We start from the raw sequence: 59,781 nt of genomic DNA, 5'->3' as shown, positions 1-59,781 counted from the left end.
ATACCATCTGGATACCTCTGCTTAAAGCAAGCAACCACATCTGGGTCTAGTAGGTGAATCCCATCCAGTTGGTTTCCAAGAGTAATCCAGTTGGGCTGCACGTTGTGTGGTCGTCCAAATAACTCAATCTTGTGGGTGCCAGGGGACAGTCTCTCAATCATGCCATATATTTCATCTGGTTTATGACTGGTGGAACGAACCTCAGCTACAATCACATCACAATCCAGTCCCTGGTTGAAGCCTTGGGGATTTCCTTTGACACCAACCAAGCAGTGTTCCTTCCCGTGGTTCAACCAGTGACCTGTCCCTCCTGTCCTAATGATGCGCTGCAGTTGATTGGTCTTTACCCAGATGATTTCATCCACCCGTTCGTAACCCCAGAGGTTCAGACATTCTCTGCCCAATTCCATGGCCCTGCCTGTGACCCAGAGGAAAAGAAAGCCATCATCCTGTAGTACTGGTACATGGAGCCTGCGCATCTCATCATCTGTTAAGGTCCCATATGGTAGCTCCATGTGAATATCCCAAGGTGGATCAGCCATCACAACTGCAAATTTGCCCAAGATACTGACGTCCTGGTAGCGGATATCACAACAGATCCACTGAGGTGGAAAGAGTCGATCTGCACTGGAATCACCACCGACACTGTGTAAGAGCAAGCTCCTGGCTTGGCATATGCTCCTTGCTGCCAGGACTCTCGGAATCCGTACAAGCATCAATTTCATAGTGAACATATTTGCAGGTATCCGTGTGGAAGCATGTGTTAAGGAAAGAGCAGTCACCTAAAGACTCATCGGTGTGCTTATTGATAATTCGTCTTCTCGCTCTGCTATTCTTTAGTTGACTGTTGGTTCAAAAGACTTTCCATCTCCAGATCAACATCTGAGGCAGCGTGCTTCCTTGATTTTTTAGCCGGCTCCTTAACTGGTTCTGATGCTGAAGAGGCCAGACCAGCTGCTAAAGAGCTGGCGAAGGCAGCCACTGCAGAGTCCTGCTCTGCATGCCGTTTCTGCCCTGTGACAGTCCCTGTTACCTCTCCAAGGCTTTTCTTTTCCGCCACAGCCCCCATCATGGCAGACAGCTTGGAGTGGTCAGCGTACGTTACAAGAGTGGGATGTGCATCATCTTGTAGGAGACCTCGCTTTACCTCAATCAGCTCCTGGGCGGCAAATTTCTGTAGAAGGCTTTCTACCCCATCTTCAGTGGCAGGTGCATCTGGCGTAGACGGATGGACACAGCATCAGTGGGCAAGGTTAAGGCCAGATCTGAGAGGTGGTGTAGCAACTTCTTCTCTATCTTGGCTCTTTCTCCGGCTGGCCTTCGGGCGTCCGCGTGAGAATTAGATGTAGTGTCGTTCTAAGTAAGCTAGGGAGGTGCTAGCCCGCCGAGCCTGACTGGAGCCAGGTCGGTGCTGGGAACTAGGATGTCGGACACGTGGAGCTCTATCCAGGCCCATAAGAAACAGCTGGACTCCGCTTCGCGAGAGACTGCAGCGGCGGCGGAAGCAGGACTCTGGGCTCTTGGATTTAAGGAATCCAGAAGAAGCACTGTCCCCAACCTTCCAAAGTGATAGCCCAGTGCCTACTGCCCCTACCTCTAGTGTCTCTAAGCCCAGCACAACATCTGTAGTCCCTGAGTTAGCTACATAATGAGATCTTGTCTCAAGACAAAACAAAACAGAAAAACAACCTGAGCAAATAATTGCAATAGGGTTTTAGTTCCAGTTGTGGAAATGCTCAGAAGCCCAGTTTACAACTTTACAGCAGCAAGTGCTAGCTGCAGATGAGAATTACAACAGGTGGAATCCCTCACCCCTTCCATTTCATAACAGTAAAACCAGCGCATCCAATTAAAGATTGGATGGATTGGAGGCCATCTAATCAAGCCTCTTTCTGGGGTTCTGATGGATAATCAGTCAACTTGAGAAAAGCTTGAGTCTTCAGTGTTGAGGGGCCTCAACTGAGAAAATGCTTCTGTAAAAGATCAAACTGTAGGGCCTGTAGGACATTTTCCTAATTAGTTATTGAAGGCGGAGGGCTCAGCCCTTTGTGGGTGGTGCCATCCCTGGACTGGTGGTCCTGAGTTCCAGATTTAAGCAAGCTGAGCAAAGCCTTGGAAAGTCAGTAAGCAGCACCCCTCCATGGCCCCTGCATCAGCTCCTGTCTCCAGGTTTCCACCCTGTTTGAGTTCCTGTCCTGACTTCCTTCAGTAACGAACAGTCGTATGGAACTGTGAATAAACCATTTTCTCTCCAAATTGCTTTGTGGTGTTTCATCACAGAAGTAGTAACTCTAAGACAGGTGGCATAGAACTAGACTCTGCCAAGGGGGCAAACACATTTATTGCAACTTAGAGCAGTGTCTCCTAGCCCTGTCATCAATGCCATGCAGACTGGGTTGGAACCATTGTCATTTTAAGCCACTGGGTCCTCTCCAATAATAACATTTTGGAAGGAACATTACACATTCCTGTCTCATAGATAGATGGCACGTCAGGGCACTAACAGGACTGCTTTGCTGTGGTGCCTTGAATGAGAAATGTTCTGAATAGACTCAGTATTTAAATACTTGCTCCCCAGTTTGTGGTGCTGTTTGAGGAGGCTATGGAACCTTTGAGAGGATGAGCCTTGCTACAGGAAATACATATATATTACTTGGGGGCAGGCTCTGAGGGTCTGAATCTCAGCCAACTCTCCCCCCCATTTCCTGTGTGTGGATGAAAATGTGATGGGCCAGCTTCCTGTTCCTGATATTATTATGACATACCTTTCCTGACATGGTAGACTCCAGATATGCAACATATCCTGATTAGAGTCTTGACAGATGGAGGTTCTGATGGGACAGGCACATAAATTAACCTGTTCTGTGCAGGTGGACATCATAAGACCTATGAGTAGCAGTGAGGGGTAGCAATTTGCCCTCATTTGTATGGTTACTGCCACCAGTTTTTCAGTGTAAATAACCTTGATAAACTTACTGGTTCATTAAGCTAGGCTTGAGAGGAATTCATTCTCCCTTCCTCTTTCTTTCTCTCTCTCTCTGTCTCTCCGTGTCTCTGTCTCTCTCTCTCTGTTTCTTGATCAGAGTTACTCTGCATAGACCTTGCTGTTCTGGAGGGTGACCTCCAACTCAGATCCTCCTGCCTCTGACTCCCAGGTGCTGGGATTAAAGCTATGTGCCACCAATGCCTATCTGTTTCTTTGGTTTCTTGTTGGTGCCCTATCTGCAATTCAATAGATATTGTTCATGTCTCTTCAGGAACTGTCACACGCCAGCCAACAATAATACAGAAAACCTAAATGACAAATCAATATTAACCATAAGAAAATTTCAGCGAGTTCCAAAAAGCAACAGGGAGACAGTTTTCTTTGCTTACAACTGGATAAAACAAGCACCCAATGTTAAATGTATCTTCCATTTGAATATGCAAAAACTCTCAGCTCTTGGGCCAAAGGTGAAATCCAACTAAAAATCTGAATTTCTAGACATCAGTGCTAGGGAAAGTACATGTCATGGTGACCCAGATTGTTTTTTTTAATTTTATTTATTTATTTATTTAATGCATGAGTGTATTTTATGTGTATCATGTGCACACAGAGGTCAGAAGACATCAGATTCCCTAGAAGTGGAGTTACAAATGGTTGTGAGCTACTGTACAGGTGCTGGGAGTTGAACCTTGGTTCTCTGCAAGAACAACATATGTTCTAAACTATGGAGCCATCTCTCTAGCCCCAGGTTTATTTTATTTTAAATTGTATATATGTGCATGTATGTGTATGTACACATGAATGCAGGTATCCTATGTTTATTAATTTTAAAATTAACATACAAAGTAATGGATTATATCAAGCTTTTTTCTCTTCTTCTTTTTCTCTGTGTAACTCTGGCTGACTTGGACTTTGCTCTGTATACCATGCTTGCCTCAAACTCAAAGATCCACCCACCTTTCTCAGCTCCCAAGTACTGGAATTAAAGGCCTATACCACCAGTGCCAAACTCCCTCTCTCCCTTTCTCCATCTTCCTTTCTCCCTCTCCCCCCACCCCCCACCCTCTCCCCCTTTTCTTCCTTCCTTTCTATTTAGTTTTTTGAGACAGGGTTTCTCTGTGTAACAGTCCAGCCTGTCCTGGAACTTCCTTTGTAGACCAGGCTGGACTTGGGCTTACAGAGATCTGCCTACCTCTGCCTCTGGAGTACATGCCTGGCACATCATGGCATTTTCATGCATTGTTTTTTAATCAATTTTCTTAAGATTTTTCTTGCCCAATCTTCATGCCCACTTCTTGCTATTTCCCTCCCTTTTCCTAGTAGCCCCTTGTGATGGTTTGAATGAGAATGACCCCTATAAGCTCATAAATGGAACACTTGGTTCTCAGTTGGTGGAACTGTTAGGGAAGAATTAGGAGGCATGGCACTGTTGGAAGAGAAAAGTCACTTGCAGGGTCTGATTTGTGGTTTCAAAAACCCCCTACTATTCCCAGTTAGCTCTCTGCCTCATTTTTGTGGATCAGACTACTGCTCTAGCACCATGTTGGCCTGCTGCCATGTTCCCTACTGTGACAGTTATTGGACTCACTCTCTTAAAATGTAAGCCCGTAATAAATGCTTTCTTGTATAAGTTTCCTTGGTCATGGTGTTTTTTTTTTTTTTTTTTTTTTCATAGCAATTGAAAAGTAAGACATCTCCTTTTCTGCTTTCATGAATGACTCCCATTTTCCATGTATCTGTGTATTCAAAATACTTGGTAATACCCCCCCAACACTGAGTTTAGCCACTTGATTTGCTATACCAATGACATAGGAGTAGAATATAAACATACATTTCAAAAACCTTTGGATATTTTCCTTCCTCTTTTGGACATCAACCAAAGCTGTGAGAAAATACCCAGGCTAGCTTACTATGGGGTTGTAGAAATAGGTATAACCATCCATCTAATGTGTGCTGCAGCACTCAGCCTCCAGCAAAGCCAGTGGAGTGCAGACATACAAGTTAGCCCAGCTGAGATGAGCAGAGCCTGATCTAAATCACAGAAACATTCCACTGACCAAGACTCTAAGTTTTGGTACATAAATATTAATTTCAATGGGGGAGGCTGATAGTGGGATGTAAAGAGAATAAATAAATATATTAATTTCAGCTTACCTTTGTTTTACTGTATTTGGTTTAGTTTGGTTTGGTTGTCTGAGACAAAATTTCTTTGTATATCTATCCCTAGCTGTCCCGAACTTTGCTTTGTAGGCCAGGCTGGCCTCAAAATCAGAGATCCGCCTGCCTCTACCTTCTGAGTGCTCACTGTTCAGTTCTTCCTTTTGTTTTTAGTTATGTGTGTGAGTCCACGTTCGGGGGTATGTGCATATGAGTGTTGGGACCTGAAAAGGCCAGAGACATTGAGTTCCCTAGGGTTGGAGTAATAGGTAGTTGTTGAGATATCTCACATGGGTACTAGGAATGGAAGTCAGCTCTTCTGCAAAAGAAGTATGCCTTCTTAACCACTGAGCCATTTCTCCTTCCCTTATTTCAGATTTTTACAAAGCACTTTTATGGAACAAATCGCCCATCAGTCTTTTTGGAATTATACTGCCTGTACTTTTTTGTTTTTCATAGGAACTTAGGTTTAGCTGTCTAGTTTCAGAAAAAGACAGATTGGTATCTTTCTTTTTAAATGTCAAAGTTATTATTATTATTATCATTATTATTATTATTATTATTGTGTGTGAAAGTTCAGGAACGTGAGACAGATAGATGTGGATGTGTGGAGTCAGAACAATTTTATGGAGTCATTTTCTTTCCTTCTACCTTTATGTGGGTTCTGGAGACCCTGCTAAAGTCACCAGGCATTCAAGGCAAGTGTCTATGCCTCCTAATCTATCTTACCAGCCTCTAGTTGGTGTTTCTAAAGGACTTACACAAAAATTATGAATATTAATTCATAACAAAAGTTAAGCTCAGTGCCACACATCTGCAGTCCCAGCTAACCTGGAGGTTGAGATGGCATTGCTCAAATCCTGCAGTTTAAGACCATAGTGACCAACATAATAAAATCTTAAAAATTAATTTTTATTATCCATGAATGCCTAGGCATTAGGTGAACATGAACTACAGCAATAGACATGCCAAAGTAGACAGGAAAAGCCCCCATGCCTTCAACTCAACCCTACACAAAGAACTTCAGGTAATTAAGGGATACTGAAAGTAGGAGAGAAATAGAGTTCCCTAGGGAAGAGTGCACTAATTGGCTGTCCAATACCAAATGATCAGCCCCAAAAACATACATACAAATAACATTATACAGACTCATCAGGTTGTATTTAAGATTATATATATATATATTCATACCATGGGTCAATCAGAAAACTTCCTCTATTGCTCCCCACCTTATTTTTTGAGACAGGGTCTCTCACTGAATCTGAAGATCACAGATTCAGTTTGCCTGGTTGACCAGTGGGCCCCAGAGGGCTTATAGACACACCTTAGGTTTTACATGGGTACTGGAGATCTGGATCCAGGTCTTTATACTTAGACAGAAACCAACAGAGTCATTTCTTTAGCCTTCAAACTTCTAAGATAATTCATAAATTCATCAAAAGTCCTTTAAAAATTCCCTATTGAATTTCTGAAGTTTATGTGGTAATGTATAGAATCGCCTTAAAGGACTAAAGAAAAGGAACTGCCTTATCAGATAGTAAGTTACACTACAAAATGTTACAATCAAAGTGCCATTACTGCAACAACAAAACAGACTTCTATGTATGTAACATAGTATGATGTATATATGGAGAGAGAGAGTGTGTGTAAAGTTAATGGGAAAAAAGAGAAATTATTTTGTATTTGATGATAGGAACTCTGGCTATGGCTCATTATATGAAAAGAAAGAAAAGTGCATTTCTATCTACTACTTAAAAAGTGTGAATTCTAATACACCAGGCACAATGGCACAGGCTTTAATCCCAGTCCTAGGGGAGGCAGAGGCAGGCAGATCTGGTGAGTTCCAGACTAGCCTGGTCTTGTCTCAAAACAAAAGTGTGGATCCTACATAGACAAGAGATCTAAAATTAACCATTAAAAACACGTTAACAGAAAAATAGAATCTTTTTATAGCCTATAAGGGAACTACTTTTAAAATAAAATTCCCAAACTAAATCTGCAAGAAAACACAGTGAAGGCCGACTCCAGGAGCCAAGTTAGATGCCATGGAGATTCCCTATACACTCCTGTGCACTATCCTGCTGAAAGTACCCAATCTTTTGTTGTTGTTGTTAATTAACCTTTTTATTTTTTTTTTAAATTGAAGATCCCTTACAGGGGTGGGGGTGAATGGCCAAGATCAAGGGAAAGAGGAGGGCAACCAGCTGGTGCAGGGAGGGTCATTTCCACATTTCATTTACACACAGAACAAAACAGACAAAAACAGAGTCTCTGTTGTGGTTAGAAGTTGGCATCATGGGATGGGGAGGAATGAGGAGTAGGGGTGTCGTTAAAAAAATACAGGCTCTCACCAAACTGGGTGCCTAGGACAGGACTTGGTCTTCTTCAACTCAAGAGGAATCAGAACATCAAAAGCAGTTTGGGAAGGCCAGAACCATCAGGGATGGAGGGAAAAGGACGGTCCAGGGGGTGGAAGGGATGTTTGGCAACTGGAGTGAAGGATACCCCTTCCTGTGCTGGGATTCCCCCCGCCTCGCCCCCAGCCCCTTCGGTCTGGCAGAAAAAGAGGTAGCCTGCAAAAGCCTAAGAACAGGTCTGGGGCTGCTAGATGCTCCAGGCAAGGCTGGAGGTAGCTCACAAAGGCTTGCCCTCCAGGGAAATGACAGTGCTGCCACCTAGTTTCTTCTCTGCCAGGGTGCAGCGGTCCTTGACCTCTTAGCAGTTAGCCTGTAATTCATGCTTGATTCCTGTCAGCTTCTTCTTGATGGCATCCTTGGAGCTGGCATAGATCATTTTGCTCTTAATGGGTGCACTCTCAGGGGCCCAGAAGATGAACACCAGGTCCTCCTTCTTGCTCTCCTGGGTCTCATAGGTTGCATCACAGAGAGCATAGCGGCGGTCCTTGTCTGGCATCTTGACAGAAGCGGTGTAGGGTCATCCACAGTCGGCCCCACATCTCCTACCAGGATCTCCTTGCCCTCCTCCAGGATGATGTCCTTCTTGTCCTCACTCAGGCAGAAGAACACTGCCTTCTTGCGTTTCTTCACTTCTTCTGGCGTTGAAGACCTTGATGACACCATCAGAGACAGCCACACCAGAAGCCATGTTCCGGAAACGAAAGGGAGCTACTGAAGAACTGAGCTGCTGCAGCTGCTGCCGGTATCCGACTGAACCGAAAGTACCCAATCTTAACATAATTACATAGAACAAGATTATAAATTTCAAATTTGGGACCTTGTATAAGTCAAGTAGACTAGACTCTTCAAATCTATCAATGTATTCAAACAATAACTGAGCGGGGTGACACTCATCCGTAATTCTAGGAGCTAAGAGGTAGAGGCAGAAGCATCGAAGTTCAAGATCCTCTTCCAATACATAGTTTGAGAACAACCCGGGCTATATAAGATCTTGTCTCAAAAAAAAAAAAAAAAAAAAAAAAAAAAAAGCAATACTGGGAGAGGGGCGATGGGATTGGGGAGAAAGGGATAACATCTGAAATGTAAGTACAGAGAATATCCAAAAATAAAATAAAATAAAATAAAAAACAATCAACATTACTTGAAGCTCACAAAATACAGAAGAGATACAAAATTTAAAAGCAAAACATACAACTCCTGACAAAATATAGGAGTCCATTTGTACATTAAAACAGGTTGGGTGTAATGCATGCATGTTGATGAGATGCTGGGATCAAAAAATAGAAGTAGCTTTTAAAACATTTTGAGGATAATTGGGTAATTTGAGAATGTGACATGCACATATTTGTATACAGAAGATCTATTCATGTACTAGATATATACATTAATTTGCATTAACTTTTTTGGCAGCATTGGGGATGGAATTCAGGGCCTTGTGCATGCTGGGAAAAGATTATGCCACTGAGCTACAGCCCCAGCACTAGACCATATTTAAGTGTATTATTAAATTAGTGTGGTTTTTTGTAGTCTTAGGGATTGAAATCTAGGCCTTGCACATGCTAGACAAGTGCTCTCTCTCCCTGAGCCACACCATCAGCCTCCCTTTTGACTTTTTAAAATTTGTGACACTGTCTCATTCAGTTGCCCAGGCTGGTTTTGAACCCATTCTGTAGCTGAGACTAGGGGTGAGTTTGGTTCGGCGATAGAATGCTTGTAAGTACACACATTAAGGTCAAAATTTACACTTAGTACTAGAAAGTACTACATAGGGGCCGCACATTTGGCTCACTAGTTAAGAGTACTGATAGTTTTTTTAGGATTGGGGTTTGATTCCTATCACTTACAAGGTGGCTCACAACTAACTCCAGATCCAGGGGAACTGACACCTTCTGGTCTCTCTAGGTATCAGGCATGCACATGGTGTATAGAGGCAAAACATCCATACATATAAATAAACAAAATACTGGTAATTATAGTGGCTCATAGGTATTGCAGCTGAGTAGAGCTGTTTAATTGCCTCCCTCCCTTGGTAGCTTGTGTAGTATTTTTTGGAAGCATGGAAGCCAGACCATAGGAAACAGGCTTTCAGGCTTGACCCAGCTCAAATCATGAGTTTGTCTTCAGTGTACAGTGTCTTCACCAACAGGGACTTAACTTCAAGCTCTGAGAGGCAACCAAGAGCTACATCAATAATCTATACTGTTTTCAGAGTTACTTGAACTACCCTGACCCAATCATTTGAAAAGAGGTTTCTCATACATGGTACTAGGATTTTGTTAAGCTATGGGTTTTGTGGGAAGCATTGTCAGCTTAAGTGGTTTAACTTCCTTTAAGATATATTAAATATTATATATTGTATAGATATACACAATATCTATACAATATAATATATAAAGTATGTATGTATATATATATATATATATATATATATATATATATACATATAAATACATTTTAGGTATGTATAAAATGATTATTCCTGGATGCTTTATCAAATAACCTTGGTGTTGTTCACAGCCAGAGTTTTAGTTGAGAAAATAAGGTTTGATGCATGAATTTGCATTTCTAAGTCATGTCTTCTGGTAGTCCAAGTACCACATTTTGAGAATTACTAATGGAAAAAATGAGATCATTTGCAAATTCTATCCTCTTTCTGTTTCTGTGTTTTTCATGCACCTCATGAGCTTGTATTACTTTACAGGTTTTGTTTATCATAAACTCACTTTTATCTGTACCTTTCCTGTTCCACCTGAAGACAATCAGTTAAGACACTGGGTTGAACTAGGTATGTAGCTCAGATGCTACTGAGCTTACTTAACATGCCAAGAGGCATTGGGTTGAATCCACTGCAGGGCATAAATTTAAATTGGGCATGGTGGCACATGTTATGATCTTATTACTCCAGAGCTGCACAGAGAAGGATCAGGAAGTTCAAGGTCATCCTTGCTACACAGACATTCTGAGACCATCCTGGGCTAAAAGACATTCTGTCTCAAAATCAACTTCCTTTTTAAAATCACTCTAGCTGGGCAAACCAGGCTGACCTTGAATTCCTGATCCTCCTACCTCAGACTCTGTAGTCTAGGGATGACAGGTATGTACTACCATGAACTGTCCTTTCTCTGAGGAGTCCTTCTCCTGTGGTGATGAAGCCACATTAAGAACTATATCGTACAGGGACTGGAGAGATGGCTCAGCAGTTAGGAGTATCGTTGCTCTTGCTGAAGACCTGCGCTAGACTGCAAGCATTCTTAAGGTGGCTCACACCATCTGCAACTCCAGATGCCGGGGACCCAGAGCTTTCTTTTGATCTCCACATGCATCAGCTATCTATGTTACATATGTACATAAAAGCAAAAACATACAAACTCGAACAAATCTATTTTTTTTTTAAATTAAGAAAAATTTACTCCAGTGTAGTATTGTGATACTTCAGACAGACAAGGGATGCTATGATTCTTGCTCAACCAGGAGTCATAAAAAATCGATTGTATTAGAAATTTTATAGAGAGACATAAGTTAGGCTGTAGGGAAACAGAACCTGTAAATACTATGGCTACATTGGGGGGTCCAGAAGAGTCTGATGTTTAGAGAGAAAAGTAGAGTGAATCCTGTAGTTTGAGGAGAAGGAGAGCAAAAGCGCTTATTTTCATCAGTGATGGGTTGCAAGTGAAGAAACAGGTTCTGGGTTGTTGCCTTACCTAGTCCATCCCCACCCTTAAAGTTTAGACTTGAGGAGGGGGAAAAGGACTCGAAGTAAATGATCAAGGATTTAAATTAAGAGTTATGTTTTTCGGAGGGTTATCTCACTTCCCAGACAAGTCAGTAGTTTCTTGAAATGATTTTAAAAGACATCCTTATCTACCCTCGCTTTAGAGGGTTTATTTTCTGCAGACACAGGCATCACACAAGAGGGAGAAGAGGATAAACCGGTGAGTGACAATCACAGAGAGTTTCAGTTCCTGCTACGGATGAGCTTTTGCTATGCCATTAGGGCCCTGTGAGACTGGAAGGCTGATGAAAACAGCTAATTCACTTCAGGTGGGAAATACGCAGCCAAACAAACACGTGATCCCGGCGGCCATTTTCTCGCACCCTTCTGTCGCCATCTGCCATCTTCCAGGACAAACCATTGCCCCCTACCCTCATCTAATGCCGCCAGTGATTTCTTTGGTGACTGAGACTAGAGAAGATACATCTTTAACCCTATCCAGAAGGCCACACAAAAGAGTTTGTCTTACAAATAGTTTTTGTGGCCACATGAGTATACACAAACACACATACACACACACACACACACACACACACACACAAACACACACCAACCTCCCCATTGCCAGGCTCCCGCCCCCCTCTTCACTATTTCTTTAACCCGCGGGTAGCCAAGAGGCGGGGACAGCGTGGGAGCGGGGCGGTACTGCGCGGCGCAGCAATTACTCGAAACTCCGCCCTTGCGTATTACGCAAATCAGGCGGCGCAAAGAGCTGGACAGGGAATCCGGAAGTCTGGGCGGAGCCTAGCTGCGCACTCTTCGACCGGCGACATTGTGCTTCTAGCTGCTCTCTGAGGTCCCTGCCGGAAGTGTAGGTAAGAGACAACTCTTTTTTCCCCCCCGTGGTGAGTGCTCACCAGGCCAGCTGTGTAGTGAGGGTTGTTTTTAAAAAGGTGAAACCAGAGATGCTCGCCATCCTGGACTAGAGAGATAAAAAACTGGCTCTCGTGATGTAGAAGGGCCTGGAAGAGGGAGATAGATAGCTCCACGTGTGGCGATGCTCTGAACTGCATTCTGGCGGCCTCAGAGGCTCTAAAAGTGCATCCAGGATATATATAGAGGCTCAGACCATGCGTGTTAGACAAAATGTCGGTTGCTTTCCACTTTCCAGGATATTTCTCCCATGTAGACAAACGCCCTTTTCCAAGTGTGAGAATATCTATTACATTTATATTTTCACTGCGTAACAGAGACAGCTGTCAACCCATCAAATGGTGGACGATATCTTTCCAGCTTTATAAGAAAATAATTTTCCAAAACAAGGCTGAGCAGGCCGACTTCTGTCTTATTAAGGTAAAGGTCTTCAACGGGGCTTATCTATCCCCATACTGCTATAGGGGATCTCAGAAATGTGCAATATTTAGAGGAAGAGAGCTCCTGACATAGAGACCTGCCCTTCCCATGTTTACCCTTCTTGTAGAGTAACCAGTCGACACCATCAGCCTGAATATCAGCACTCAAAATTATCAGAGACAGAGACTTATGGGCAACTACATATTTACCCCTCCCCATGCACTGGAGATTCTTCATTGTGGAAAATTAGACACCATATCTACCCCATAAAGAATTGCTGCTTTTCTGGCTTAGTAAAGGCCCACCTAAACTGGATTACAGCACATGGGAACAGACTTTAGTCAATTAAGAGAATGTTATGCCTCTCAAGGAGACCTCAGGGTAGAGCAACTTAGGATTATTTTCTTTACTTTTGATGTAGAGACAGACCCCCCAATGATTTATAATCACCAGATTGATCAAGAGAGGTGCATCTGAGCAGAAGAGATGCAGATGACCCTCCTCCTATTTAACCCAGAAAGCTGATCATCTTACAGTGCAGAGTATTCCAAATCTCTCCTTATCTGTAGATAGGAGCTCAGATTTTCTCTCCTTTTAAAAATGTATTTTATGTATATGAATGCTTTATTTATTTACATGTCCACCTTTGTGACAGAAGAGGACATCAAATCTCATTATAGATGACTGGCTATAGCCATGTGGTTGCTGGGAATTGAACTCAGGACCTCTGGAAGAGCAGCCAGTGTTCTTAACCACTGAGACATCTCTCCAGCCTCTTAATTTTTGCTTTTGTTGTTGTTTCTTGGTTTTGTTTTGCTTTTTGAGACAGTTTTGTGTGTGTGTGTGTATGTGTGTGTGTGTGTGTGTGTGTGTGTGTGTGTGTGTGTGTGTGTGGTGTAGTCCTGGAACTCTGTAGACTAGGCTGGCCTCGAACTCATTGAGATCTGCCAGCTTTTGCTTCCTGAGTGCTGGAATTAAAATTATGCATCACAACTGCTGGGCATATAGGTGAGAAGAACCTAAGGTAAAATGATAGTTGCACACTTCCCAAAGGAGGAGCCAATTCTTTGAATTTATAATTGCATGGCATTATGCCTTCCCATTCCTTACTCTTATAGAGAGCCAGAGGCCTTATTCCCTTCAATACTAATGTTCTGTTGACTTCACCACACATGAAGTGTACATAAACCATTCCAGTCTTCCACCTATGGAAGGATGCAGAATAGCTTCCATCAGGCAAAAGTATGTGGACCCTACTCGTTCAAACCTGTGCACTTTATATTACCTCCTCATGGAAATAAGCATAGCAACCTTGCCCCTCATTGACATGAGTAAAGAGACCTAGGCTCCACCTTCCTAACAATTAAGAATGGCAAATTCTTCCTTCTCTTGCCAGGGTGCAAGCCACATATGTAGGTGAGATATCCACCTCCTAACATTTAGCATTGACTTCAATCTATGCAGCCATATAATTAAGAATTCTGAGAACCTATTTCTCCAGGGTTGACTTCTGGGATTTGTTTCCTTCCCTGTCTCTAAGGGTAAATGACATGAAGAAACTCCCTTCAAAAAATTGCACTATGACTCCACTTTATGAAGAAGCATGTCATCTGCTTTTCCCAGTGTAGAGATGTTTAGTACTAGTTTTTTAAACCTGGGATATGATACTACAAGTACTCATTTAATTGTATTGGAGGTGTGGACTCCATCCAGGAAGAAATGTACTGTTCTAGTTCTCTCCCATTGATGAAATACTCCTTTCCTTGCATCTGCTAAGCTATATCAGGGTGTAGATCCAGACTAGCCCATTGTTCTAATTTTCCAATTGTTTAGGGCTTTCTGATCATTTCTGTGACATTTGATTTTGTTCTTTTGGGGGCTTAAAGAAGAATTGTGGTTCCTGGGACTATCTTCAAATTCCTGCTTCTGTTCCAGCAGGGAGAAGCGGGCATATTTGAACATCTCTCTTTTCAAGCTTTTCTGATCATCATGATGAAGATTAGACACAGTGAGTTTCTTCTATTCCTCCAAATCCTATACATTTAATAGTCATAGTATTTATCACAACTTTGCTGTCTTATTTGTTTGTTTATTTATTTATGGGAGGTTGGCCTTAAACTTGCTGTGTAGCTGAGGTTGGTCTTGAACTCTTTTTTGCTCCCAAGACAGAGTTTCAGTGTGTGACCCTGGCTGTTCTGTTGATTTCAGTTGTTTTGACAGAGGGTCTTTCCAGGTAGCCTGTGCTAGCTTTGAACTTGTCGTCCTTCTGTGGTACACACTTTTAATCCCAACAATCTGGAGGCAGAGCCAGGTGAATCTCTGAGTTCAAGGCCAGCCTGGTATACAGAGTGAATTCCAGAACATCTAGGACTGTACAGAGAAACCTTGTCTCAAAAATACAAATATATGCATATGCATTTGTATATATATGTATATTTTTCTCCAATTTCACTGGGCATGCTGATGCATACTTATAATCCTAGCACTCAGAAGACAGAAGTTACAAGTTGAAGTCTTAACTACATAGGGAATTGCAGCCAGCTTAGAGTATATAGTAAGAATTTGTTTCAAAACACTCTGCCAACATCCAGACACTTGCTTCTTGGAATTTAGCTCCCTCAAAGATGCTGCCACCACATTGCCTGATTTCTGAATGTTAGACATTTCTTAACTAAATCAGGCTAAATCATACCCGGTGGATGAACTGCTGTTCTTTCAGCCTTCAGAACTTGCAGCAATTTTCCTACTTCTGTCTCCCAAGGGCTGAGATTACAGGCATGAGCCACTATACCCTGCTGGGGGGAGTTTTAAAGACTATTTAGGTACATTTTCTGCAAGTTTTAGGCCAACCTGAATCGAATATTGAAATAATTCTCAAAAAAGAAAAAAAATGGGCTGAGGATCCAGCTTAGTGGATAAAGTGCCTTCTGTGTGAGCAGGAGGACTAGAGTTCAAATCCCTGGGCCCACATAAAAGCTGGGAAGGCATGGTAGCCTCTTGTTATCCCTCAGAGGCAGTGGTAGCAGTCTGGAGGGTAAGCTGGCTCAGTAATGCTAGCCAGATCAGTTAGTTCTGGGTTCAACTGAGAGGCACTGTTTCAATAAAGTGGGAAGGAACTGATGAAGACAAGTGATATGAACTTTGGGCCTCCACATACACACATATGTACCTCTATACCTACTTGCAAGCATATATGCCCCGAACATGCAAGCATACTTGTGCAGCACATGCATCATATCCACATTCAGATGCAAAATAGAAAAGCAAATTATTAGCTGGATGTGGAAGTTAACACCTGTAATTTCTGCATTTGAGATGCTGAATCAGAATTGCTGTAGGTTCCAGGTAAGCCTGGGATAAAAAGTGAGACAGTGTATAAAAAAAAAAAAATCCCAAACTCATAATTGCAAGTGTTGGTAGCAGAGGTTTATAATATGGAGGCAGCCTGCTTGCTGACCAGTTGATTAATAAGCACTAGTAAAGGTATCCTGGTGGGGCAACAGAGAAAAAGGAGGCGCTGGATGAATAAAGAATGAATACAAGGCTTGAGTATCTAGGAGACTGGACACAAACTTGAAGATGGGAGAGAGGTGTCTGAGACTACTTTCAGAAGTTCAGGAAACTGTACACGGTGCCCCCTTTAGTCATGAATGGATGGTTGGGCAATGGTTGAATAAGGTAAGGGGTCAGTATAAGGGTAAGAGTAATTGTGAAGATAAGGATTAGAGTTAGGTAAGGTTAGCATTAGGGTTAGGGAAAAGGAGAGGGTTACTGTTAGTGTGAGGTTAGAGTAAGTGTAAGGGGATGTTACGGGATAGTTTTGTGTTTAGAATTGGTGTTGTAGTAAGGAAAGTGGTAGGGATATGGTTAATGGTATGAGGTAAGGGTAAGTTAAGGAGTAAAGGTAAGTGTAAATGTAAGGTTAATAGTGGGGAAGGGGTAGGGGTTAGGCTGGAGTTAGGCATACAGGTGGCAGTAAGTATTTAAATGTAGATTTAGGGATAGTTGTAGGGGAAGTGGTAGGTGTATGTGTTGGTGTTGGAATTGAAGTTGGGTCTGGTTTAGGGTAGGGTGTGGGTAAGGTAAGGGTAAAGGTTGGGGTTGGGATTGGGGTTGGTGTATTAGAAGGGCTAGGAGGAGCAGTATGGTTAGTGGAGATCTTTAAGGTGAGGATACCAAGGAAGTGGGAAACCAGGTTATTGGAAGGGCCACCTGGTGACTTCCAAGTGGGTGGTGATTGAACTTTGTTGAAAAACAAAGCTGTGAGCCACAAACTTCAGTAAATGTGGAAAAGTGACTCTTCAGTGACAGACTCAGCAGAATGATAGGGACCCCAGAAGAGCAGCAGGGATTTTATTGTACTTTTTTCTTTTTTAAGAAGAGGGGGAGATATAGTTGCAGTCTGACAATGGTAAGTCTTGGAAGACACCTCCCATCCTTCTGGGTTCAGGATTAATGTTCCAGAAAGAACATCTATCCTTTGAAAAAATCCTACAAGTAAACCTTTGTTGCTGGGAGAGCCAAGACCAAGGGTGGGAGGTTGGCCAGTTCTGAGGAGCAAGAGTGCTGATTGCCTCTATATAGGAGTTCCAGAGGACATCAAGGTAAGTCAGGGAAGAGGAGGGAAGGGGCAGATGAAGTCAGTGCATCTGTGGGTATACAGGGACATTTGGGTGGGGAGAATATGGAAGATGAGAGATAAATAAAGGGCAAACCTGTGTTAGATACTGATATGACTGTTGATGATTTCAGGCCCAGATATTAGTAGATGCAGGCAATGGGTCTCAGGAATTAAAAAAAAATTCAGTCATATATGTATGTGATGGTGTATACTTCTATCTCCAGCTACTGGGGAGACTGAGGCAGGAGGATTGCTTGAGCAAGAGTTTCAGATTCATCTGGACAACATAGTAAGACTGACCTCTCTAAAACAAAAACAGTTTTTCAAAATCACATATCTAGGTAGGTGTTGAGGCAGAATTAGAAGCCGATCTTCCGACTACATAGTAGTGGTTGTTTTCCATAAGAAACCGTAGTAAAGCCAGTGTGACCAGAGGATCCTGAGTGCTGAGTGGTGACTGACTCTATTCGCTTTCCCCTTTTTGTCCTCCCACTCTTTTTCTTCTTCTTTGAAGCCAACACTTTCCTTTGAGTGATGTCTTTTCTCTCATTCCTTGCCTCTATGAGTGCTAGAGCTCCTTTGTCAAGGAAGTCAGGGATGTGGAGGTTGTTGAGTAAAAATACTGAGACCTTGTTCATTTTAGCTATCACTTTTTTGTTGCAACAAAGTACTTTGGAAGTAAAGACTTGAGGTCTATTTTGTTGTTTTTTTTCAAGCAGGTACATTGCTGGGTTTGCTGGCTCATAACCTGTGTTCCCAGCATTTGGGAGGCTGAGGCAGGAAGATTGTTCAAGTTTAATACCAGCCCGGGCTATACATAATGATACTTTGTTGCTATGGCAACTAATATTCCGGTCAGATTTCCACCATCTCATTATATATTTATTGTTTCCTCTGACTCCTTACTTTTTGCTAAAGCGATAACAGACATGTTACCAGAGTTAAATAATAGCTCTTTTATTCGTACCAGCTCAGAGTGAGACTTGTAGAAGACCTTTTAAGGTTGATTTTTTTTTCTGGTGCCCATCTGTTGATTCTTGGAGTTTGTTGAAGTTCTTAAATAGTCCCCTAGGTTTTCTTCCTAGGTTTTAAGTTACAGTTCTCACCACATCACCAGTCAATCACAATTTATCAATTTCCCGTTTAACCCTATTTTGTTTGTTTACTTTGCAGCCTTTATTCACACTTATTTTTTTAAGACATTTTATTGGGGGGGGAGGGGATTGAAGTCAGAGGACATCTTTGTGGAGCAGGTTCTCTTTTAAAAAAATATTTATTTTATGTGAGTACACTGTAGCTGTCTTCAGACACACCAGAAGAGGGTATCTGATCCCATTACAGATCATTGTGAGCCACTATGTGGTTGCTGGGAATTGAACTCAGGACCTCTGGAAGAGCAGTCGGTGCTCTTAACCACTGAGCCACCTCTCCAGCCCCAAGACTTGATTTTGTGTTTTATCTCCTATTCTTACTCTCCTTCCTCTTCTTCCTACTCCACCTTCTATTGGACCTTGAACATGTTGAATACATTTCTTCCATAGTTCCTAATTTTTATTTTTTGGCAGTAGTTTTGCAAGGAAGGAAATATTTTTACAGAAAAGTGATCAGAGAGAGAAGTTTGGTTGGAACATAATTAGTCCCTTTCCTCAGGACTTACTAAACTTCCTAATTTAATGATTTAACCTTGAAATGTTTTGTGTGCCCATATGATGTCACAGGTTTACATTGTGAAATTTTGTCACGAATACAGAATTATTGAAAATTACCTTGAGTCTTGGTTTAAGGTATATATATGGAACATAAATGAATTTCATAGTTTAAGTTAGCTCTCTACTCCCAAGACATCTCTCTTTATCTCTCTCTCTCTCTCTCTCTCTCTCTGAGACAATGTTTTAAGTAACTCAGACTGGCCTTGAACTCTCTATACAGCCAAGGAGTTACTATAAGTTTCTAGTTCTCCTGCCTACACCTCCTGAGATGTGTACCACCATGTTGTTTTGTGTGGTGTTAAGTAAAGAACCCAGGTGTTACCTCTCAAATTTCTTAATGTTGGTAAAAAATGAACAGCAGCAGCTGAGAGACGTTGGGATATCAAATAAACTGAGGAACTAGGCCAGTCAGTATATACTATAAGGATGTGCTGACATTCGAATGGAAACCAGCAATAGCACTAAGATGGGATGTGGTTATGCTTCTGTATCTCCAGGGAACGGAAAAAAAACATGGCTGCCAACCAAACTTAGAAAGACTAGATCTGACCAATAGAACACCATCTAACACAACTGACTTTCTAAAGAGCCCTTAAGTTTCCACTTCACCCAGGGCTTTGTGCAAGTGTTGTATCAATTGAATTGTACCCCCAGCTCTTCCCTTTGATATCTGATTGTTTATATATTAACATTGAAAACTAGAAAAATCAAAATCTGATGGACTTCTGGTGAGAAGTGTTTTAGAAAGAGGTATCCCAACCATAGCGTCCTTGCTGTTAACTATTCAGAGTCTGCTTTTTTTTTTTAATTGGGAACTTTGATTTGGACACTTGTAAACTTTTTCTGTCTCTTCTCCTTCCCTCCCCCCTTTTCTTTTCTTTTTTTTTTTTTTTGTTTGGTTTTTAAAATAGGGTTTCTCTGTGTAGCCCTGACAGCCTTGGAACTTACTCTGTAGAGCAGGGTGGCCTCAGAACTTGGAGATCCACCTGCTGCTGGGATTAAAGGCATGTACCATCACTGCCTGGCTTTCTTTTATTTTCTTTTTGAGACAGGGTTCTCCGTGTAGCCCTGGTTGTCCTGGAACTCCCTGTGTAAGCCTGGCTGGCCTTGTACTCGGAGAACCATCTGTAGACTTCAGCCAGCCTCTGCTTACTGAGTGCTGGGATTAAAGGCATGTACCATTGTTCCCAGCCTAAAACTTCTCTCTTTATTCACTGAATTCAGATATTTTGTCAGGTATGCTAGGATGGATTTTTTGTTGGTAAACTTTTTCTTATTTTGGCACTCCTGGGGATAGAGCCCAGGTCAATGTATGCTGAGCATTTAATCTATTACTGAACACATTCGAAGACCCTGCTCTCTTGAGTTTTTATTGCTGTGATAAAACACCGTTACCAAAAAGCAGTGTTGGAAGAAAGACTTTATTTCAGCTTACATGTCCTAATTACACAGTCCATCTTTGAAAGAAGTCAGACCAGGAATTCAAGGCAGGAACCTGGAGGCAAAAACCTAAGTAGAGGCCATGAAAGAGTGCTGTTTACTGGCTTGTTCCTAATGGCTTGCTCAGCCTGCTTTCATTCTTTTCTGTTTTCTGAAGCAGTTTTTCTGTGTAATAGTTTTGGGTGTCCTGGATCTTGCTCTGTAGACCAGGCTGGCCTTAAATTTACAGAGATCCACCTGCCTCTTCCTTCTGAGTGCTGGGATTAAAGACATACACCACCACCTAGCTTTAAAAAAAATAGTTTAATGTATTTTTTAAGATTTATTTATTATATATAAGTACACTGTAGCTATCTTCAGACACACCAGAAGGCATCACATCTCATTACAGATGGTTGTGAGCCACCATGTGGTTGCTGGGATTTGAACTTAGGACCTTGGGAAGAGCAATTGGTGCTATTAACTGCTGAGACATCTCTCCAGCCCAGTTTAATGTATTTTAATAGCAAATGTACAGAAACAATACAAAAGACAGACAATTATAAATAAACCTGTTAAATTTTTCTAGACAATTCCAGCATTTGGATTAAAAAAATAAGTAAATTTCTTATTGATAGCAACTAAATAGTGTCTGTAGCATTTTTATCACACAGTAGGTTACATCCATTCACTATTCTTTTCTGAGTTGTTCTATCAAGTATATGTTTTTAATGTTGTCTATCTTTTTGTATTGTTTCTGTGAGAAGTCATGGAGGGAAAACTATGGTTAGGAAGTAGAGACAGATGAATGCTGGTGCTCAACCGCCTTTTGTCTTTCTCCTCTGATTCAGTCTGGGACTCTAGTCCATGGGATGATATTTCTACCTATGTTTCAATTTCTCTGGAGACACACCCAAAGGCATATTTCACAGTTGTCCTAAGCAGGACTTGGCGTGGTGAGGAGAGGTAGTGACAAACACACATTCAGGTCACACAAGAGAATTTCATTAAGAATTTCTGTAGTTTACACTGAGATAATCTCTGAGTAGAGGTAGTGACAAACACACATTCAGGTCACACAAGAGAATTTCATTAAGAATTTCTGTAGTTTACACTGAGATAATCTCTGAGTATTTTTCCTAGTTACTTCCTCTTGACACTGACGGTCTTTGTCATCTGCAGCTCTCTGTCATATGCTGGATCTAGACAGACATGGCATCTGAGGCTTCCAAATTTTCTAGTTGGCCTGGCTTTCTAATTAAAGCATTAACAGACATTGGGTGGGTGGGTGGGGGGGGGTGATGGCAATTCTCTTTTTCTCTTTTTTTTGCAGAAAACAAAAAACCAGGTAAAGGTTCTAAAGGCTGTAAGAAGGTAAGTGGGTCTTACCTTTAGGTGAATTGTGTGTATTATTAGGTTGACTCCTCATAGGGATGAACAGAGCTGGCCTTTTCTCCCACTCCATATGGCTGTAGGAGAGTTACCTGAAAATCCAAAGTTTTTTTTTCCCCAAAGCCATATATTGCTTTGTGTTTGGTTTACATGTAAGGGATGTACATGTACCATCCCTGTGTACTTTTGTAAGGTTGGTATTAAGTCATACTGGGCCAGGAGCATACTGGGCAAGTATTCTACCACTGAGCCAAACACCGTCAGCCCCAAAATTTGTATTTTTTGACCAGTTCTCAGGGCTTGTTGCTCCCAAGACCTCATTTCGGGAGCTGTTTGTCAAGAAAGGTTTCTCTTTGGTCTTGAGAAACCTTCCTGGCTGCCCCTGTCCCTACCACTTTCCTCTCCCTTCCTGCCTGGTTAGCAGAGAAGGGCCTCACCCTAGCCAGACAAGCAGATTTCCACCCTCATCCAGGCTATCTTCCCTGCTCCTCTGGGTGGGAGGTGGTTTCCATGGATTCATTAAGTGTGTTTAATTTTTCTTTTCTTGCTTGGCAACCAGCCCACAAGGCAGAATGGGAAGAAAGTAACCTCCAGACCATCATCTGCTCCCCAGATTGTTCATGGCAATGACCATGCCAGTCGGGAGGCCGAATTAAAGAAGAAAAGGGTGAGCCTTTTGTCTTTGTGGAGTGATGGCCTGGTTTGAATCTCAGATCTGCATAGTATTGGGCAGAAGGGCAGGGGTTCTGGATGCTCTTTGTGGTTAGGGTGGTGAGAGTGAGGCTTTAATTTTCTCATTTGCTCATCCTGTTCTGCCGTCCCAGTTCATTGCTGTTTGCCTTATGTGCCCAGTAGCCCACTAAAACCTCTGCTGCTGGCCTTTCCCCTTCACCTCCTGTGTCACGTTCACTACCATGCTTTCCTAGAGCACTCTCTGTTTGTCTTTGTCGTTTCCCACTCTTCCGTGTGTCTGGATGGCTCCTTCCTCTGTAACTAGCCTTTTGTAGCCTTTTGCTGCTTTTTTTCTTGTTTCCTTTGTTGAGGCAGGATCTGGCTTTGTAGATCAAGCTGGTTTTGAATGTTTAGGCGTGTGAAATCCTTCTACCTCAAACCTTGAGTAGCTATGGCTACAGGTATGTGCTAGTGTGGCAGCTCCCTCTTTCTGCCTGGTTCATCCTATGACCTTGTCCTTATTTCGACTTAAGTGTTTTCCTCGTAGACTGCATCTCTCTGCTTCCCAGGTTCCCAGGTACTCTTTTTAGTTTTTGTTCTTTTATTATTTTTAATTTTTAATAATTATTTTTTCGAGACAGTTTTTTTTTTTGGTATAACAGCCCTGGCAGTCATGCAAATCACTCATCTGGTCTTGAGCTCAGAGAGGTCCACTTGCCTCTGCTTCCTGAGTGCAGGAACTAAAGGTGCACACTACCATCACTCTGCACTTTTAGTAATTTTCTAAAATTAAAAAAAAATTATTGGATATTTTATTTACATTTCAAACGTTATCCCCTTTTCTGGTTTCCCCTCTGACTTTTAGTAATTTTTAAAAAATATACTGTTTTTCTTTTTTTTTTTGGTGGAGGTGGTGGTTGGAGGGGGCAAATGCAAGCTTGAACATGCCATGGTCCACATATAGAGGTTAGAGAACATTCTATGGCAGTTGGTTCTCTCCAGTATAGATTCCAGGGGATTGAACTTAAAGATTGTCAGACTTGAATGGCAGGCCTTTCTACCCATGGAGCCACCCTGCTAGCCCAGCCCCCTTTAAAATTTTAGACTTGCTTGAATGATATAAGGTCTTGCTATGTACTCTGGTTGCCTGGTAGCCTAGAGTTCACTGTGTGGTCCTGGCTGCCCTTGATCTAATAATATCACTTCTTCTGCCTCAACCTCTCAAGTTGCTGGATTTAGAGTTGTGTGACCTATACCCTGTTCTTTTAATTTTTCTCTGCCACTCTTCTTCCCTTAGTTTCTACATTTTTCTCAGGTATTTTTGCTCTCTTCTCTGTCCATTTCCCTCTATCCCCACTTCTTCCTTCCTATGTCCTACAGACCTACTCAGATCTAGTCACAGTGTGTGCTTGTTTGGTAGGTCGAGGAGATGAGGGAGAAGCAGCAGATTGCCCGGGAGCAAGAGAGGCAAAGACACAGGACCATGGAGAGCTATTGTCAGGATGTCCTGAAGCGTCAGCAGGAGTTTGAACAAAAGGTAAGAAAGCAGCTTTTATAGCTGGCTGGGATTGGAGTGGATTTGCTGTTTTGCTTGTGACACTTCTTGAGGAAGAGAAAAAGAGAGAAAGAAAGGGTATAAGGTTGAGAGAGGAAAGGGGTGAGTGCAGAGAAGGAAAACAATTGGGAGAGAGGTAAGAGAAGAGGGAGGGGGCTGTTTGCAACAGATGTGCCCACAGATGTGGAGAATGCCTCTCCCAAGTTTGAGCCTAAAGGTGGAGTGGCAGTGGGACAAGGAGCAGGAAAGGTATGGCTAGCAGGTGTGGCAGGAGAGAATGGGAAGGAGGACTGAGAGACAAAGGAGTATCTCACCTTTGTGGGTCTCTTCTGGCATTTGTTGTCTTACAAACACAATATGTACTTGCAGCTCCCGTGCCCTCAATGATTTGCAGTAAAGGATTTCTTTCCTGGCCCGGTGTGCCTCATGCATTCTTTTTTCACACTTTGTTCTTGTTTCCCAACTAACCCCATTGTGACCAAGCAGGCTTGTGCCTGGTGCTCACATGGAGTCAGTTCTATCTTTCCACCGTGGTTCTAGGGATTGAACTCAGATCATCAGACTTCACAGCAAGTGCGTTTAGTGCCTGAGCCATCGGGTTGGCCCGGTTAGTGCTACTTTTAGGTGGTCTGGGACTCGCCTGTATCCTATGGTTTTCAAAAGCTTTGTTGGTTCTGCTTTATCCTCCTTCCTTCCTTATCTTCACTTCTTCTCCCTCCCTACTTGTCCCTGGTTCCCCTAGGCTATTTTCTTTATTTTTTTCTTTTTCAGGAAGAAGTTTTGCAGGAATTAAATATGTTTCCTCAGTTGGATGATGAGGCCACAAGGAAGGCATATTACAAGGAATTCCGGAAGGTAGGAGGATCCATTTTTCTTTTTTCTTTGTTTTCTTTTTAGATAAGATCATATTCTTTAGCCTAGGCTAACCTAGAACTCACTAGATCCAATGTGTCCGTGAACTCCTTGCAATCCTCCTGCTTCATCAAATGCTGGGATTATATGCTTGAGCTTTGTAACAAGTATCCATTTCTTAAAGCCCTTTGGTGAGGACTCCAGTTTATTTCCATTTCTTCTTTCTTTCTTTTTTTTTCTAACTGAAATGGAGACTGGGAGCCTGTCTGTTCTTAACATTCTTCCCCTGTATTCTCTGTCCTGCAGGTGGTAGAGTATTCTGATGTGATTCTGGAAGTCCTAGATGCCAGAGACCCATTGGGCTGTCGCTGTTTCCAGATGGAGGAGACTGTCCTTAGGGCAGAAGGCAACAAGAAGCTGGTCTTGGTCTTGAATAAGATAGGTAGGTTTTGGAAGGGTTGAGTAAGACAGGGAAGGGTTAAGGAGGTGGACCTAGACATGGGTGTGTGGCTTGGGGGAAGCCATCAAAGTAATGATCTTACAAGTTGTGCCTGCTTCTATTTTTCCAAGACCTGGTTCCCAAGGAGATTGTGGAAAAGTGGCTGGAATACCTTCGCAATGAACTACCAACTGTGGCTTTTAAGGCCAGCACCCAGCATCATCAGGTCAAAAACTTGGTAAGCTTTGAGTTAGGGTATCTAGCCTCTTTCATTGTGGTTCGGGGCCATGGTTATAGGTGTTAAGATTTGGATTGAGCTTCCAAGTTTGAGGTATTTTCTCTAGTGGGTGACTTGTTAATTTTTATTTCAACTTCTTGCTGTATTATTGTCTTTCAGAAAGCATGCCTTTGCCACCTGTGAACATGTAATAATGTATGCTGTCTATAAAAGATCTGGAAAATAGAGTTAACTACTTCTTAACTCTTCAAAAAAATATCCATTTTTTTCCTATTTAAAACAAAGCATAGGAGTTTGGAGAGATGATGGTTCTGTGGTTAAGAGTTCTTTCTGTTCTTCTGGAGAAAGCAGGTTCAGTACCCAGCATCAACATGGCGCTCACAACCACCTGTAACTCCAGTTCCAGTTCTTTTGACCTCTCCAGATAATAGACCTGCATGTGACACACAGGCATGCATACACACAAAATGCTCATACGCATAAAAATAAATAAATCTTTTCTCTTTTGTTTTTCTGAGGCAGGGTTTCCTTGTGTAGTCTTGGCTGTCTTGGAACTTGCTGGACCAGGCAAGTTAAAGATCTTTCTTTTCTGAATCCTGAGTTGCTGGGATTAAAGGTGTATGCCCCAGTCACAATTTTAATAAATAAGTAAATCTTAAAAAAAAATCCACCAAGCCAGGTGGTGGTGGCTCATGTCTTTAATCCCAACAATCTGGAAGCTGAGGCAGGTGGATCTCTGAGTTTGAGTTTGAGGCTAGTCTGGTCTACAGAGCAAGTTCCAGGATAGTTAGGACTACACAGAGAAACAATGTTTTAAAAAACAAACACAAAACAAACCAAAACTCCAAACAAGGCATGGTACGTCCCATTGAAATAAATATAGAAGTACTTGTAAAATATTAAGGTATTATAATAGCACTGGTTGTTTTGGGAGAGATAAATTGGTTACTTGGGGAGATAAATTGGATACCGGGGCCCAAGCTTTTCAGTTTTGCACTATTCTTTTTTACAGTGTTGGGAATGGAGCTCAGAGCATTTTGCTCTGACATTCTACCATGGAGACCCTACTTTTCAATTTTCATTATTATTTAAACAGTGTTTTTATTAATCCAGTTGCATGTATCTCCTTGGGATATGGACAAGTGTTAACGTGGGCTAACAACTGGCCAATAGCTGGGTCATATATTGGAGTTATGCTTTTGATATCTCCCTGCCCCCTTTCTCTTTCTTATATATAAGTACACTGTAGCTGTCTTCAGACATACCAGAAGAGGACATCAGATCCCATTACAGATGGTTGTGAGCCACCATGTAGTAGTTGGGATTTGAACTCAGGACCTCTGGAAGAGCAGTCAGTGCTCTTAACCACTGAGCCATCTCTCCAGCCCTTGATATTTTCTTAGATGCTGACAAGGTATTCTTTATGATAGTTGTGCCAGTTAATCCTCCTCCCACTTGGGTTGATTGATGGGTATGTGAAAAGAGCCTCTTTTTCTACACTCTTGAAAATATACGTATCACTTACAATTTGGTGGCTCCCTGTTTTCTATCAACTAGAAATAGGGAAGTTGGGATGGCATTGTCTTGTGTGAGGGGTCAAGGGAGGATCAGCTTTGGGCCCAGCACCCTTTCAGCACAGGCAGTGAAGTGAGGTCAGGCTTCCCTTTTGTGCATATGAGACACTAAGGCTCCAGGAAAGAAGATAGACTTTTCCTCATTGGCTTGTGAGTGAGAGAAATAGAAATGAAACCTGTTTTGCCTCAAGCTAGGATGTCTTCATGCCTCTGCTGTGGGAGTCAACAGCCATGCATGTTGAGTTAGAAGCAGGGCCAGAGGAAGTTGCAGACATACAGACAACTGCAGCTGGAAACCAAGAGGAGCTGGGAAGGAGTCGGTGTGCTAAGCAGCCAAGCTTAGCAATCCCAGGGTGCTTCTGAATATTCCACTGCAGACTGGGAATTTGGTCTCTAATTTTAGCTCTGACTTGATGCACATTTTTGTAATCTTCCTCATTTTCAGACTCGGTGTAAAGTTCCAGTAGACCAGGCCTCTGAGTCACTGTTGAAAAGCAGGGCCTGCTTTGGAGCTGAAAATCTCATGAGGGTCCTGGGGAACTACTGTCGCCTGGGGGACGTGCGTGGCCACATTCGTGTGGGTGTTGTAGGTAAGGCTGGGTAAATTAGGCCCAGGGCCCAGGCTCCTTCCTTGGGCAGTGACTTCACTGAGGGAAAGGGCTTGTAATTTTGTGAAACTTTGGGGAAGATAGGAAGAGTTCTGGAGTGGTTTTGCATCTGCAGTTTGGCTAGTGGGACATGGGAAGGTGTATTCAAAATCAGTGCTGTTAGAGCCAAATACTTGGTACCAAACACTACAGGCTGTCAGAGCTGTGGGAAGAAAGTGTGATCTGCCCACTTCTTCCAAACAGTGAGACATAACAGTGAGATCCACAAAAGGAAACAAGGTGGAGCTGAGGCTAAGCCTCAGTCTTTCTGAAACCCAAGTACTGCAGAAGGAGATGAGAGGGAATGAGAAAAATAGAGAGGCAGGGAAAGAAAGATCATCAGAAAGAGAATGTGCTTCAGCTTGAGACATGAAGAGAACTGTACAAACTGTTTAGCTATACACCACACTCTTGAATAGACAACAGAAGACAAAAAGAAGAAGAAGGCCAGATTGTGAAATTGGTGGATAATGAAAAAGACAAATTTAAGCTATTGTCATAAAGAGAATGAAGGAGATATCACCCCAAAGAGATGCTAAAAGGGACATTAAAACTATTATGTGGCCAGGTTTGCTGATACAGACCTGTGTGTTAGCTGCTTTAGAAGGTAGAAAGTTTGATTTCGAGGCCAGCCTTAGGGAACTTAGTGAGATCTTGTTTCATAAAAAAGTGCAGGCTGGAGAGATGGCTCAGTGGTTAAGAGCACTGACTGATCCCTCAGAGGTCCTGAGTTTAATTCCCAGCAGCCACATGTTGGCTCACAACCATTTGTAATGAGATCTGATGCCCTCTTGTGGTGTGTCTGAAGATAGCTACAGTGTACATATTTGTAAATAAATCTTTAAAAGAACAAAAAAGGAAGAGAGCTGGGAGTGTTGCTTTATGGTAGAGGACTTCCCTAGTATTGGTGCGACCCTGGGTTCAGTCCCCAGTGTTAAAAACAACAGGAGATAGATAAAGTGGGTACAAACACATGTAGAGAGGTTGGGGAAGAAGAGACACTTGATGTATGTACTTGTGTAGATAGGCATGTTCAAAAAAAAAGAGAACATACAGGAATGTAGACAGTTTGAACAAAAGAGATAGAGAGACAGGAACATACAACATAGGTCTACTCACACATACAGATCCTGAAGAACATATAAATGCCCACGCATGATATCCTGTACAGGCTACTAAGGGACACATCTGCAGGTACAGACAGACCAAGTTCTGTCTTTATTTGCACAGACCAAGTTCTGCCACCGATGAGCAAATAAAGTCACAGGGATACCACATGTGCCCAGATCCACTGTAACTCTTGATACAACCTAGAATCACAGAGAGCCAAACAGACATTCCTGTGATGAGATGAAATGTTTGAATAGTAAGAATTAAAGACATAGTTAGGGAGGCACACAAAGACAAAACAAGGCCATAATGGAACATGAATGGGGGCACATCTATAGACACACCCCAGAGAGAAGGGACAGAGTGTCCATATTGTCAGAAGTGGTATGGACAGGGTGGAGAATTTCACAGAAGCTAGTGTCCAGAATAAGAAGGAACGTTTTAGATACTCTCAGAAACAGCTGTGAAAGCAATGTAGATTTATTGAGGGGTCTAACACAAGGGAAAAGTACTCACATTTGAAATGAAAAGGACCAGGAGACACAGAGGTGTATATAGACTTCCAAGTACCTACCACAGATCTTTCTGGGCACACATGTAAGGGAGTCGTGCATACTGGCAAACTAGTACCCATAGAGGATACTGGATAGCGAGAATGCTATCCAGTGAGGCAGAAAATTACAGACAGCGCCAGACTGAAAGCGGTGCACGGGTGCTCACATACAAAGATTCCACAGGCGAAGGCAGCTGTGCAGAGACGGGGCATCTGGCGAGTAGTCCCGTCTCCCAGGGGAATTACAAGTTTGAACAGGTGGGTCTGTCTCAACACTTGATAGGTCGTGTCTGTGAGGCCTTATGTGGAGCGCCCCCTCCAGGCTGGTTGTGGTGAGAGGCAGACTGCACATCTAGAGAGAGGGCCTTGTGTGCCTAGAATGCTGACGAGAGAGAACTAGAAAGATTATTAGAGGCTTGGCCAGGGTCTGGGGCGAGAAGACAGGAATGTGTTTTGGCTCATCCAGGTGAGCCTGTCTCTGCCAGGCCTGTTCTTAAACAGGCTGGCCGGAATTCCTGTGAGCACTTTCTGCTCTGAGTATTCCACTCCTACTTTGCAGGCCTTCCCAATGTGGGGAAGAGCAGTCTGATCAATAGCCTGAAGCGCAGCCGTTCGTGTAGTGTGGGAGCTGTTCCTGGTGTCACAAAGTAAGATCTGCTCATTGCCTCACTTCAAAAATCCTTGACATTACCATTCCATTCTAGTTCATCTACTTTCAGCCCCTGCCCATTTCCTAATTGTAGACCATCCTCTGACTCATACCTAGGTTTGGGAACCCTACTAATAGCCCTCATTTACCTGGCTCATCCAGGTGTAGGTTTGGTGCCCTGCTGGGTCCTTCCTAACAAGTACAAATAGCTCTGTTGCTTAGATAAAGCAGTGGAGATTCAGAGAGTAAGAAACTTGTCTGAGATCCTGCAGGTAAGTCCCCAGAATAAGAAAGTAAATTTTAGAATTAGCCCTGGGTCTGTAGCACCTCAGATCTCCTTCCTGGCCCTGCATTTTTCCACTTCACCTAAGAATTATATACCCTCCCCTCTCTTCTCTGATCTCCCTCCCTTCCCCCTCCTCCTAGACCCAACATTTGTGACTCAATATCACAAATGTTGTTATTCTCTCTAGATTCATGCAGGAGGTCTACCTAGACAAGTTTATCAGGCTGCTGGATGCACCAGGCATTGTACCAGGACCCAATTCCGAGGTGGGCACCATCCTGCGTAATTGCATCCATGTGCAGAAGCTGGCAGACCCCGTGACCCCGGTGGAGACCATCCTTCAGCGCTGCAACCTGGAGGAGGTATAGAGCAGGGCACTCAGTGGATGCATACACTTTCCCACTACATCTCAGTTCCTTCTCATGGCTTTTCTTCTTCATTTTGCTAGATTTCCAACTATTATGGTGTATCTGGATTCCAGACGACTGAGCACTTTCTGACTGCAGTGGCCCAACGCTTGGGAAAGAAGAAGAAGGGAGGTGTATATAGTCAAGAACAGGCTGCCAAAGCTGTGCTGGCTGACTGGGTGAGGTGAGGAAGGGCTTGAGTAGGAGGTTGTGTTTATTGATGCCAGCCTGACTTCCTGGGTCCCAAGGTAGGGAATAGCCAAAGAACCCGGTCATGCCTTGCTCAGCATTTTGTGCCTAGTGGTTGGTTATTCAGAAATTCAACACATTGTTGAGATGCTGTTGTCTGGACTTTCTTGTCCTGCGTCCCTTTTTGGTAGGTTTATTTGTTCTCAGTGACATCACCAGAGACGTATCCTTATCTCCCAATACAGTGGGAAGATCAGCTTCTATACACCACCACCGCCCATTCACACTCTGCCCACCCATCTCAGTGCTGAGATTGTTAAGGAGATGACTGAGGTTTTTGATATAGAAGATACTGAGCATGCTAACGAAAACACCATGGAATGTAAGTGTGAATGGGTGGGGCACCTGTTTTGTCCTAATAGAGCCCCAGACCTAATGTCAAACGACACATTTCATCTCTCCTTCCCTGGGGCTGCATGGGGTTTGGTATTAAAATTTATTCATTGTCCTGAAAGGTAGAAAATTCTAGTTTGGGTTGTGAGGGTATGGGTAGGGGTGGTGGTTGTGGTGAAATTTTGGTAGATTGGCTGACTGACTGGAACCCTTTTAGTTTCTCTGAAAGTGAGGCTCTATTTCTTTTGGGTTGAAACATCCCTTTAAAAAGTGTGTGTGTGTGTGTGTGTGTGTGTGTGTGTGTGTGTGTGTGTGTGTGTGTTTGTGGGGGTTGTTTTTGAGACAAGGTCTCCTTGACTGGCCTATAACTCATTATGTAGACCAGGCTGTCCATAAACTACCTCTGCCTCCCAACTGCTGGGATTAAGGGCTCAAAAGTGGCTGTGTATGTTTACATGGGCCTCTAATTGCAGCCAAACAACCGAATCAAACAATTAAATGGTCCTTCTCCCTATTGTCCTCCTTCCTATTGCCCTAGGCCTGACAAAAAATGATGTTGAGGATTAAACCCATGGCCTTGTGCTTGCTGTCATAGCACCCCACCACTGAGCTACACCCACAGCTGTTCTGGGCTTTTTAGACAGGATTTACTATGTAAACTGACCAAGTGCTCACTGTATAGCCCAGGCTGACTTTGAACTTTAGATAATTCTCTCCCTTCAGGCTACTGTTCTATGCCACTGTACCTGGCTCCTCTACAGTCTTCTAAGCTTTCTTAGATTTTGATGTTTACCTTTATTGGCTATTAAGATATTCTAGTAAAAAAAGATTATATTTACTGGGTGTGGTGGTACCTGAGAGTCAGTAGCAGGTGATCTCTATGAGTTCCATGCTAGCTAGAGCTTCATAGTGAGACCCTGTGTCAAAAAGAGTCATCTGAAGAGTGCATAGACAAGGCTAGTTTTCCTGTTCTGTTGTCTCAAACTCCTCAGCAGATAGTGGGGTGGTTGTAAGTGTGGACTACTTACATTTAAATAAATGTAAGGTTTGTTCCTCATTAGTTGTATGATATTGAGTGAGTCTGTTCACTTCACTCTGTCTCTGTGATACCATTTGTGAGATGAGAACAGTAGCACCCATTCCAGAAGGGTGTGTATATAGATTTACCTAATTTGTAAAAGAGGGCCAGGGGAATAGCTCACTGGTACAGCTCGTGCTTAGTATTCACAAGGCCCTGGTTTGACCCTCAGCACTAAAAAGGAGTAAAGCGTATATAGAACAGTAGAGTCTGGCATATTGTACATTAGTGCTCTGTAAGGTGCTGTCTGGGGGATATAGAGGTGTGACTTACCAAAAATGGTGAATAGGTTTCTGTTCTTAGACACTACTATTTGTAGCCCTGGCCTGTGCCTGTGGTTTCTACTTCATTCTCTACTCTGTCCAGGCCACACATTTGGGAACAGTTGAGAAATCACTGTTTGACCTGCAGTCCTATTTCTGTTTCTCCTGAGGGCCAGTCATTTCCTTCTATGGGTGCTCTAAAGTCCTGGATTACATATGAGGACAAGAAGACTTGCTTGCCTTCTAGTTTATTCCATATGTGGCCTGAGTCAAGTCAGCCCCCTTGCTGAATTTTAATTTCTGATTCTGTTGAGTGGGCAGTTGAGAAGGATTTGAAATTATATTTTAATGATGTTGCTTGACCCTGGCTTTTATAAGGGCAAGATAAGTGTCATCACTGTACGGAAGAGGATGGGGAAGAGGTTACAGGTAAAAATGTATTTGAAGGAGTTGGTCCTAGTGTGGCATCTTGAAGAGTGAGCAGGAATTAAGGCATTCAGTAAAGTAGGTGGGATAAAGTTGGTAGATGTGAAACCTGAGCGTGGTGTGGTGGTGAGGGTTGCCCTGGAGGGCACTTCTAGGCAAGGGGCAAGAGGACAGAGGCCTGGTTCTAGGAGGGGAATCTTCATGGCTCTCTTCATCACATTTGAGCCAGAGTACAGTAGGTGCCTTCTGCCTGGTTTTCTCTTAATTCTAGGAATAAGACTTGCATAATTCCCATTTCTCATAAGCAAGGTGAAGCTTTAAGCTAACACCCAGTAGGCAAGTGTCCTATAATATTTATGCCTTTATTCTGTTTTTATTTTGAGACAGGATCTCTCCCTGTATATAGCCCAGGCTGGTCTTGAACACATGATCCTCCTGTTTTACCCTCCTGAGTGGTGAGATTACAGGTATGCACCACCTGGATTTACTAGTCATAATTTTAAATATTTGTTTTGTTGCCTCTTGACAGAAACAACCTCACCCACCCCTACACCTCTGGTGGCACCCTCACGTCCTTTCTGCTGAGACCTAACCAGAGGGCTGCCAGCAAGGGGGAGCCAGGATTCTAACAGTGGTGTTTGTGTTACAGGCTTAGCTGTGGGAGAATCTGATGAACTGTTGGGTGATATGGACACACAAAAAATGGAGGTCAGGTGGCTCCATTCTCCACTGGTGAAGATAGCAGATGCCATTGAGAATAAAAGCACCGTGTATAAGGTATCTGAACATCTTCACGGAAGCTATTTCATGCACAGGGTTCTGGGGAGGAGGCAGTTCCTTCTGCGTATCTCCCTTGAGGTGGTGAGGTATGAGTCGCTCACATACTTCCTATGGACTTGTAGATGCTTGACCTTGTGGGGTTTTGTTGGCTAGACAGTGACGTGTCTAAGGAGCTCTTTCACACAAGCTTTCCTAACCCTGGTTTCAGTCCATAGCACAGGCAGCACCACCTTACTCACCCAATTCTTCAATTAGCCGATGACTCCTTCTGTTGACTAATATCCAGAATCCCCATACACTGGTTTTAGTCACCAAATCCCATGGCTATTCCTTCCCATATTTCTTGAGATATGGTCAAAATTTTTTATCTCTATGGTTCCTGTAATCCTAGAGTATGCTTCTAGGCCTCAACTGACCTGGACATATGCTCCATGGTTTCTTTTGTTGCTGTTTGAGACAGGGTCTCATGTAGCCAAGGCTGGCTTTGAACACCTGATCCTCAGCGCTGAGATTATAGGCATGCAACATATATGCCTGGCTATTCTGTGGTTCTAGTCTGAACCTGTCAGTTCCCCTGCTTAAACACCTTTTCATGTCTTGCTATTCAACACCTCTACAGCATCATATGACTCTGTTTTGTTATTTTCTCTTTCAAGACAGGGTTTCTCTGTATAACAACTCTGATATAGACCAGGCTGGCCTCAAATTCACAGAGATCCGCTTCCCTCTGCCTCTCAAGTGCTGGGACTTAAGGAGTGCTCCTCCATGGCTGGCCACTCTTGAGTTTTTCTAGCATTTTTTTTCAGTCACCCATCTCTGTTCCTCCAAAGTTTTCATTTGAGACACGCAGAAGGAGTGATTATGGGTGGGCAATAATATGGGAAGAGTCTGTATTTAAGTGCCCTAAACTGTACTACTTGTTGGTCAGAGAACCCTTAAGCTACATCTTGAAGGCTAAGTTCTCTGGGCTCATAACAGGGCTCAAAGAGTATGGTGTTTATGGGGAATTGCTAGTGCTACTATGTGACTGGAGTAAAGGGTGAAAAAGATGATTCTGGAGTCCAAGAATAGAATGCATACCTTAAGTTTGACTTTGACCCTTAAGGCAACAGGAAAGCATTGATGGTTGCCTGTTTTCATTTCTGAGTCAAATCTCCTCTCTAGTTTTACGTATTGAACTACATTTTTTCTAACTCGGCAATATGTACTCATTACTTAAAATTGAGAATGGACTAAAGGCTACACAATAAAAAGTAAGTCTCTTATTTCTGTCCCCCACTCATTCTGCTCCCTCTTTGGAGACAGTCACTATTATCAGAATTTGGGATGCCCTTTCAGACCTGTCTTGTATTTATTCTCACACACACACACACACACACACACACACACACACCACACCACACCACACCCCCCACATACATTAGTTTGAGATAACCTTTTCTTAAAATTTGTAGCCTTGGCTGTTCTGGAACATATTCTGTTCAAACTCTCAGATTTACCCGCTTTTGCCTCCCAAGTGCTGGGATTAAAGGTGTGTGCCACTATTTGAGGCTGAGAGAAAACGGTTTTTTTTGGCAGTGCTGAGGATTGAATCCAGGGTCTCTTATTTACTAAGCAAGACCTTTACCACTGAGCTATATCCAGCCCAAGTAACTATTTTAATTAAAATAGAGGAGCCTTTCCCCATTTTTCTGTACTTTACTTATTTCCCTTACAAATTTGTTTAGTGATTGTTTCAAGACCCCTTATTTTTCATGGTGACATAGTATCTGGAAATATTTAACAAACATCTTGTGTTGCCATGCCAGTGAATAAGAATAGTTAGTTATTCAGAAAGAATGGGGTTCAGGTTGGCCAGGGAGGAAACCGACCTCTAATCAGTATGTTGTAGAAGGTAAGATGTGAGCAGGAATCATACCATTCATTCCCATCTTCACGTAGGGCTAGAAGTTTCCCATGCCTAAAAAAACAAAAACAAAAAACTACAAACCTGTCTTATAAGGCTTCCTTCCTAAATAATATTTTTCACTGAGCCATAAGCGTCTGGACATAGTATATTTCTTAGACACTGACAGTTGTCTCCCATTTTTGTGCTACAAGTTTCAGATTCTATAGAGGGCCCTCAGCAGACTTCCCCATTATACAGTTCCTAAGAAATAGTGTACGAGTATGCTGCTATGTCTGCCTACCTTGACAGGATCTTCATTGTAGAAACACTGTAGAGTGTATTACCATAAACTAAGATGCTTATGGCAGGACACTGTCACATATGTAGCTCACTGTTGCCTTAATCCCATTTATGTGACTGTGAGCTTCCTTACGCATGTATATATTTCTATATTAGATTGGTATATGATACATAGTAAATGCTCCGTTAATATTTGCTTTTACTACTCACATGCACCCAGCACACAGATACCCTTCACACTGCTTCGATAGCTAGACAAAATGCTGTGGATTAGGTTTAGCCTAGTTATTTACTGAAGCTGGAAATAAGTCTAACATTTCTTTGTTTGCAGGTTTGTCCCATATAGCTGGGCCCAAAGTAGATATTAGAAGTACTACCTGAGTCAGGCCTAGAAGGGTTACTTCAATAGAGGATCAGTACACTATCAGCTGTCACTGATCAAGTAAATACTTCTTTTCTGTATTTTTAAAGACAGTCTCTGTAGCTCAAGTTAACGTAGAATTCAGCCATCTAGTCCAGGCTGGCCTTATGGCAATCCTGCTTCAGTTTCTTGACTGCTAAGATTACAACTGTAAACCATCACTGCTTCCTTTCCTTTTTCAAATTCTTGTAAAAGCCTTGTAGCCAAGGTGGTGGTGGCACACACCTTTAAGCCTTCCCAGCACTTCAGGGGCAGGTGGATCTCTGAGTTCAAGGCCAGTCTGGTCTCAAGAGTAAGTTCCAGGACAGTCAGGGCTATAACACAGAAACTATCTTGAAAAACAACAAAAAGCCTTGCTAGCTACCCATTAGTCACCTTGTTGGACAGATGAACAAATTGAGTCTAATGGGCTCACTAAGCATCAATTAGAATATGGTGGAGCCACAATTGGCTTCCAGATTCCTTCTTACCCATCCCTATGTTTAGTTTCTCTGTAGGAGTATTTGGAGATCAAGACCCCACCATTATTCTTTTTCTTCCCAGATTGGAAATCTCACTGGGTATTGTACCAGACCAAACCGTCATCAGATGGGATGGCCTAAGCGCAATGTGGACCACCATTGCCCCCAAAATAACCGTGTAGCCGAAGTCAGTTCAGCGGACCGCCGCCCAATGTTGCAGAAGATCCTGGAGACGGACCCACTTCAACAAGGCCAGGCTCTGGCATCTGCCTTAAAGAATAAGAAAAAATTGCAGAAGCGTTCAGGTAGGGGTACCTGTTCCTCTGTTCTGGAACATGTCTGATTGGGGCTAGGACTAGGGACTTTTGAATAAGTATCTCCAAATGTCTATTTCCATGGAAGAGTTGGAGAGATAGAGTCAGGAAACCCACGGACTCTCAAACTCGCATCTCTTAGGGGCTGGAAAGATGGCTGTATTGTTAAGAGCACTTGTTGCTTTTGCAGGAGACCCAGGTTTGGTTCCTAGTAGCCACATACGACTTGAGTGTCCATAATTTGAGTTTTTGGGCATCTAACAATTCATCTGATTTCTGCAGATGATTAACAATTAACATGTGGTTTGCATACACAGTCATACCTCAGTATCTGTGGTTATAATATAAAAATGTAGGTAATATTGGTTGACTTTGTCATCTAGTCTTTTTATCTAGGCTGTATTTTATAGCTTATTTTGTTCTGGCTCTACAGTGAGTCCTGGGAATCCAAGGGCGACTTACCCTTAAATTCCAAGTCTTGTTAGGGGCAAGCGTGAGGCCCTGGGTTCGGTCCTCAGCTCTGAGAAGAGAAAAAAAAAGACAAAATAACCAAGTCTTGTTAGGGAGTAGAAAGGAGGAAAAACAGTGACAGTGTAGAACAGTCACTCTGAGGGCACACACAACAAGCACTTCTAGAGAGCTTAGCCCAGCTTGGAGACAGGGCTGGTCAGCAGAGGGTTCCTGGAGAGGTCTCAGGGAATCCTGAGGAACAGATGTATCTTGAAGATGAGACTGTGAGTGGTAAGCCTTCAAGTTCAAAGCTAGTACTAGTGTGCACTCCTTTGCTGTGAGTGATTGTTTTGGGGTGAGTAAGAGTGATGGAGGAGTGCTAAGTTCACACAGTAGAAGGAAGTTACTATTTTAGTACTCAGAAGACACAAAAATACTTGGAATCCTATGAGTCTGAAACCACGAGAAATAAACTATGCTGGGGTGATCACTTGTAGGTGAATGAATCTCCCGTGAGGCTGACAAGTTTAATGGCTCATCAGTTTTGCCAAATGATTAGATGTGTAACTGAGCCAGTTGGTAGGTTGGTATGGGCCAAGTGAGTGATAAGCTGTCTGTGGTAGGCCTGTTGGCTAAGCCAGCTACCCAAAGATTGCCTGTATTCTCCATCTACAGATAAAATTGCCACTAAGTTGTCTGACTCCATGATGTCTATGCTTGACCTCTCTGGCAACTCTGATGACTGTGCTGGTGACTGAGCAGCTGACCTTCCCCTCATACTGCAAGTACTACTTCCTGTGGGACGGGAGAATCCAGATGCCTTTTCATTCTCCCTGATGTACTTACATTAGAACACCTCCTTATCAAGTATCTTCTGCTGTCGTGCCGTCCGTTCTTATCAAAGGTCTGGAGCTGCCAAACCCCAATACCCTCTACCTAATCCATCCTGTCTTTGAAAATGACTTTGTGTCTGTTTTCATGGTGCCAGGAATTGAACCTAATAGGTCCTCACACATGTTAGACAGTCATTCTCTTAACCAAGCTGTAGTATTTCCATCATCAACATTCATCGTTAGCATCGGGGAGTCTGCTCACTCAGCCTCCCAAGTCCTGGGGTTACAGGCTTTTGTCACCATCCCCAGCTCCTGCTGTGTTTTACATGGTAAATAAAATCAGCAGACTCTTTGGCATGGTGGCAACATACCTGTAACCCTGACACTTGGGAGCCCTGAGCTAGGAGGACTGTAAGTTGTAGGCCAGCCTGAGCTATCCAGCAATACCCTTTCTCAATAAAACAGCCCAAAACAAATAAGCGGAGTTCAGCTGGGCACATGCCTTTAATCCTAACACTCTGGAGGCAGAGGCAGGTAAATCTAATGAGTTTCTGGTCATCCTGGTCTACTGAGCAAGTTCCAGGACAGCCAGGGCCTCATAGAGAAACTCCGTCTTGAAAAATGAACAAAAAGATTTTGTAATTATTTTTTAAAAAACAAATAATCAGAGTCCAAGTGCTGACAGTGTACCTTGTACTCTAAATTCCTGTGTCCTACCGTGTGAGTTAGGCTGATAAGGGTTAACCTCCTAGACAGGTTAATGTTCTAAAGCCTAGACTGCTGAGAAACCTGGTGGCGGTGGTGGTGGCGGTTGTTCCTGGATGGGTGATCCTTTTTGTTTTGATCACCCTACAAGATCACAGTGCCAACACTCTTGCCTATGTATTTTCCAAATCAGTAGGTAGGCCCTCATCTGAGGAGTATAGGCGTAGAGAAGGACAGTGGTGAGTCTTCTATCTCTGGAAGTGTCTGGGGATGGGATCAAGGATGAAGATTCTAGAAGGAGTATACCTATCATAGTAAGTTGGAAAGCCATTGGCTACAGGATGTTCAGGAAATGTAGACCTCTGTTTTCTGGACAGTTAGGGGCTGAGCACAAACTACTAAACTCTGAGAATTAGTTACTGCCTTTTACCTTCAATATATCCCTGCCAGGAAGGGGTGAGGCTCAGAGAGCTGACAGAATGTGCTCATGTCAACATTAAGTGCTGGTGTGCTAGACTTAACACTCAAGTCTAAATCAGATCTTAGGCTAGCCGTTTGGTTTGTATTATTTTGCCTTCTCAACAAAGGAGCACCACTCTGTACTGTTTTCTGTTGTCATGTATTTAAAATATATTTTCGCTACTCTTGTGTTTTTTAAAAAAGGTAGTATTTTATGGAAAAACTATCCTTTCTAAATGTCTTTAAATGATGTCCAACTTAATTCACTGATTTCATCTGAAGTTTCAGTAGACAATAATGTATTAGAAATAAAAGCATCCAGATTCTTGGAACATAATCATGCCAACATAAAATAGAAGTAAACCAGGAGGGTGGCTCACACCAGTATTCCAAGCAGTCGGAATGCTGAAGCAGGAAGATGGCGTGAAGCTGAGTCCAGCCTGGGCTTCAGAGGAAGGGGCAGTCTCAAAGCAAAACACAGTAATGTGGAATTCTAGATATTCTAATGCTAATGTATCTCAAGGTGGGGGGTGGTGTGAACATATGCAGAGAGAGGGTCTCCCCAATATACCCCAGTGTGATCCTGAACTTTTTAGCTCATTGATTAGCTTCCCAAGTGCTGGGATTGCAGGTGTTTGCTGTCATGCCCGAATATTTCTTTATTCCTTAAACAAATTTCTTGGGTCTTTATTCTTTCCTTAAAAAATCATTTTTATACAGTAAATCTCATCCTTTACTGTATAAAAGGTGTGGTCTGACACTTTTTTAACAGGGGTGGTCTGCCACCATAATCAAGTAGAGAATTTCTGTGGCCTTGTCCCCATACTTACTGTGTCTCCTTACAGTATGGTCCTACCCCCATCCTAGTAGGCACAGACCTCTTTCCTGGTCCTTAGTATGAATGTTGTAAGTCACACAGGGGCTTATTTTATGGCATTAAGCTTTTAGCCTTTTCTTTTTAAACCTGCCATTCAAGTTAGATACAGTTGTATAAGCCCTGATAAATGGATAAAGATAAGGACAGAAGAGTTCTATTAGCCTCCCCTCCACCATTCCTGGTCTTTTATAGTCAAATCTTATTCTCTTCCTGACAGTCACTGACTTGTGCTTTCTTTCAATTTATGGCTTGTCTTTTGAAAAGAGTTGTAAGTGGTATGTAACAGTATGTAACTATTGAGAATAATGTGGTATAAATGATAGATTTGATATCCATATCACTGGATGTGTCAATAGTTTTGATCCCCATTTCATATGCTATTGTGTGGATGTCTTACTGCTTATTCAACTCCAAGTTGGAGGACATTCTTTACAGTTGAAGAAGTTATGAATAAAGCTGCTATAAAACCTTGTGTGAGACTTTTCGTTTCTTTGGATTGCTGCAATATATGGTAAGCATATGGTTAACATTCTAAGAAACGGCTAAACTTCTTTGTTCTTTTAATATACATTAAAAATATTATTTTATCTGCATGTATGTCTGTGTACCATGTACATGGCTTGGTGCCCACAGAGGCCAGAAAAGGTGTCAGATCCCACGGATTGGTTGGTTGTGAGCCACTGTGTGGTTGCTAGGAACTGAACTTGGGTCCTCTTCAAAAGCAAAGTGATCTTAACTGCTGAGCCATCTCTCTGCCTCCTAACTTAACTTTTAAGATTCATGTGCAATACATTGGTTTTCATTTTGATATTATACACACACATATATATGTGCACACTCACATATGTATACACACACACACATACACATTATCCACCTGTTGATGGATATCTGGGCTGGTTCATTGGCATGTCTTTTGTAAACATTGTAGCAATAAAAATGAATGTGCAGCTCCCCCTGTGCTCTGCTGACTTGGATTCCTTCAAGTATATATCCAGGAATTAGTATGGTTGTTTAGTATGATAGTTGTACTTTTTAAAGGCTTATGTGTGGAAGAGTGAATACCACACGTGGTGGTGCCTGTGAAGCCAGAACACATCAAATTCCTTGGAGCTGGGGTCACAGGTTTACTATAGGTGCTGGGAACCAAGCTTTGGGCCTCTGGAAGAGCAGAAAATGTAACTATTGAGCTGCCTCTCCAGTCCCAGTGGTTGAATTTTGAACTTTCTGAGGACTCTCCATACTGCTTTCCTTAGAGTCTACCCCAGTTTCCCTTCCCAACAGCAATGCCTAATTGTTTTCTCCTTCCCCACGTCCTCACCAGCAGTTACTGTCCTTCATTTTCCTCATGGAGGACATTCTGATTGGGATAACATAGATTCTCAAAGCAGTTTTAAGGGCTGTTTTCCCTGTTGGCTAAGGATGATAAACATTAAAAAAAATAGCCAATTTCTATTTCTTTAATTTTTTTTTTTAGGATTTCACACATGCACTGTCAGATGTATACTTGGCAAAGATAGTCATTCCGTGGGTTGTCTCTGATGGTTTCCTTTGCTGTGCAGAAACCTTTTAATTTTGTCCAATCCCATCTGTCAGTCTTGGGAAGTTATTTCCTGTTCTCTAGGAGTCATTTCCAGAAAGTCCTTGTCTGTGTGTACCTTAAGTCTTCCCTTCCCCAATGTTTCTCTGTTTCAGTTTCAGGTCTGACTTTGAAGTCTTTGATCCATTTTGAACTGATTTTTGTGTAGGGTGAGAGATGGGTCATGTTTCCTTCTTCTGCAGGCTATCTTCAGTACCATGTTTTGAAGAGCTGTCTTTTTTTCAGTGTATATTTTGACAGCTTTGTCAAAGATTAGGTAGCTGTAGGTGTGCAGGTTTATTTCTGGCTTCTTCATTCTATTCCATTTTTCTTTTCTTTTTTAAAAAATTATTTATTTAATGTATATAAGTACACTGTAGCTGTCTTCAGACACACCAGAAGAGGGCATGGGACCCCATTACAGATGGTTGTGAGCCACCATGTGGTTGCTGGGATTTGAACTCAGGACCTCTGGAAGAGCAGTCGGTGCTCTTAACCACTGAACTATCTCTTCAGCCCCCATATTCTATTTTTCTGTGTGTCATTGATAACCCATTTCCAGTGTGGCACTAACATGGGATTAAAGGCATGCAAATGCTACAATACACAGCATATATTTTTTTCTAAGGTGCTATGCAGTTTGAAGTGTAATAGATAGAAATCATAATCTCAGCACTCGGGAGACAGAGGTAGAGAGATCTCTGTGAGTTGGAGGCCAGCCTGGTCTACAGTGTGAGTTCCAGGACAGCCAGGGCTACACAGAGAGATACTCTCTCAAACCCAAAACCAACCTCCTCCCCCCAAAAAAACCAAAACAACAACAAAAGGTACTTTTTATTTTTTACTTTTTTTGAGACAGAATTTCATGAAATCCAGATTGGCCTTGAATTTAAGAGATGGTTTATTTTTGGATGTAAACTGTCTAGCATCACATAAAGATGGCATTTTTAGTTTTGGGGCAACTAGCATACTGTTTTTGTAATGTCCACACTAACTTATATTCTCACTGGTATAAGACATCCTCTTAGGCTAGAGACATGCTTCAGCAGTGAGAGGTCCTGGTCTTCCAAAGGGCCTGCTTTTTATCCCCAGAACCTCTATTGGGAGATGACTCCCGCTCCAAGGGATCTGATGCCCTCTTCTGGCCTCCTGGAGTACTTGAACTCATATGTGCACTGCCCCACCTCCCCCAGTTTAAAAAATAAAGATAAATCTTAACTTTGAAAATGAGTTTCTTTTTCTCTGTATCCTCTCTAAAACTTGTCCTTTGACAGTTTTCCCCCTTTGGTTTTTAAGACAAGAGTCTTTCTACATAGTCCAAGCTGGTCTTAAACTTTCAAGACTCCTCCTTTGCCTCTCAAGTACTTGGATCACAAGGGTGCCACTATGTCTGGCTTCTCTTTTTGATAGTATCCATCCTAATGTGATATGGTATTGTGATTTTGATTTGGCATCTGATCATTAAAGCTATTAACAAATGTGGCCAATTTTACATCTCTTTCTTCAACAGTATATTTATAGCACAGAGTTAAGCATGTTATACTAAGATGAAAAGGCAAGTTTTGTGCCCCCAAGTTCTTGGTATACAGTTAAAATACCGGTATGGTTGTTGCTATAGCAGAGATTTCTGCAGTCTTTGTAGCCTGGGACACAGAAGACCTAAATTGGCAAGGAGAAGGTCTACAGGAGTGAGCCTTTGAGCTGAAACTTGAAAGGAGACTGTAAGTCCCGCTAGGCAAACAGCAGATATGGGCCAATAGCTCATTTCTTGAGCAATCAATTTTTTTCCCAAAGAAATGGTCTTTTCCTCACTGTTTGTTCTTGGCACTTTTGTTCCGAATGGAACTAGGTGCATAGATTTATGCCAGTACTAGACTTTTTTTTTTTAATTAGACCTATGATTGAGTTTGAAATTAGGAAGCATTATGCTTTCAGCTTTGTTCTTGCTTAGGACTGCTTTATTTGTTAAGGACTGTCTTGAACTTTAGAATTTTTTCCCTCAGGTTTTTGGTAACAGTTATATTGAACTTATAGATTGCTTTGGGTAGTATGGACATTTTAACAGTACTGATCTCCATACTATCTGAGCATGGGGATCTGTCCATGTATTTGTATTTTTCTTTTCCCTATCTCCCTTGCTTTCTCTTTTACATTGATTTTATTATTATTATGACAATTTAAATGTTTAAAGTTTTTCTTTTTTAAATTTTAGGTGTATGAGTGTTTTCCCTGTCTACCTGCATGTATGTGTGCCACATTCGTGTGTGCTGTCCACTGCCTATGGAGGTCAGAAGAGGATGTTGGATCCCCTGGAATTATGGTTGGTTGTAAACCAACATGTTTGTTCTGAGAACTGAACCATGGTCCTCTGAGAGAGCAAATGGTCCGAGTGGCTGAGGCATCCAACTTCTATGTTATTATAATTATTACATTTATTTTATACTTTCTTATGAGATGTTTTGCCTGCCTGTATGTTTGTGTACTACTTGTGTGCTTAGTGCCTGTGGAGACCAGAAGAGGGTGTCAGGTTCCCTGGAACTGAAGTTCCAGATGGTAAGTCACCATGTGGGTGCTGGGAATCAAATCTGGGTCCTCTGGAAGAGTAGGCAGTGCTCTCCTGAGCTGTCTTTCTATGTAATGTATATTGAACATTGTTATCTCCCCTCCCCCAGCTCTTCCCATGACCACCCTCTTCACCCTCCCATCTCTTCCTACCTAACTTTGAAATTTCCTCTTTCCTATTTTCTCTCCCTATTAAGTCGAGTTTGTATTTCCAACTAGTCTTAGGAGTCTTGGGAGCAGGGCCTGTTCTAGCATATGGTCAGCCTAACCAGGGGTCACATAGTTAAACAAAACTGACTCTCCTAGCAGCTACCACATGCCAATAGCTTTTCAGCTAGGATTTTGAACCCACCTCTACATCTCCATTCTGGGATTTGATCTGGCTCAAGCTTGTTCACTCTGAGGTCAAATGTGCAACTGTCATGCTGTGGCTGAAAAAAACACCAGGTTCTTTGGTGTTATCTACCACCTCTGGCTCTTACAGTCTTTCTGTTTCTTCTTTCTCCAAGGTCTCTGAGGCTTGAGATGGGGGTACAGTATAATATGTTTGTCCCATTTAGGCTGAGCACTCCAGGCTCCTAGTAGCTGTATATTAGGCTCTCTATGTTAATTGCCATAAATTGCATGGAGAGACTTCTCTGATGAGGATTGAGAGATGCTTTGATTTATAATGTGATGGCTATTTTTGGCTACATCTGTAATTAACTAAGACCCAAATTGTCTGGGTATACCTGTGAAGGGTTTTTTTCTTAATTAAATTATCTGATGAAATCATCTGAAGTGAGATGATCCACTTTCATTTTTTGGGAAGTTTTCTTTTAAGATTTTATCTATTTGTTTATTCTTCATATGAGTACACTGTTGCTGTCTTTAGACACACCAGAAGAGAGCATCAGATCTCATTACAGATGGTTGTGAGCCACCATGTGGTCGCTGGGAATTGAACTCAGGACCTCTGGAAGAGCAGTCAGTGCTCTTAACCACTGAGCCACCTCTCCAGTTCCAAGAAGATCCTCTTTCAATCTGAATCTTCTGAGGTGGAAAGATTCATCTTAAATTCAGATCCTTTGAGGGGAGAATATAAATCTATTCTCTGAGCCACTCCTTCTGCAGGGCACAGAAGAAGGACGCTTGCTCTTTGCTTGTTTGCTCTTGCAGGCAAGTTTGTTGCTTGACTAATATTACAACGTACTTCTTCGGGATTCCAGCATATACTGAAGACCAGCCGAGATATCTAGTCTTGTGAACTGAACAACTACTAAATACTCGGACCTTCTGTAAGTAGACTGCCATTGTTGGACTAGCTGGATTATAGCTTGTGGGCCATTCTAACAAATCAACTGTGTGTGTGTGTGTGTGTGTGTGTGTGTGTGTGTGTGTGTGTGTGTGTGTGGTTTGTAGGGTTCACAGCTGGGTGAGAGTATTACTTTTTTTCTTTCAGAGGTATGTATGGATGGCAACTTCAATGCACATAGCACCACAAATGCCAGCCAGTCAGGAGGAAGCTTCCATGTGAGTACCAGCTTGAGTCCTTCATGTCCTAGGACTCAAATATTTCTCCAGCAACAGGGTGCTCTTAACCACCAAGTGGTCCTAAACATTAAGTCCTAGAGTAGCCAAGAATATTTACAGTAGCCTATAATTCTTAGGTGAGGGTCTCTGTGACCCCATTGACTAACAACTCAAAAAGAGATAACCTAAGTGCTGGGGTTTTTATTTGCTCGAATAAGGGTTCTAGTTGGGGTATTGTCCTCTACTACCATTGGAAGGTAAGTCTATTAAACCTCTTTTTGTATATGTATATATTTTAGAAGGCATCTATAGTATTTGGTTTCTATATGGCATTTTCAAAGGCCATCTGTGTTAGTTATCCCTCCTCATTTCTCCTCTACCCCACTGTCACATTTCTATTCCAATTTAACCCTTTCTATTCCATTATTCCCTTCACCCTGCCCCCACCATGGACTCTTTTAGAATACTTCCAGGGGTATTCTAAATTGAGCACATATCTCGGAAGTTTCTGAGCTGAGGATCCACAAATGAGAGAAAACATGCAACATTTATATCTCTGTGTTTGGGGTTACTGTACCCAGAATGATTGTTTCTGCTTCTATTCATTGACTCGAGAATTCCATAGTTCTTGACAGTTGAATGTATGCAAAACTACCACATTTAAATTATCCATTCATCATTTGATGGTCATCTGGGCTGTTGCCATTTCCTATCTATTGTGACTAGAACATAGAGGGAAAGTATCTCTGTAGCAAGGTACAGAGTCTTTTGAGTAGGTATATATTTACGAAGAGGTAATGGTATGCCTCCTTTCAGTTTTGTTGAGGAGCCTACACACTGATTTTCATCGTGGTTATACCAATGGTCAAGTTGTGCTGCCCCACTTTCCCCACATCCATGCCAGCATCTGCTGTCATTTGTTTCTTTGATCTTGGTCATTTTGACTGGGGTAAGATGAAATCTCAAAGTAGTGTCTAAAGATGTTAACCATTAAAAAAAAACTATTTTTCAACTATTTGTATCTTATCTTTTTAGAACTCTGTTTAGTTCCTTTCCCAGTCTTAAAATTACATTTAAAAATAATTTCAATGTTTAGGATTTTCTTTTTAGTTCTTTGTATATTCTAGATACTAACCCTGTAAGATGTATAGCTGGTAAAGATTTTTTTCCCCATTCTGTGGGCTCTTTACTTGAATAATGGTGTCTTTAATTGTACAGGAGATTTTTAGCTTCATGAGGTCCCATTTATTAATTGTTGGTCTTAGTGCCTGTGCCGCTTCTTCGGAATGTCCTGTCCTGTGCCAATGAGTTTGAGGCTATTCTTCACTTTCTCTTCTATCAGATTCTGTATATCTGGTTTTATGTTGAGATCTTTGATTCATTTGAACTTGAGTTTTGTGCAGGGTGATAAGTATGGATCTATTTGCATTCTTCTACACACAGACATCTGTTAGATCAGTACCATTTGTGGAAGATGCTGCTTTTTTTCCAGTGTATATTTCCGAATTCTTTGTAAAAAAAAAAAAATCAGGTGTCTTTAGGTGTGTGGGATTGTGTCTTCAATTCACTTCTATGGATCAATTTGTCTGTTTGTACACCAATTCTATGCTGCTTTTATTACTGTAGTTTTACAGTATGTTTTGAAATCTGGGATGGTGAGACCACCAGCATTATTTATTTATTTAGATTTTTTTAGCTACCTTGGGTATTTTATGTTTCCATATGAAGCTGAGAATTACTTCCCCCAATTTCTAGGGAGAATAGTGTTGGAATTTTAATAGGGATTGCCATGAATCTGTAGATTGCTTTTGGTAGGATGGCTACTTTTATATTAATCCTACTTATCTATGGGCATGAGAGGTCTTTCTATCTTCAGATATTTTCTTAATTTTTTCTTCAAGCTAGTTGGTGGTATATATTTATAATTCCAGCAGTTGGGAGGCCGAGGCAGGCAGATCTTTGAATTTGAGGCCTGCCTGGTCTCCAGATATAGTTCTAAGACAGCCAGGGCTACACAGGAACCCTACCTTGAAAAATAAAATTAAAATATATTATGAAAATAAAATAAATGAAAGATTTCTTAAAGTTTCAGCATACAAGTTCCTCTTTCTTTTTTATGAAATTATTTTGTTTATTTACATTCCAAATGTTGCCCCCCTTCTTAGTCCCCCTCCTGGAGTTCTTTAGCCCATTCCCTTGATCTCCTTTACTTGTCTTACTTCTCTAGCTAAGACTTCAAGTACCATATTGAACAGGTATGGAGAGAGTGGACAGTCTTGTCTTCTTCCTGATTTTAGTTGAAGTGCTTTGAGTTCCTCTCTGTTTAGTATGACATTTGCTGGGTGGCAAGCACAGGGACTTTTTCCCATTGAGCCATCTTATAGGTCAATGTCTGGCCCCTCCACATTTCTATTGATTGTTCTTTTTTTTTTTGCCCATGGATCATACTTTCTTACTATTTTTACACCTTATAATTTTGTGTTGAAAAGTACAAATTAAAAATATACAATATGCTGGGCATTGTGGTATATGCTTTTAACCCCAGCACTTGGAAGGAAGAAGCAGGCTACTTTTCGTGAGAAGTCAGCCTTGTCTATATAGTGAGTTCTATGAATAATGGCCAAATAGTTAGACCCTTTCATGTACAATTTTTTAAAATAAAATATATGGCAGTTTTGATAATCTGATTTTTCTCTTTCTTACTGGTATATTGTTGTTGGTTTTTCATTTACTTTCTTTAATGAACTATTGTTTTCAGGGGTGGGTTCTGAGACAGGCTTACTCTATATAGCTTTGGTTGTCCAGGCTGTCCTCCAACTCAGATCCACCTGTCTCTGCCTCCCAAGTGATATGATTAAAGGCGTGCTGCTACCACTACCACCTAGCTTTTGAACTAATTTTGTAAACTCATCGTTTGTCATGTGTGGCCACTGAAAGTTCTCCTTGGTGAGCAAAGTGGTCAACTAATGGCTGCCCATAGGTTTCCTAAAGTGGCTAGAACCAGTGACTGTCATTTCCAGATACGCCCATCTTTTCTTGAGGCATACCTTTCTCTTTGTAATGCAGTTCACAGCTCTGCTACAGGCGCTCCTTCTCTGGTTTCAGTCACATGTGGGGTTTATGGTACCTTTATTGTTCATCAGTGTGCATATTCTCAATGTATGAGCACAGCCCTGGGGTAGCATGGAACATTCTAGATTGCTGGAAATATGTTGGAGTTTTGAGGATTCTATGGACATCCATTTCTTAGCATTGTCACATACGTTTTGGAGTTGCTTGCTTGCTTCTTTAAAATCTTACCAGGAATTTCAGGTTTGGGTAGAAATAACACTAAACAAATGCATTTATTTTAGATAGTTTCCCTTTTAAGGCCCAAGGTCAAAGCTATATTCTCTACATAGACACAGCCTCTGATGTTTGTTTATTAGGTCAGTCTTTGTAAAACCTTCCTGTCCATCAGTCTGCCTCTTAATTTTATCTTCAAAGATGGTGGATTGTGAGCAACTGTTCTAGAAGGCTGAGCAGGCCACAAAGAGATGGGTGCAGCCTCACACTCTATAAGAGAACACTCATTTCCAGATGCTGCCTTTTGTCTGGGATTTAGCGTCCTGCCTGTTTTCTGCCCTTTCCACAGGAAAGTGAGTGATCTGTATCCATAGCAACTCAGTGATGTCACACACAGTGACACAGAGTACAACGAGTCTGAAGTCTGGTAGGAAATTTACAGATGACATTTGTCCAAGATAATATCAAAAAGAGCTGATAAGCCAGGGAGAATGGAACACTTCATCTACCAAAATTAAAAGTTTCATTTTCTTTAGAGATGCACTGATGTCCAGATGTGTCTTACTCACTGGTTCTGAGATGTCTCACAGAAGGCCTTTAAGGTACCTTTACATTTAAGAATTCAATGATTTTATTTCATTTTATTTTGAGACAGGATCTCACCAAGTAGTCCTGGCTGGTCTGGTATTCACTATGTAGACCAGGCTGGCTTTGAATTCACAGAGATCTGCTTACCTCTATCTCTCAGATGCTGGGGTCGAGGTGTGTATCACCACACCCAGCTTATCACATTTATTTGAAAAACTAGGTGATAACAGAATAAAGTGTGTGTGTGTGTGTGTGTGTGTGTGTGTGTGTGTGTGTGTGTGTGTGTATATACAAATGAAAAGACTGCATGCAGCAAACCTTTCCAAACTTGAAGACAGAATATCTCCATTTAGTGCAAGTCTTTTTTGATTTTACTCTTCTACAATTTATTATGGATTTAAAAAAATTTCTTTTCTAATATTGGAACTGAAAGCCAGGATCTTGCTTGTTAAGCAAATGTTCTACACTGAGCTATGTCCGAGCCAGCTGGTTTTCTTTTTTTTGAAGGGGGGGGCAAGATCTCAGTAAATTTCCCAGGTAACTTGCCTCAGCTTTCTGAGGAGCTGGGATTACAGGCCTGAACCATCAGTCATGACTTAGTTGGAAATGTAAGATAAATAGTTTGCTTTTGTTTTTTAAGATCAGGTCTCACCAAATAGCTGAGAGTGTCCTGAAACACTCACTATGCTACTTATCGTGACCCTGAACTTATAATCCTCCTGCCTTAACCTCCCAAGTAATGAGGTTATAAGCATGCACTATCATGTCCAGCATCATTTTGCATTTTAAAGCATACAAACTCTGTACATGTTTTATTAGATTTATTTTTAAGTGTTTAGTTTCTTTGACCTGAAATAAAGGTTGTCTTAATTTTAGTTTCTACTTTTTCATTGCTGGCATATGGAAATGTAGTTAATTTAGGTGTATATTTTGTTGACATGACCTGTTTTGTTAGCTGTTCCATTAGCAATAGACTATAATGCATATTCTACTCCCGTTGGATGGAGTAGCATATTTTTATTACTTCCTCTTGATTGATTGTGGCCTACTGTGTTCTTCTATATTACATAGAGAACATATAGAGAACATACACATTCTATTTAATTATTTTATCAATTGTTAAAAGACGGGTCTTAGAATATTCATCTCTGCTGGAGAGATGATGGCTCAGCAGGTAAAGGTGCCTGCTGTCATGATTGATGACTCAGTACTCATAATGGAAGGAGAGGAGCAGTTCTAGCAAGTTCTCTTCTCTACATATGTCATGGTGTGTGTGTGTGTGCATAATAAATGTAAAAAAAGAATATTCAATTCTAGCTGCAAATTTGTCTACTTTTCTTTCGAACCCTATCAATTTTTGTAGTTTTTACACTTTCATTGTTTGATGCATATGTACAGACATAGGATTGTTATTTTTTTATGAATTGTTTTTTGGGAGACTTAAGAATGATAGATATTTTATTTTTCTCTGCGTATGTATGTATATGTGTCGTATGTGTGTGCTTGTGTGTGTCTGTGTGTCCTGTGTATGTGTGTTTATGTGTGTGTGTGTGCATGTGGAGATTTCCTGGGTCATTCCTTAGGAACCACTCATCTTGTTTTTCCAGACAGGATCTCTTACTCAGACTAGGGGCTCACCAAATTAGTTTAGGCTAGCTAGCTATGGAGATCCGGACCATAAAATAAAGGTTTTATATTTTAGTTGTTGTGAAAACCTTTAGATATGTAGAATGGTTTCAAAGATAGCAGGGGTCCCATGTGCTCCATATCCTGTAAGGTCCCCAGCATGAGTCAGAAGAAAAGGATGTTGATCACTAGTCACAACATTCCAGCCTTTTTTTTTTTCAGCTTTCCCCAGTCGTCTCCACTGATGTCTTCTTTCCTCACTAGAAGCTAGCAGTACACTGTCCCTCTAGGAGGGACAATCAGGTCCCTGTGATATTCCTAGTCTTATGTTCCTTTATAAGTTGATGAGAGAGTGTTACGGAAGCGTGGCCCTCTTTCAGTAGCCACCACGTTTGCCCCTGACATGCGCATATGAGTCATCTCCACAGCCTTCTCTGAGCTGGCCCCTAAGCCATAGTCTTCTCTCTACTTTATTCACTCATTCCACATCCCTTTGGCCTTACTTCAGAAAGCCCACATTTATTACCCTCCAACTCCAACCTGTCTGGGTCCCCAGGATTTCTCACTTGGTTCCTTTACATCCTCCCTTTCCAGGCACTGAAAACACACAGCACAGCATTTACTGTTTCCACAAGTTGTAGTTGCAACCGCAACCTTAGAATGTCACAAAGGTGCCACTCCCAGAGGAGGAAACTGAGGCAAAACAATTCAATTAAGATAATACACAGTTTCTTTGGGGGGGTCTTTTGAGACAGAGTCTCTCTGTTGTGGTCCTGAAACTTAGTATCTTGGAACTCACTCTGTAGACCAGGTTCACCTCAGACTCACGGAGATCCATCTGCCTCTGCTTCCCAAGTGCTGGGATAGAGCGGGTGCCACCACACACAGCACCACACTTTTTTTGTTTGTTTTGGATTTTGAAAGTTTTCTTTTTGTGTATTCATTCTTTTTGTACTGAAAAAAGAAAATATTTTTGTTAATAAAAGTAAAATAGATATAAAAGTCAATACAATTTCAAAGTTGCATAAAGGTGACTTTGACTATGATATCTTTCATGACTAAGCATATTTGCTAGATAATTTTTTTTAATTTTAAAAATGTTTTCAGTTGAAATAATATTACATTACTTACTCTACCCTTTCTGCTTTCCAGAGTGTCCCTCAAACCTCTCCTGTGCATTCTCTCAAGTCAATGGCTTCTTTTTCCTTGATTATATTTGTGGTATACATATATATGAGTATATATTTAACAGGTTTTTCTCTTAGAGACAGGGAGGGAGGGAGGAAGGGAGGGAGGGAGGGAGGGAGGGAGGGAGGGAGAGAGAACCCTTTGAATGTGTGGTTTTTTTTTGTTCATGTTTATATAATTTGTGTCAGATAACCAATTATGGGGTTCATTCTTGGGAAAGGCTAACTCCCTCTTTCAGTAGTCATTGGCTGCCTATAGTTCTTTGTATAGTAATGGAACCCAGTGATATTTTCCCCCTTTATTCTTGGCATATTTATTGATATGGCTCTTGTTCCAGTCTTGTGTATGCACTCATGTGTCTATATCTGGTATTCTGGATCTTACAACCTTTGTTCTCTCTTCCACAATGTTTTTTGAGCCATAAATATCTGGTTTCTTTTACAGTAGTTTCTTTTGTGGGCATACATATTATATATTTATATTTCAAATGACGGAATTTTAATAAAAGAAACAAAATGAGAGCTGGGTGGAGAGATGGCACAGTGGCTAAGATTATTTGTCACTCTTGCAGAGGACCACCACATTTGATTCCTAGTAGCCATACGGTAACTCATAACCATCCGAAACTCTAGTTTTAGGGGATCTAACGCACTCTTCTGACTCTTCGAGGATGTCACACATGCATATAGTACATATAACTACATGCAGGCAAGATACTAATATATGTGAACTAAAATTCAAAACAAACAACAACAAAATGAGGGCTGGGCATGTTACTCAGTGCTAGCACCCTTGCTTAGCATGTTCAGTGGCTTGGATTTCACCATCAGGTACACCTACCACTAAAACATGCAACATTTTTGTTTTGAGACAGTATATTTTTCACCAAGCAGTCAGAAAAGCTTTTTATTAGGGATGAGGAAACACACATGCTCACACAGAGAAATGACCCTTGGCATAGTGGTAGTGGCAGTGGGGTCGTCTTGGATTGGCTTTTTAAAAAGGCCTCCGAAGGACCCTTCCCTCCTAATTTAGAGTTTAAAGGAAGACAAGATGGCTGATTGGCTCAACTGCTATGTAAACAAATCCTGATCTGGCCTTGAACTTGTTGAGCCAGCCCATCAGTTTGGGAACTGGATGGAGGAAAACCCCACAAGGCCTTTGTTTCAAACTGTCAGCCTTTTGCCCCAGGTCAGGAGGGTGAGAAGGGAGCCAGCCATGTTGGAAGCTTATATTATTAGCCATGGCCATGTTCCCTATCTGTCTGCCTACTAGGGAGGGAGTCTTTCTGATTTCTAGTCCCCCATCCCTTAGAGGTCACCCTACTGCTATTGCGGGTTTTGGGCACAGACTCCTGTTTCTGAGCTGACTGAAGGGATGATGATGTAGAAGAGGTTTGAGTGCATCAGAGAAGGATCCGTCTAAGAGGCCATGATAAAACTTACTAGATTACAAATATCCAGATCATAAGGATGCTCTGTGATGGTAGCATATGATGGATGGGGTGTGCACAAGGTAGCATTTGTAACATGCAAACATTGACACTGTTGGTGCCCCTAGAATTCCTGGAAAAGCAGGATTGGGGCAGATTTACCCTTCTTAGGGAAAGAGAACAGGCAACAAGACCATCCAATGAAAAAGTGACAGGTTTTGTCATAGGCATTTGCAAGGTTGGTGACTATTTTTTGTCACCACCATGCATTACATGGTGTACACCATGGAGTAGGCTTGGTTTGAAATAAGAGCTCAGGATACTTTTTATTGGCTACTGTAAGTTCAGAAGTCGGCCATCCGGTCTCCTCAATTACAACATCATGGTGAGCATTAAGAGATAACATTAATGGAGAAAATTCTTTAGCACTATTATTAGAAGAACTCTTGGTTTAGTTAAGGGGAAGGGTAATTGTGCAGTTTACTATTCTGTGTACCAGAGCCCTGTAGAAGGATACGGTCAGAGAAATGGTCTTCTCTTTAATCTAGATTGACATATGTTGTGTTTGACAGATCAGAGTGTAACTGCAATCAGCTGTCTGTTAGCATCAGACTTCTGCATGAAGAGGGGATGCCTGGAAACTTGGTAAGATAAGTTAATTAAAATAATTGTTCCTTCGAAGCAAGAGCCTCTGTGTACAGATGGAATGTTTAATGGGAGTGGACAGTGTAGGCCAAACCTGAGTGAAATCCAGATTCCATTTGTTGAGGCTACAACCAGACACCAGTGTCTAACTAGCAATCTGAAAGAAAATGTGATCCTATTGTCTTTTATTTTCTTTATAGGATTTCTTAGTACTGTCTCAGGGATACCCCTAGGATATCCTGAATAATTTCTCTAAACCAACAGTTATCTGGAGCTTCCTTTAATCACTGAACATAGGTGCTTTGGGTACAGAAGGACACATTACAACCCTGACAAATACTCTCCTTAAAAGTGATAGTGGGGTTCCTGTTGGTAAATACAGTTTTTTTTCTTACTTTGTTTTTTTTTAGATATGGTCTCCCTATTTGAGAAGATAGGCCAGCTTTTTTCAGCCTCAGATAGACACTGCAGTGTTGAAGTGAGCCAAGTCTTGTTCTATATCTGGACTGTGTGTGTATATATATATTATTATTATTAAGAAGAGAATCTTTATTGAAAAATAGCTGTTCAGATAACATCTTATATAGTTAAGTAATGTCCAAGAACTGCATTTTCTTGAACTGATCATTTTAATCCTGGCTATACTTTTCCTGATGGGTATTTCAGACCATGTGGATGACCCAAACTAAACTCTTTTTATTGCTAATACTGTATCTTCTCTTTAGCTGGCCTAGATCTCACTATACACATGACACTTGCCTCAGACTTTCAGTGATCCTCCTGCCTCTGTCTTTCAAGTGCTGGTTGTAAGCCATCACACTTGCCTTAAGATTTGCATTCCAGCTTGCTCTCTGAATGTTTTCCTACATTTAGGAATGAAATGATACTGGCTGATCCTGTGTGTGGTGTTACATGCCTGTAATCACAGTGCTTGGAAGGTAGTGGCAGGCAGATCATGAGTTCATGGCCAGTTTCAACTACGTAGAAAGTCTGAGGTTAGCCTTGATTATATGTGATCCTATTCCTCACAAACACACAAATGCTAGTGACTTGCTGCCTCTATTAATAACATGGTTGTGTTGTTTAATTACATGACAACTGATCACTTAGAGATTCAGGGACCTCAGAAATAATCTTGTGGTTTTCCAACTTTTCAAAGGCCTTCTCTAGTCCTTCTTATACTTTAGCCACACTTCTGTGGCTTGAATAGAAAATGGTGGACTGTTCAGTCTAATGGGTGCATAGTTTCTGGAACACAGTCGAAAGAATGACGCATGGTGAGCAATGCCTTGAGGAACTGTGAGAGAAGCTCCAGGGGAAAAAGGCAGAGGACCTTTACCTGAGGTGCATTCTGTTCCCTGGATTGTCCTTAGACATGATTTTGTAACTCCAGGGACAAACATTTACATTCAATTTATAGAACATGTTTATTCTTGTTGGATGTCAGAACAGAACTATAGAACCCAATCTGGTCAGTGTTCCCTGAATCCGGAGATGGCCTTCTGCCTTGCCTTTGTGCTTTCTCAAACATAATCTACAGTAGGTGTCACCAGGCAGTTGCGTTTAAATTTGTCTGTCTTCAGGAAGTTCTGAAAAGGGGCTGCTCTGTTAATATTTAGTGTGTGCTTACTGGCATTTATTTACATGTTTTTCTGATCACCTTTTTCTCAACTTGGGCATCCTTTCTTGGATCATTGCCTTCTTGATTACATTTGTGTATAAAGTACTCTAAAACTGAAGTCAGGTTGTCTACAGCATCTGACTGTGATCCACCCTATTCTTTCAGGGCCTCAGGTCTCAGCCCCAACAGACACAATCTGTACAGGTTGGCAAAAGTTGACAATAGTCACCAAGAAACACATTTGTCACTAGGTATCCCTGGGCACTTGATTCCAGGCCTTTTTGCAAATACCAACATTCATGCTTAAGACTTTTATAAAAATGGATAACAGTTGCATATAGACTTTGCATATCCTACTGCATACTTTGTTACTATTTTAGTTAGGGTAGGAAACAATGAATTTAATTATGACATCTTCATCCACACATACAGGTATAGTTTGCTCATATCTGCTTCCTAGTTTGTTCTCTTTCTCTCCCCTTCTGTTCACTCCCCTCTTTGTTCAAATAGTTCTTCTCTTGTTTTCATGTTCCATAAACCAAGCTTCTAGATATAAAAGATGGCATTCATGGTTTTTATTGTATTTTCTTGCACATGCTAGGCAAGTACCTTCTTTTGACTTTTTTATATTGAGATATGGTCTCACTGAAGTTACTCTGGCTAAAGTTGAACTCACTGTAGCCCAGGCAGGCTTTGAATCTGGGATCCTTCTGCCTCAACATCCTAAGTTGCTGACATAACAGGTCTGAGTTACCCGGCTGGACCAATTTAATTTTGAAACAAGGTCTTACTATCTTTCCCAGATGGTCTCAAAATGATGAGTTCAAGTGATCTCTTGTGCTGTCCTTTCTGGCACTTCTGTATCTTTTAAATCATTTTAAAATTACCTATAATAGTTAACACAATGTAAATACCATAGAAATAGCAGTTGTACCATATTGTTTAGGGTGAAAAATCTATACATATGCAGTATCGAAACATTTCTATAAATGTTTCCAATCTTTGGTTGTTTGAACCTGTGGCTGTAGAAATTGCAGATAAGGGGGGATGACTTGATAGTGTTGTGTAAGCAGTTATGACTACTATGGAGAAAAATAAAGCAGAGTAGGGGGGATAGAATATGCTATGTGTTCTAGTTTAACTAGGGTATTTGAAGGCTGCAGTATGTTGAATAAATAGATCAGTAAATCTTCATCTCTATATACATTTCCCAAATGTAGTCCATTTTGCCTGTTTAAGAGTTTGCAAATTATAGCCCGTTTATTCATCCTCACATCTCAACCACTTTGGGTTGTTGTACCCTTTGTCTTGACTTAGATAGCCAGCCTGCTCTTCATATTAGCTTTTGTAGGATGGTTCTAGCATCGAGATATGACAGAATTTCTCCTATACTCAAAATTCTGTAATTCTCTCTTGTTTGTAAGATAGACATTAAGCTTCTGTGGTTGGAATTTAAAGTCTGTTTTGTCCTGATATCTGTAACCTCCTCCCTTATTTCCTACCTCTTATCTACCTGTGATTAATCCTTGGTGACATTCAACTACATGCCGGCTTTACAAAAACCAAGCCAATGATTACCATTTCATATCATATTCTTTTTAAAAAGATTTAGTGATTTAATGTATATGAGTACACTGTAGCTGTCTTCAGACACACCAGAAGAGGGCATCAGATCTCATTACAGATGGTTGTGAGCCACCATGTGGTTGCTGGGAATTGAACTCGGGACCTCTGGAAGAGCAGTCAGTGCTCTTAACCACTGAGCCATCACTCCATCATGTTCTTAACTATTGCTTTTGTCAAAGCCACCATGGGATAAAGGGGATCATGTCTCTAAGGGCTGCCCAACTGGAGTTAAGAACATCCTAGATGAAACATAGTAAATAGTAACTAATAGCTTGAGATTATCAATAGGAAAGTAGATTTTAATAGCATGGAGGGCAGGCAGCTGCTCAGCTAAGCTAAAGGTTGTGCGTGGGTCTTTTATTTGGGAAGCCAATGATCAAGGTGGGGTAGAAGCCCTGGGCTGGGATTAAAATAATTTCTACTATACTTGATCAGAGAGGTAAAACTCTGCTAAAACTGGAATCCAATACTCTCTCCCCTTTTCTTAAAACATGTATACGACTCCCAACACAATTAAAAAGTCACAGTCTCCACAAAGACAAGTGTGTGATTTGGTGTCTATTGCCCCACTGAACTTTCTTTCTCCCTGCTCTCCATCCCTGCTCTGGAAACAGGCCAAATCCACTCTCACCTCCCTTTTTTTGCTCCTGCTGTCTACAGGGCTCTTTCTCTATTTGAGTAGTTAATTCTGATTGCAATGCTCAGAGGGTTCTTTCTTGATATGATTTCCCTGAATCTGATCTGTAAAAGACATAGTAATACTATGCTGAGGGAATTTTAATAATGATTATGTGAATCTGGAATCATGTGGAATAAGGTTAGCATCTTAATTTGGGGACTCTGACTTCATAGCGAGTATTAGGTCAGCCATGGCTTCACAGCAAGGCCTTGTCTCAAAACAATAAACTCTTAAAAGAACAGTTAGTTTTCCTCAACACAGAATGTTATTTCATTCCTGTCAGTAATGCTTTGCAGTTCTTAGTATACAGATCTTTCGTGTCCTTGATTAAATTTGTTTCTGAGTATTTATTTTTATTTTCTGTGTATGAGTGTTTTGCCTGCATGTATGAATGTGTACTGCATCTATTCTGATGAAGATATGAGTCATATTAGACAGAGGACATTATGGGACTAATTTCGGTTCATATCTGAGATTTCGGCCCATCATAGGGGAGGTATGGTGGAGTTCATGTATGGCCATGGCTCCATATATGGCACCCAGAAGGGGGTCTTCTGGAAGAAGTAAGTCACTAGGCACAGGCCTCAACCTTATATTGCTCTATGATTTCATTCTGCATTTTCTGCTTTGCCATTTTGGATGCCATTCCTTCCCTGCTGTGATGGACTGAAATTTCTAAAATCATGAGTGAAAATAAGCTCTTTGTCCCTTAATCAGGCCCTATGAATTACAGGCCCTTGACACTTGTTATCAAGGAGGAATGAGGAAAGGCGTTTGGAGCTGTGGGCCTAGAAAAGCCCTAGAGAGCTATAAGTGGAGAGTAACAGGCCATCTTGGGTAGGAGAAGAAAAGA

General features: G+C 41.7%; 1 protein-coding gene and 2 pseudogenes across 4 annotated transcripts in view; 1 reads left to right on the top strand and 2 right to left on the bottom strand.

Annotated features, from left to right (window-relative positions):
• Window positions 1-1,069, bottom strand: part of LOC308414816 (N(6)-adenosine-methyltransferase catalytic subunit METTL3-like) — a 1,094-nt pseudogene extending 25 nt beyond the window's left edge. The window contains exons 1-2 of the transcript in view: window positions 897-1,069; window positions 1-844 (exon numbers count right to left, since the gene is read on the bottom strand). The exon at window positions 1-844 is cut by the window's left edge and continues 25 nt beyond it. The product of the transcript in view is annotated as a N(6)-adenosine-methyltransferase catalytic subunit METTL3-like (transcript). The remainder of the gene's footprint in view (window positions 845-896) is intronic.
• A 6,708-nt stretch (window positions 1,070-7,777) lies between these two features.
• LOC308415364 (cofilin-1-like) lies at window positions 7,778-8,248 on the bottom strand (annotated as a pseudogene). The gene has a single exon. The product of its transcript is annotated as a cofilin-1-like (transcript).
• Window positions 8,249-12,077: 3,829 nt separating this feature from the next.
• On the top strand, window positions 12,078-41,057 carry GNL3L (G protein nucleolar 3 like). Of its 2 annotated transcripts, none has more exons than XM_080910464.1 (16): window positions 12,078-12,147; window positions 14,561-14,633; window positions 21,708-21,748; window positions 22,326-22,433; window positions 23,859-23,975; window positions 24,765-24,848; window positions 25,152-25,287; window positions 25,416-25,522; window positions 27,542-27,686; window positions 29,966-30,053; window positions 30,529-30,703; window positions 30,790-30,932; window positions 31,183-31,319; window positions 33,747-33,874; window positions 37,030-37,252; window positions 38,387-41,057. In XM_080910464.1, exons 2-16 carry the CDS (start codon window positions 14,615-14,617, stop codon window positions 38,467-38,469), a joined length of 1,734 nt encoding a protein of 577 aa, XP_080766590.1. In that variant the 5' UTR covers window positions 12,078-12,147; window positions 14,561-14,614; the 3' UTR covers window positions 38,470-41,057. The 2 variants fall into 2 exon arrangements, with proteins under 2 accessions (XP_080766590.1, XP_080766591.1); XM_080910465.1 differs by having other exon boundaries at window positions 12,090-12,147; window positions 14,564-14,633.
• The last annotated feature ends 18,724 nt before the right edge of the window (window positions 41,058-59,781 follow it).

Source organism: Micromys minutus, assembly GCF_963924665.1.
Source record: "Micromys minutus genome assembly, chromosome: X".
NCBI lineage: Eukaryota > Metazoa > Chordata > Mammalia > Rodentia > Muridae > Micromys > Micromys minutus.
The sequence above is the reverse complement of the archived record's forward strand: the minus strand, read 5'-3'. Positions and strand labels throughout refer to the sequence as shown.

Excerpts from the sequence above, each read along its gene's own strand:
- GNL3L (XM_080910464.1), top strand. Across the intron at positions 30,704-30,789 it reads AGCGCTGCAACCTGGAGGAG|ATTTCCAACTATTATGGTGT; the intron begins GTATAGAGCAGG and ends TCATTTTGCTAG. Across the intron at positions 31,320-33,746 it reads TAACGAAAACACCATGGAAT|GCTTAGCTGTGGGAGAATCT; the intron begins GTAAGTGTGAAT and ends TTTGTGTTACAG.